The following is a 70,383-nucleotide window of genomic DNA, read 5'->3' as shown; positions in this document are numbered from 1 at the left end:
GTTCATAGAAATGTATATGCTAATTATAAAATGTATATGGAAAAGCAAAGTATCTAAGATAATCAACACAATTTTTAAAAAGAAGAACAAAGTTGGAGGACTCTCACTGACTGATTTCAAGGTTTCTATAAAGCTACAGTAATCAAAGTAATGTGATATTGTCATAAGGAAATGCAAATAGATCAATAGAAGAGCACAGAGAGCCCAGAACTTAACCCACTCGTATACGGGCAATTTTCTTTTTTTAAATTATTATTTATTTATTTATTTATTTTTGGCTGCATTGGGTCTTCGTTGCTGTGTGTGGGCTTTCTCTAGTTGTGGCGAGCGGGGGCTCGTCTTCGTTGCGGTGCGCGGGCCTCTCACTGCGGTGGCTTCTCTTGTTGTGGAGCACGGGCTCCAGGCGCGCGGGCTTCAGTAGTTGTGGCATGCGGACTCAGTAGTTGTGGCGCACGGGCTTAGTTGCTCCGAGGCATGTGGGATCTTCCCGGACCAGGGCTCGAACCCGTGTCTCCTGCTTTGGCAGGCAGATTCTCAACCACTGCACTCCCACGGAAGCCCCAGACAGTGCTTTCATTTTATCCAGCATTTTAGTTGTTTTCAGTGGAAGACCTGATCCCAATCACGCATTTGGCCATATTCTCAAACCAGGGAGGCACTCAGAAAAGCACAAGTACCAAGAAAAATATAGATAATTTTAAGTGCCAGCATGACAAACCTGCATGATAAAAGATACCTTGAGGGAATTCCCTGGCGGTCCAGTGATTAGGACTCAGCGCTTTCACTGCCGAGGGCGCGGGTTCAATCTCTGGTCACGGAGCTAAGATCCTGCAAGCCACATGGCGTGGACCAAAAAAAAAAAGACACCAAAAACAAGGTGAAAAGATACAGCACAGCCCAGAAGAATATACATACTTTAACATAGGTAATAGGTTTAAAGATTATAATTCAGAATTTATAAAGAATTCATCCACTTCAACATGGAAAAGACAAACCACCCCAAACAGGCAAAGGAGACTCACTAAAAAGGAAATCTGAGTGGCCAATAAACACATAAAAGATGTCCAACCTTACTGCTGATTGGGTGTGCTAGACATTTGTCATTTTTTGACCATACCACACCTGCGCCTTCCTCCCCATGTTTGGGGAATCCCCTCCTTTGAGACTGTCCTCCTACCACGTGCGGGTAAACTGTCAGACACTCAGCCCCAGCTGGACCCAGCCGCGCTGACATGAAGCGGGGCCCTGAGGCCGAGCGGCCTCCACGATGGTGATAGCCCACGGCAGCTGCAGCACCTGCCTCACAGCGAAGGGGGGTGGAGGCTAGGGGCTTCCACCAGCATCCAGGGGCTGCTGTCAATGGTGCTGGGGTGCCAGCTCCGACATCTGGGACCCTGCGTTGTCTTCATTCTGTCGTCACTGCCAGCTCTTGGCCTGATCTGCACATTTCTGTCTGCTCAGCTTTGAGCCTGGTTTCCCAGCCCTCCTGGAGATTTTAGCTGCTTTTAATAATTTCCTTTTCTGCTTAAATCAGAAATCTACTTACATCAGGGAAATGCAAATTCAAACAACAGTGAGATAGATACTCCTTCATGCACAGGAGATGAAAAGAAACAGAAATACTCCTACACTGCTGGAGGGAGTGCAAATTGATGTAGATGCTTTGGAGGACAATTTGTTAATGTCTAATAAATTGGAATGCAGACACCTTATGACCCCGAGATTCCTCTTCTGGTCATATCCTCTAAACTATCACTGGGGGTGACAAATGCAAGTCTCTTCATTGCAGCGCTATATAACACACACACACACACACACACACACACACACACACACACACACAAAACCCTACTTTGATATCCACGTGGAATGAATAATAAATTGCAGTATATTCATACAACGTATGAACTCGAGCAGTATGTACCAAGGTGCATAGATCTTGAAAACATCATTTTGGGTGAAAAAGGACGTTGCAGAAGGAAATGCATAGTATACCACTGATGTACATTTAAAGACATAACACTTAAACAGAAAAGAGGATGGGTAAAACAGGAAATCTGAATAAAATAGGTGAACTGTACCAATGTCTACATCCTGGCTGTGATATTATACTACAGTTTTGCATCATTAGGAGAAACTGGGCAAAGTGTTTTATTTCTTACAACTGCATGTGAATCTACAATTAAATCAATAACAATTTCATTATAAGATACCAAACAATGTATGTATTACTTATAGATAGATATGTGATGGCTTCTTCTGGGGTGGGGAGGGGGGAGAAGATGAAATTTAGGAGAGACAGAAAGGGGACTTCAAATCTTTTTTTTTTTCTTAGAAAGAAAAATCTTTTTTTTAAGATAAATCAATTTATTTTTTATCTTATTATTTGTTTTTTGACCGCGCCAGGCGGCATGTGGGATTTTAGTTCCCCGACCAGGGATCGAACTTGCGCCCCCTGCGTTGGTGGTCTTAACCACTGGACCGCCAGGGAAGTCCCAGAAAGAAAACTCTTGAGGCAAATATGGCAAAATGTTAACATTTAAAAATCTGGATGTAGGTGAATGGGTGTTTATATACTACTCTGTACTTTTCTTTGAGTTAAAAAATGCTGAAAAGATTAAATGAGACAATGTTTATAAAGTATTCAAGGTAGTGCCTGGCTTGTAGTAGGCACTCTTGATAATTACTGATACCGCGAGTCAAGGAGGGGAAGGTCTGTCATAGCTCCAGAGAAGTATCGTTTCCTTCAGCTCATCCCCCAGTTCTTCCCTCCTGCTCAGGGTTACAGCACCACAAACTCCACTTTCCAACTCTTATCACCCTCTTCTCAAAGGACTCCAGTGAAAGAATCCACCTCAGATAAAGGGAGATGGCCCAACACAGCTTAGTGGAGCACGGCCTCTGAGGCCAGGAGGCTGGCTGGACCGCCTCCACCCGGGTGGGGATACCAGCATCCCTGCCTCGGGGGTTGTCCTGGGGACTAAGTGAGCACTTACTACAGTGCCTGGCAGCTGGGCTCAGTTACCGCAGGACCGGCCAGGACCAAGGCAGACACGCTGCCCGCTCCATGGACCCCACGATCTTGTTTCAAAGTCAGGGTTCCTGACCTAGTTCACAGCTAGGAAGCAGCTCAGAGAAGATGGGTAACTCGCCCAAGGTCTCGTGGAGCTGAACACGGACTCTGACTCCTGACTGCGCCCCCACTGGAAGGTTACCCTTGGTGAAGGCGGAGGTGGGCTCTGTCAAGGAGGAAGGGGAAGAGGTTTGGGGGATCTGGGCCATATGTGACCCTTCGACTCTTTCAGCCCCGTTCAGACACAATATCCTGGAGAAATGACTGCGAAACTCACCTGAGAGAAAAGTGCTTCCTGGGCTTCCCACGAGGTTAGCAATTGAAAAAGGAAACCCCATTACCTGGACCGAAAAGGGTGGGCCGAGAGCGCCACCTGCAGGCGACTCGTCTCTCCGCCGACTCGAGTTCTTCCCGCGATCCCGACGAATCACCCCCTCCAGCCGGAGCATCAATCTCCCCACCCCTCCCCACGCAGCTCCCACTTCTGGCTTCCCAGGTCTCAGCTCAGACGTGTCCTCTTCAGAGGGCCCTCCGTCTGGGGCTGCCTTCATTCTGCCCCGCCAGCTTCTGTAACAATAAATGCCCTTTATCCCCCACTGCCACGCGACCACTACCCATCTGTTGTCCACTGTCCGTCTCCCCAGCCAGAGTGGCAGCTCCGTGCGGGCAGGGAGGGACCTTAACTCAGCAACTCGGGCAGGCCTGTCTCTCGATGAATACTTACTGAATTCACCGCATACAATGTGGTATATATTTTTCCAGTGCCTATACTAATGCTTACTTATTTGATATTTGAAAAAACAAAAATGGGACATATTGCACATATGATTTTGCTACTTGATGTTTTCCTTTAACAAACATGCCTTTGACTGAATCTGAAACCCGTATGAGAGGGCGGTCTGCTAACCAGCCTAGCTCCACTCATGCATCCATCCATCCATCCATCCATCCTATTTAGGGAGCATGTACCCCCTCGCCAACCAGCACAGCACACACCAGCCACAGGGGCCCGTTGGGCACCTGACAGGTAGCTAGGATAACCGGGGAACTGAAGTTTTCATTTTATTTCCTTTAAATTAATTTAAATTTAAAAGCCATACTCATTCAGCTATTGGAAAACTTTCAAGTATGTTTGGAACAATTTGGGTATATAAATCTACCTTTTCAACTGTAAATTTTATGAAATCAAAATACAGATCAACTATTTCGATGAAAATTTAGTGACTGAATTGAGAAGTGCAGTAAGTAAGGTACGTGTTGGACTGCCAGGACTTCAAATGAAAAAAAAGAATGTAAAAATACCTCCATGATTTTAATATTAGTTATATGTTAAAGTAATACTATCTGAACACGTTGGGCTAAATGAAATACAGTATTAAAATTGACTTTACCTATTCTTTTTATGCTTCTAAGGTGGTCACTAGACAGTTTTAAAATTATAATACATATATGGTTCACATTGTATTTTTATTGGACAGTGTGCTGGGATCTACTCTGTTCTGGGAGTGAGACAGGCCATCACTCAAAATCAAACTTCACGAAAAGGTCAATGTTAACACAAGGAGTTCTCTACATCTATGCCCAGCCAAGATATCACAGCCTTTATTTATTAACTTATTCATTCATTCATTTATTCAATCATTTGTTCTTTCAGCAGACATCTCCAAATGCTGTGTCAAGCCCTAGAGCTCCTAGAAAAAAATTGCTGTGCTTGTTCCCAGTCTTCCCCGAGTTTAGGAGGTTTTCCCATCTCTTTTGTTCACTGGCGTTCACAGTTTACCTGACATGCTTCATCACTTGCAATCCTTATTTATACATTTGAGAGTAAGTTGCAAGCATCCCAGCCTTTTACCTCGAAATACTTCTGGATGTAGGATGATTTATTTATTTATTTAGCTGCTCCAGATCTTAGTTGTGGCATGCATGATCTTTAGTTATGGCATGCGGGATCTTAGCTGAGGAATGCGGGATCTAGTTCCCTGACTAGAACTAGGGATCAAACGCGGGCCCCCTGCATTGGAAGCTCAGAGTCTTAACCACTGGACCACCAGGGAAGTCCCAGGGATGTTCTTTTATATCACCTAGTACAGCTATCAGCTTCAGCAAATTTAACCCTGATAATATATCTGATCTAATCTACTGTTCATATTCCAATGTTGTCAGTTTCACCAATTGACTCAATAATGTCCTTCAAAGCATGTTCCCCTCCAGTACAGGACCCAGCCAAGATCAGGCACTGGAATTAGCTGTCATGTCTCTCTAATCCCCAAGTCCCTTTGAAGTAGGTATTTCTTTCCCATTTTACAGGTGAGTAAACTGTGGCCACAGAAGCATAAAGATCCATCCATCCCAGTCACTCACCGGGTTAGCAGCCTAGCTGCTGTAACTCGTCCTGGTCAGCCACAGGGCTCTAAACTCTTTTAAATGTCCAGTACTGAGCTACAGCCTCTTAACAACGATATCACTATAAGAATTTCAAATTTACACACAGCGATGGTGGAAACTTTCTTCTGGGGTCTCCACAGAAAAAAGCTGACCTGGCTACATACCTATCATTGGAAAACATTTCACATCATCTTGTAAAGTTGAAGAGGCCCCTACCCTGGAACCATCCATTCCAGCCCTAGGTGTGTTACTCAGGCTTCAGATAAACTCTTGAACATGCGTAAGAATGTTCTTAGCAGCGTTGTTTGCAATAGCGAAAACCTGAAACAACTCACATTTCCACTGACCATTAAAGGATAAAGAAACTAGAATGGAGTCTACAATGGAATGCTGTTCAGCAGAGAAAATAAATCACCTGTAGCTTTGCACATGAAAATGAATTAATCTTATAAACATAATGGGAAAAAAGTGCAAATTCCAGAATCATACATACAAATAAGATTGACAAACATGCATTATGTTGTCTGGCAACATATATATTACTATATAGATATACTAAACGTGTATTTTTATATTATATATGTATACTAAATATATATGTTTACCATGACTTTGTTTTTCTTTATAGATTTATAATTTTACTATATAATTTCATTCCATATATAATATGTATATTATAATTTATATATATAAATTTTGTATAACATAAAATATGTATTCACTATATATAGTGTTTTATCTATATTTTCCATATATTTTACTATATATTTAACTATATATTTACCTATATATACTATATATTATATATAGTATTTTATCTATATATATTTTATAACCATACCTTGAATACTACAAATACTATAATAGACATACAAAATATATTATTTATATGATAATTTTCTTATTTATATAATAAATACTATATAGAATACTATATAGAGATAAAATATTTTCTATATATATAGTAAAATTACAAATCTATAAAGACAAGGGCATGAGAAACATAAAATTTACTGCCATTTCTACACAGTTTCAAAATGTTTTAACAATTAGAATCATACGTGTATGGAATCCCCCAAAGTCAGGCCGCCTGTGGAATTCTAACACCCTGAGGACCACGGTTTGAGAACCATGGGGCTGGCAGCCATCTATGATTCTGTCCGCTGAGGTTCTGTTCCTTCTAACTCGATAGAAAAATCACAAAGAAAATGCAAATCTGTTCTAAAAACCCAGCTTCTCTCCAAAATGTATACACACACAAAGCAATTTTGCAAACAGAAACTTGGACGGTACCCTGCTGTTGCGCAATTTTCCCTCCTAAATCACTTGCTTTGTTTTTGTTTATTTTCTTTTCCACCATTTAGATTCCTCCTCCCCCAAATCTGTGGTGCCTGGGTTGAGGAAAGAGGAGAGGCTGACCTGCAAAGCGGCGTGAGGAAACTTTGGGATCATGAAATGCTCTGAGTCCTGACCGACCGGGGCCACGGTTTCCTGGATGCAACTGTGTATCCGTCAAAGCTCCTGCAAGCTGTTTGCAGATACGGGGTTCGGACCCCAGCACACAGCATGTCCTCATAACCTGGGTTCGCCACCTCGCAGCACTTCAAACACAGCAGTGGGGCTGCCGTCCACAGAAGACCAACAGGAAGACCTCTCCCTGACTCGCCTGCCTTTTTTATTTGTCTCCTTTCCACCTCATGTTAGAGGAACACGGCATCATTTCCCACACGGACGGCTGACGAGAATAAGCTACGATGGGTGCCGTTCTGCGTTTTCCCCAGTACCTCCCTGTCTGTGTTCCTCCGATTTCCTCGGGTCAGCCTTCCACAGCCACGGCCAGGAGCAGGCGTGCCTCTCACCCAAACCACACAACCACACGAGAGCAGGCTGGCTGGATAAGTGTAGGCGAAATCAGGCCATCAGAGCTAGTAACAAATGCCATTTCCTGGGCACTCACTATGTGCAAATGTCTTGTTTCTTCCTTTTTCTAAATCACGATAAAACTGAAAACAAGCCTCCACTCACCTTGCTAAGATGAAATTCAATTTTACATTTTGGGGGCTGTTTGTTTGTTTGTTTTTTCAAGGGCGGTCCTTCAGGCTGTTAAGTTCGGGCCACAGTGCTGACAAACCCACCCAGGCTGGCCCCTGGCTGGGAGGTGAGGTGGGGAGGCTGGGCCTCTGCTCACACCATTACCAGTCAGTCCGCTCCAGCCCAGCAGGGTTCCCGAGACTCTGCTCAGGCTGCTAGGCCGCAACAAAGCTGCCCAACAGCCAGGAGCCACCCCGCTGGACAGCCTGCCGCCCTGAGACCTCCAAGGGCCACCCTCGGTCTCTGCTGCCTCATCCACTGCCCTCCAGGCTCGGGGACTGGGCACTCCCAGGTTTGAGCCTCCTTCTAAAAACCAGGAGCGAGAGGGCAGACAGCAGAATCAAGAAGAACTACAATCCTGCAGCCTGGGGGGCAAAAACCACATTCATAGAAAGAGAGACAAGATGAAAAGGCAGAGGGCTATGTACCAGATGAAGGAACAAGATAAAACCCCAGAAAAACAACTAAATGAAGTGGAGATAGGCAACCTTCCAGAAAAAGAATTCAGAATAATGATAGTGAAGATGATCCAGGACCTCGGAAAAAGAATGGAGGCAAAGATCAAGAAGATGCAAGAAATGTTTAACAAAGACCTAGAAGAATTGAAGAACAAACAAACAGAGATGACCAATACAATAACTGAAATGAAAAATACACTAGAAGGGATCAATAGCAGAATAACTGAGGCAGAAGAACGGATAAGTGACCTGGAATACAGAATGGTGGAATTCACTGCTGTGGAACAGAATAAAGAAAAAAGAATGAAAAGAAATGAAGACAGCCTAAGAGACCTCTGGGACAACATTAAACGCAACAACATTCGCATTATAGGGGTCCCAGAAGGAGAGGAGAGAGAGAAAGGACCCGAGAAAATATCTGAAGAGATTAAAGTCGAAAACTTCCCTAACATGGGAAAGGAAATAGCCACCCAAGTCCAGGAAGTGCAGAGAGTCCCATACAGAATAAACCCAAGGAGAAACATGCCGAGACACATAGTAATCAAATTGGCAAAAATGAAAGAAAAAGAAAAATTATGGAAAGCAGCAAGGGAAAAATGACAAATAACATACAAGGGAACTCCCATAAGGTTAACAGCTGATTTCTCAGCAGAAACTCTACAAGCCAGAAGGGAGTGGCATGATATACTTAAAGTGATGAAAGGGAAGAACCTACAACCAAGATTACTCTACCCGGCAAGGATCTCATTCAGATTCGATGGAGAAATGAAAAGCTTTGCAGACAAGCAAAAGCTAAGAGAATTCAGCACCACCAAACCAGCTCTACAACAAATGCTAAAGGAACTTCTCTAAGTGGGAAACACAAGAGAAGAAAAGGACCTACAAAAACAAACCCAAAACAATTAAGAAAATGGTAATAGGAACATACATATCGATAATTACCTTAAACGTCAACAGATTAAATGCTCCAACCAAAAGACACAGGCTTGCTGAATGGGTACAAAAATAAGACCCATATATATGCTGTCTACAGAGACCCATTTCAGACGTAGGGACACATTCAGACTGAAAGTGAGGGGATGGAAAAAGATATTCCATGCAAATGGAAATCAAAAGAAAGCTGGAGTAGCAATACTCATATCAGATAAACTAGACTTTAAAATAAAGAATGTTACAAGAGACAAGGAAGGACACTACATAATGATCAAGGGATCAATCCAAGAAGATATAACAATTATAAATATATATGCACCCAACATAGGAGCACCTCAATACATAAGGCAACTGCTAACAGCTATAAAAGAGGAAATCGACAGTAACACAATAATAGTGGGGGACTTTAACACCTCACTTACACCAATGGACAGATCATCCAAACAGAAAATTAATAAGGAAACACAAGCTTTAAATGACACAATAGACCAGATAGATTTAATTGATATTTATAGGACATTCCCTCCAAAAACAGCAGATTACACGTTCTTCTCAAGTGCACATGGAACATTCTCCAGGATAGATCACATCTTGGGTCACAAATCAAGCCTCAGTAAATTTAAGAAAATTGAAATCATATCAAGCATCTGTTCTGACCACAACGCTATGAAATTAGAAATCAATTACAGGGAAAAAAACATAAAAAACAAAGACACATGGAGGCTAAACAATACATTACTAAATAACCAAGAGATCACTGAAGAAATCAAAGAGGAAATCAAAAAATACCTAGAGACAAATGATAAGGAAAAAACAATGATCCAAAACCTATGGGATGCAGCAAAAGCAGTTCTAAGAGGGAAGTTTATTACTATACAAGCCTACCTCAAGAAACAAGAAAAATCTCAAATAAACAATCTAAACTTACACCTAAAGGAACTAGAGAAAGAAGAACAAACAAAACCCAAAGTTAGCAGAAGGAAAGAAATCACAAAGATCAGAGCAGAAATAAATGAAATAGAAACAAAGAAAACAATAGCAAAGATCAATAAAACTAAAAGCTGGTTCTTTGAGAAGATAAACAAAATTGATAAACCATTAGCCAGACTCATCAAGAAAAAGAGGGAGAGGACTCAAATCAATAAAATTAGAAATGAAAAGGAGAAGTTACAACAGACACTGCAGAAATACAACGTATCCTAAGAGACTACTACAAGCAACTCTATGCCAATAAAATGGACAACCTGGAAGAAATGGACAACTTCTTAGAAAGGTATAACCTTCCAAGACTGAACCAGGAAGAAATAGAAAATAGGAACAGACCAATCACAAGTAATGAAATTGAAACTGTGATTAAAAATCTTCCAACAAACAAAAGTCCAGGACCAGATGGCTTCACAGGTGAATTCTATCAAACATTTAGAGAAGAGCTAACACCTATCCTTCTCAAACTCTTCCAAAAAACTGCAGAGGAAGGAAGACTCCCAAACTCATTCTATGAGACCACCATCACCCTGATACCAAAACCAGACAAAGATACTACAAAATAAGAAAATTACAGACCAATATCACTGATGAATATGGATGCAAAAATCCTCAACAAAATACTAGCAAACAGAATCCAGCAACACATTAAAAGGATCATACACCATGATCAAGTGGGATTTATCCCAGGGATGCAAAGATTCTTCAATATATGCAAATCAATCAATGTGATACACCATATTAACAAATTGAAGAATAAAAACCACATGATCATCTCAATAGATCCAGCAAAAGCTTTTGACAAAATTCAACACCCATTTATGATAAAAACTCTCCAGAAAGTGGGCATAGTGGGAACCTACCTCAACATAATAAAGGCCATATACAACAAAACCACAGCAAACATCATTCCAATGGTGAAAAACTGAAAGCATTTTCTCTAAGATCAGGAACAAGACAAGGATGTCCACTCTCGCCACTATTATTCAACATAGTTTTGGAAGTCCTAGCCACAGCAATCAGCGAAGAAAATGAAATAAAAGAAATACAAATTGGAAAAGAAGAAGTAAAACTGTCACTGTTTGCAGATGACATGATACTATACATAGAGAATCCTAAAGATGCCACCAGAAAACTACTAGAGCTAATCAATGAATTTGGTAAAGTTGCAGGATACAAAATTAATGCACAGAAATCTCTTGCATTCCTATACACTAATGATGAAAATTCTGAAAGAGAAATTAAGGAAAACTCCCATTTATCACTGCAACAAAAAGAATAAAATACCTAGGAATAAACCTACCTAGGGAGACAAAAGACCTGTATGCAGAAAACTATAAGACACTGTTGAAAGAAATTAAAGATGATACCAACAGATGGAGAGATATACCATGTTCTTGGACTGGAAGAAACAATATTGTGAAAATGACTATACTACCCAAAGCAATCTACAGATTCAATGCAATCCCTATCAAATTACCAATGGCGTTTTTTACAGAACTAGAACAAAAAAATCTTAAAATTTGTATGGAGACACAAAAGACCCCGAATAGCCAAAGCAGTCTTGAGGGAAAACAATGGAGCTGGAGGAATCAGACTCCCTGACTTCAGACTATATTACAAAGCTACAGTAATCAAGACAATATGGTACTGGCACAAAAACAGAAATATAGATGAATGGAACAGGATAGAAAGCCCAGAGATAAACCCACGCATCTATGGTCAACTAATCTATGACAAAGGAGGCAAGGATATACAATGGAGAAAAGACAGTCTCTTCAATAAGTGGTGCTGGGAAAACTGGACAGCTACATGTAAAAGAATGAAATTAGAGCACTCCCTAACACCATACACAAAAATAAACTCAAAATGGATTAGAGATCTAAATGTAAGACCGGACACTATAAAATCTTAGAGGAAAACATAGGAAGAACACTCTTTGACATAAATCACAGCAAGATCTTTTTTGATCCACCTCCTACAGTAATGGAAATAAAAACAAAAATAAACAAATGGGACCTAATGAAACTTAAAAACTTTTGCAAAGCAAAGGAAACTACAAACAAGACGAAAAGACAACCCTCAGAATGGGAGAAAATATTTGCAAACGAATCAACAGACAAAGGGTTAATCTCCAAAATACATAAACAGCTCATGCAGCTCAATATTAAAAAAACAAACAACCGAATCAAAAAATGGGCAGAAGACCTAAATAGACATTTCTCCAAAGAGGATATACAGATGGCCAAGAAGCACATGAACAGCTGCTCAACATCACTAATTATTCGAGAAATGCAAATCAAAACTACAATGAGGTATTACCTCACACCAGTTAGAATGGGCATCATCAGAAAATCTACAAACAACAAATGCTGGAGAGGGTGTGGAGAAAAGGGAACCCTCCTGCACTGTTGGTGGGACTGTAAATTGATACAGCCACTATGGAGAACAGTATGGAGGTTCCTTAAAAAACTAAAACTGGAATTACCATATGACCCAGCAATCCCACTACTGGGCATACACCCAGAGAAAACCATAATTCAAAAAGACACATGCACCCCATTGTTCACTGCAGCACTATTTACAATAGCCAGGTCATGAAAACAACCTTAATGCCCATCGACAGACAAATGGATAAAGAAGATGTGGTACATATATACAATGGAATACTACTCAGCCATAAAAAGGAATGAAATTGGGTCATTTGTAGAGACGTGGATGAATCTAGAGACTGTCATACACAGTGAAGTAAGTCAGAAAGAGAAAAACAAATATCGCATATTAACGCATATATGTGGAACCTAGAAAGATGGTACAGATGAACCAGTTTGCAGGGCAGAAATTGAGACACAGATGTAGAGAACAAACGTATGCACACCAAGGGGGGAAAGCAGCAGCAGGGGTGGGGTGGTGTGATGAATTGGGAGATTGGGATTGACATGTATACACTGATGGGTATAAAATGGATGACTAATAAGAACCTGCTGTATAAAAAAATAAATAAAATAAAATTCAAAAATTCAAAAAAAAAATAATAAAAATAAATAAATACACAAAAAACAGGAGCAACCTCCACCCTGCAGAACGAGGTTGGCCCTCTTGAAAATACTTCTCATTCTTTTAAGATAAGCCTACATGAAAATAAAGGCATAATTCATCCACCTGATCTTATTGGGCCTCTCCCAAGCCTATGAGGTAAATATTACTATTGTTATTCCCATGTCAGAGATAAGGAAACTGAGGCTTAGAGATGACAAATAAATTGCCCAAGGTTATCTAGCAACAGAGGCAGTTTAGACCCAGCTCAGGTCTCTCCCGCTCACTCAAGTCCCAGGCTTCCCAAAGGGGGCAGGGAATGTGGCAGAATATCTTCCTTTTTAATAGTTAGTTTAATAGTCATGTTAATGTAATTGAAACATCAGTAGCCATCAAATTCATGATTTCAATGGGAACTCTAAATTTGGCCTTAAAATGATCTTAAGGTGTTTTGTTTCTTTTTTTTTTTGGCCATGTCTCGATCTTAGCTCCCCAACCAGGGATTGAACCCAGGCCCACAGGAATGAAAGTGCCAAGTCCTAACCACTGGACCGCCAGGGAATTCCCAAAATGATTTTAAGTTTGTAAATAGGTTTCTGATGTGTTGAAATAACTTTCTAGGCTCAAGTTGGAGCTGCTCCTGCCAAGGGTGCCATGTCAGTAAACCACGCGTAGGTAAGTGGTCCCCGTAAATGCTCTGCTTGACCAGAAGTTCAAGATATGCATCCGCCAAACCCCCCACGCCAAGCCAACCCCCGTCTCTACACTTACTTCCGTATTCCTTCTCACCCAAACGAGGTTGACTATTTGGCCCCATTCAGATCAGATATTTTCTCTTTTTCTCCTCCTTGTTCTTCATTCTTTATCCTAAGAAAGCGTCCTGCTTTCCGGCCCCATTTTGCAGTGGCACCCTGGAGTCTAAAACTCCCACGGAAACTGTACTTCTGGGCAGAGGGCCTGGGGAAAGGTATGCCTGAGGTCTAAAGAGTGTGCATGGGGGGAAATATCCATTTTTTTCTCTCCTTTTTCGTCTCCTGGCTGTGCCCCAAGGGCAGCCCTCGTCACAGAACTGTGCAGTGGCAGGTGGGCCGCTAAAGCTCCGAGGAACCCCATCTTTCTGGCCAGAGCACCAGAAGAGGGGCCCCTGTGAGTCAGAGGCTGTGGGGAGAATCCTGGAAAGGAGAGGGCTGGAGAAGGGATGCCTGATTCTGGAAATGAGTCCGTTCCAGAGCCCGGGCTCACGTCTCCTCTGTGCACACACATCCCAGACCCAAATCAACACAGCAAAGCCGGACACTGGAACCACTACCCACAGAGGCAAAGCAGAACTTGCAGTCTGAGCTGTTCCAGGGCAGCTGCCACTAAAACAGCCCAAAAGTCAGTATGTTCCAGAGGATTCTAACAGGATTCACACCCTAAACAACACAGTATTCAAGATGTCCAGGATACAATCTAAGATTACTCCACATATAAAGAGTCAGGAAAATTGACCAATTCTTAAGAGAAAAGACAATCAGCAGATGCCAACCTGGGGGTAATGCAGACGCTGGGATTGTCAGACAAAGACTTTAAAGCAGCTGTTTAAAGTTAAGCTCCATGATGCAAAGGTAAATGTACTTGAAATGAATGGAAAGGTAGAAGTTCTCAGCAGAGAAACAAATAATTTAAAAGGACCAAATGGAAAATTAACAATTAAAAAAAAAATACACGGCCTAAAATTAACAATTCTCTGGAGGGCCTAATACCAGACGGAGATGACAGAAAGAAAAAAATAAGGGAACTTGAAGACAGATCAATAGAAATAATGAACAGAGAGGATAAAAGTTGAAAAAAACAATATGGACTTCCCTGGCGGTCCAGTGGTTAGGACTCTGCACTTCCACTGCAGGGGGCACAGGTTCCATCCCTGGTCGGGGAACTAAGATCCTGCAAGCTGAGTGGCATGGCCAAAAAAAGAAAAAGAAAAAGACAATATGGACAGTTTGAGCATTGTGTCATAGGAGTCCCAGAGATGAGAAAAAGATTGGTGCAGGAAAAAAAAAAATACTTGAAGAAATAGTGGTTGAAAACTTCCCACGAAGCTCAGTGAACACCAAACTGGGTAACATAAAAATTAAACAAAACAGAACAAAACCACAAACCTCTACACATCAAACTCAAAGTGCTGAAAACTGAAGATAAAGAAAACATTTTGACGGCAGCTAGAGAAAAATGATATATTACATGCAAAAACACTTGGAATGATCACAGATTTCTCATCAGAAATTAAAGAGGCCAGAAACAGTGGGAAAACATTTTGACAGTGCTGAAGGAGGAAAAAAAAAGAACTGTCAACCCAGAATTCTACATGCAAGAAACCATATTTCAGGAATGAAGATAAAATAAAGACATTGCAGAAGGAAAACAAAGAGAATTCATCAATAGCAGACTTGCTCTAAAAGAGAAGGTAAAGGAAATTCTTTGAACTGAAGGGAAATTATACCAGAGAGATGCATGGATAGGACTTCCCTGGTGGCACAGTGGTTAAGAATCCGCCTGCCAATGCAGGGGACATGGGTTTGAGCCCTGGTCCAGGAAGATCCCACATGCTGCAGAGCAGCTAAGCCCGTGGGCCACAACTACTGAGCCTGCGCTCTAGAGCTCAAGAGCCACAACTACTGAGCCCACGCACCGCAACTACTGAAGCTGGCGTGCCTAGAGCCTGTGCTCCACAACGAGAGAAGCCACCGCAATGAGAAGCCCGTGCACCGCAACAAAGACTAGCCTCTGCTCTCTGCAACTAGAGAAAGCCTGTGCACAGCAAGGAAGACCCAACGCAGCCAAAAATTAATTAATTAATTAATTAAAAAAAAAAAGAAGCGTGGATATTCAGGAATGAAGAAAGAACAACAGAAACAGTAAATATATAGGGAGACTATTTTTCTCCTCTTAAGTTCTTTAAAATAAGTATGGTTGTTGGAAGCAAAAGTTATCACATTGTCTAGTGGGATTTTCAATGTATGTAGATGTAATATATGCAATAATACAACATAAATGGGAAGATAAAGGTACCTAAGTAGTTGTAAGGCTTCTACATTTTACATGAAGTGATAAAATATTAACTTTAAGTAGACTGTAAAATGTTAGTAATGTATATTATAATCTCTAGAGCAATCACACACAGAAAATAATACATAGAGATGGAACCAAAAAGCCAACCGATGAATTAAAATGGAATTCTAAAAAATATTTGAATAACCCAAAGGAGGCAGGAGAGGGGGAAGGGAGGAACGGAAAACAGAGGGACAAACAGAAAATAACAAAATCATGGACTTAACCCAACCATGTCAAAAATTACATTAAATGTAAATTGTCCAACAATATCAATTAAAAGACAAAGTTCATTACACTGGATAAAAAACAGACAACAACAAAACAAAAGACCCAACCATATTCTGTCTGAAAAAAACTCACTCTAAGTATAAAGACATAGGTAGATTAGAAGTAAAAAGGTGGAAAAAATATATACCATGTAAACACTCATCAAAAGAAAGCTGGTGTGGCCATATTAACTTCAGACAAATTAGACTTCAGAACAAGGAAGATTACTGGGGATAAAGGAGAACATTACATCACTGTAATAGGGTAAATACACCAAAAACTGACACATTGCACATAGCAAAACAGTTTGTATGACCACATATATATCACTATGCACGAAAAAGACATAAAAATTCTAAATGTGTAAGCACTTAACAACAGATTTTCAAAATACATGAAGCAAAACCTGATAGAATTGAAAGGAAAAATAGACATTCTATTGGGGAGTGGGGGAGGGGGAAGGAGGATAAGAGAGAACAGAGAGAAATAATAAAAACAAAACAAATATGTGAAATAGTATGTTAATGGTGGTGGGCGCCAAGCAGGACTCATGATCTGTGGGTATGGGTGTGGCATATGTGCCATTCTGTAGAGTGGTCAGGGAAAGACTTGCTGAGCCGAGGGTGTGAACAAAGTCCTAGAAATAATGAGAGCTGATCCATGGGTACCTCGGCTGGAGGAGCGATCCAGTCTGGTGCAAAAGCCTGCAGGTGAGAATGTCCTTGGGAAGCCAGGACAGCTGAGCCCGGGGACCAATGGGAGCCCTGTAGGAGGGGAGGGCAGCGGGCATGCAGGGCACTGGAGGGCATTGCAGGCCACTGTGAGTTTTCTGGCTATCGTTTTCAGTGCTGGGAAGCCATTCAACGCTTTTGAGTGGAGAAGCGACCTCATATGACTTCCGTTTTTTGTTTTTTTAAAAAAAATAAATTTATTTATTTATTTTTGGCTGCGTTGGGTCTTCGTTGCTGTGCGCAGGCTTTCTCTAGTTGTGGCGAGCGGGGGCTACTCTTCGTTGCGGTGCACGGGCTTCTCATTGCGGTGGCTTCTCTTGTTGCGGAGCATGGGCTCTAGGCGTGTGGGCTTCGGTAGTTGTGGCTCACAGGCTCTAGAGCGCAGGCTCAGTAGTTGTGGCGCACGGGGTTAGTTGCTCCGCGGCGTGTGGGATCTTCCCAAACCAGAGCTCGAACCCGTGTTCCCTGCATCGGCAAGCGGATTCTTAAGCACTGCGCCACCAGGGAAGTCCTGGAGTTTTAAATTTTAGGTCCAACTTACCAATGTTTTTTCAAACATCGTGCTTTTGGTGTTGCACTTAAAAACTCATTGCCAATAAGTCAGACAGAGAAAGACAAATACTAGATGTTATCACTTATACGTGGAATCTAAAAAAATAAAACAAAGGAATGAATATCACAAAATGGAAGCCGACGCACAGATATAGAGAACAAACTAGTGGTTACCAGTGGGGAGAGGGAAGAAGGAAGGGGCAAGACAGGGGTAGGGGATTAAGAGATTCAAACTACTATGTATAAATAAATAAGCTACAAGGATATATTGTACAAAACAGGGAATATAGCCAATATTTTATAATAACTATAAATGAAGTATCCTCTTTAAAAATTGTGAATCACTATGTTGTACAGCTGAAACTAATATAATATTGTAAATCAACTATACCTCAAAATAAAACAAAACAAACAAACAAAAATCTCATTGTCAAACATGAGATCACCTAGATTTCCTCCTATGTTACCTCTTAGTTTTTTGTTTTACATTTAGGTCCATGATCCATTTTGAGTCAATTTTTGTTTAAACTGAAGGACAATGTCTCGACTTTTTGTTTTCATTTTTACTGCACGTGGATGCCCAATTGTTCCAACATCATTTGTTGAAAAGTCTATCCTTTCCTCACTGAATTTCCTTTGCTCTTTGGTCAAAGATCAGTGGAATGTATTTCTGTGGATCAATTTCTGGGCTCTCTATCCTGTTCCCTTAACCTATTTTGTCTGTTCTTTCATCAATATCTCACTGTCTTGATTACTACAGCTGTAGAGTCTTTTTTTTTTAATATAAATTTATTTATTTATTTATTTTTGGCTGCGTTGGGTCTTCGCTGCTGCGCGAGGGCTTTCTCTAGTTGCGGCGAGCGGGGGCTACTCTTCATTGCGGTGCACGGGCTTCTCATTGTGGTGGCTTCTCTCGTTATGGAGCACAGGCTCTAGGCGCGTGGGCTTCAGTAGTTATGGCACGTGGGCTCAGTAGTTGTGGCACATGGGCTCAGTAGTTGTGGCACACGGGCTTAGTTGCCCCACGGCATGTGGGATCTTCCCGGACCAGGGATCGAACCCATGTCCCCTGCACTGGCAGGCAGATTCTCAACCACTGCGCCACCAGGGAAACCTCAATAGCTGTACAGTAAGTCTTAAAGTCAGGCAGTGTCATCCTCTGACATCGTTCTTCAGTACTGTGCTGGCTATTACATGTCTTTTCTGTCCATATAAAATTCATTAAAAACTTGTTGATATCTACAAAATGATTTGCTGGCATTTTGATTGGGATTGAACTGAATCTTAAGATCTTTGTGGGAAGAACTGACATCTTAACAATATTTAGAAACATGAAATATCTATCCATAAAGATGAAATATCTTCATTTGTTTAGATCTTTTTTCCATCCGTTTTGCAGTTTTCCTCATATAGATCCTGTATTTTGTTACATTTATACCTAAGTATTTCCCTCTCCCTCTCCCTCTCTCTCTTTTATCTCTATTGTGCTTTTAATTTCAAATTCCAACGTTCACTGTTGGTATATAGGGAGTCAAAGGACTTTTATATATAAAAATTGTATCCTGCAACCCTGCTATAATTACTTACTAGTTCCAGGAGTTTTTGTTGTTGTTGTTGCTGTTGATTCTTTGGGGACTTTCTTCATAGACAATCATGTCATCTGCAACAATTTTATTTCTTCCTTCCCAGCCTGTATAGCTTTTATCTCCTTTTCTTGCCTCATTATTAGCTAGGACTTCCAGTACAATGTTGATCAGGAGTGGTTAGAATGGGCATCCTTCCTTGTTCATGATTTAGGTGGAAAGCACCTAGTTTCCCCCTGTGAAGTGTGATGTTAGCTGCAGGTGTTTTGTAGATGCTCTTTATCAAGTCGAGGAAGTTTTCCTGTGGGAAGTTGTTGGGGTTTGTTTTTTGTTTTCCTTGGCCACTCTGCGCAGATTGTGGGATCTTAGTTCCCAGACCAGGGACTGAACCTGCGTCCCCCGCAGTGAAAGTGCAGAGTTGTAACCACTGGACTGCCAGGGAATTCCCAGTTTTGTTTTGTTTTTTAATTAAAAGATATTGGAGGACTTCCCTGGTGGTGCAGTGGTTGAGAATACGCCTGCCAATGCAGGAGACACAGGTTCAATCCCTGGTCTGGGAAGATCACACACGCCACGGAGCAACTAAGCCCATGCGCCACAACTACCGAGCCCACATGCTGCAACAACTGAAGCTCGCACGCCTAGAGCCCGTGCTCCACAACAACAGAAGCCACCACAAGGAGAAGCCCTCGTTGGACTTCCCTGGTGGTGCAGTGGTTAAGAATCCGCCTGCCAATGCAGGGGACACGGGTTCGAGCCCTGGTCCGGGAAGATCCTACATGCTGCAGAGCAACTAAGCCCGTGCGCCACAGCTACTGAGCCTGCGCTCTAGAGCCCACGAGCCACAACTACTGAGCCCATGTGCCACAACTACTGAAGCCCGTGCGCCTAGAGCCCATGCTCCACAACAAGAGAAGCCACTGCGATGAGAAGCCCGCACACTGCAATAAAGAGTAGCCCCCACTCGCCGCAAATAGATAAAGCCCGCACGCAGCAATGAAGACCCAGTGCAGACAAATAAACAAATAAATAAATAAAATTATTAAATAAATAAATAAAAATAAAAATCTTAAATAAAAAGGAGAAGCCCTCGCACCGCAATGGAGAGTAGCCCCCACTCACAACAACTAGAGAAAGCCCGCGCACGGCAACAAAGACCCAACACAGCCAAAGATTAAAAAAAAAAAAAATTGGATTTTTTCATTTGCTTTTTCTGCATCTATTGATATATGATTTTTCTTCTTTAGTCAGCTGATGTTGTGGATTTCAGTAATTGATTTTCAAATGTTGAACCAGGCTGCATACGAATAAATCCTACTTGGTTATGTTAGATAATCCTTTTATGCATTACTGGATTCAATTTGCTCATATTTTGTTGAGGATTTTTGCATCTATATTCATGAGATGTCGATCTGTAGTTCTTCTTTCTCATAATATGTTTACCAGTTTTTTGTATTAGGGAAATGCTGGCCTCATAGAATGAGTTAGGCAGTGTTCCCTCTGCTTCTATTTTCTGGAAGAGATTGTAGCAAAACAGCATCATTTTTTTTTTTCCTACAATTTTTATTTATTTGTTTATTTTTGGCTACATTGGGTTTTCGTTGCTGCGCGCAGGCTTTCTCTAGTTGCAGTGAGCGGGGGCTACTCTTTATTGCAGTGCGTGGGCTTCTCATTGTGGTGGCGTCTCTTGTAGTGGAGCACAGGCTCTAGGTGCACTGGCTTAGTAGTTGTGGCATGTGGGTTCAGCAGTTGTGGCTCGTGGGCTCCAGAGAGCAGACTCAGTAGTTGTGGCACACAGGCTTAGTTGCTCCGCAGCATGTGGGATCTTCCCGGACCAGGGCTCGAACCCATGTCCCCTGCATTGGCGGGCAGATTCTTAACCACTGCGCCACCAGGGAAGTCCCCAGCATCATTTCTTTCTTAACTGTTTGATAGAATTCACCAGTGAAACCATCAGTGCCTGGTGCTTTCTCTTTTGAAAGATAACTAATTAGTGATTCAGTTTCTTCAATAGATATAGGCCTATTCAGATTATCTATTTCTCCTTGTGTGTCTTTTGTTAGTGTTTTTGAACAATTGATCCAATTCATCTTAGTTATCAAATTTGTGGGCATAGAGCTGTTCATAATATTCCTTTGTTATCCTTTTAATATCTATAGGCTCAGTACTGATGACCCTTACTTCATTTCTGATATTAGTAGTTTGTGTCTTCTCTCTTTTTTTTTCTTGGCTATCAAGGCTAGAGGTTTATCAATTTTATTGATCTTATTAAAGAACCAGATTTCATTTTCATTGATTTTCTCTATTGATTTCCCCCCTTTTAGGGGGCACAATGCCATGCACACGCTAATCAAAAGAAATCCGGAAGTTAGCCAAATTAGTATCAGACAAAGTAGACTCCAGAGCCAGGGATATTATCAGGAATAAAAAGAAATATTTAAAATGGCAACGGGGCCAATTCATCAAAAAGACAAAGCAACGCTAAATGTACATGTACCTAATACAGAACTTCAAAGTACATGAAAGATGTGATAAAACGGAAAGGAGAAATTGTCAAATCCATCATTAGAGCTGGGAGTTTCCAACACTTCTCTCTCAGCAATTGATAGAACACAGGAACAGAAAATCAGAAAGGTTTTAGAAGATTAGAGCAATGCCATCAACCCACTGGACCTCACTGACATTTCCTGAACACTTCACCCACAGCAGCAGTTCAAGGAACATGCACCAAGGGAGTCCACATTCTCGGCAACAAATCTCAATAAATTTTAAAAAGCACAGAAATCATACAAAGTATGTTCTCTGGGGTATTTCCTGGTGATCCAGTGGTTAGGACTCTGCACTCTCACTGCAAAGGGCCCAGGTTCTATCCCTAGCTGGGGAACTAAGATCCTGTGAGTGATGTGGCCAAAAAATCCCAAAAACACACACAAAAAAGCAAAGTATGTTCTCTGCTCACAACATAATTAAACCTGAAACTAATTTTGGAAACATATCTGGAAAATCCTCAAATATTTGTAAATTAAGACCACATTCCAAATAAACTATAGGTCTGAGAAGAAATCATAATGGAAATTGAAAACATTTTCAACAGAAAACACAACATATTATAATTTGTGGGAGGTAACTAGAGTAGTGCTTAGAGGGAAAATTATAGCCTTAAATTCAGATGCTGTCATCCTTCTTCCTCCATTACACTGTTCCCTACCAACCTCTCACCAATGATTTCAGGATCATTGCTTAGAAGCTTATTTCATAAGGTTTGCAAAATGTTGCTTCTCTAATTTTACTGACCCTTCTGCATGTATCGGCTAGAATTCTTTTTATAAATAAGTGCTTTCCCTCATCAACTATTTGGTTACCTTGAAATGTAAGGGTAAAATAAGAAAGGCAAGATTAATTGTTTTGCTTGAGTCTTTTATCTATTTTCAGAATGAGACAATGCCCCAGCAATATTCACCTGTGATCAACAGGATTTCCAAAAATAGCATTATGAAGAAATGAATTTAAACACGTCAATCATATACAACTTTTTATTCCTTTTGAGGCTCAAATTGTTCCAGTAGGGGGCCTCTTGGGAAGTCCTCCCCACCCCAAACAACGTATCATAATAATTTGCCAACATACAGAAATGCTGAAAAGAATTTTCCAGTGAACAGTTATAAACCTACCACCTAGATTTCACAGTCAACATTTTTCTTTGACCAACACCACCAATACTACATATTTTCATCAAACTCTTTTCAGTTTAATGTTTATCCTTCTAGGCCTTTTTCTATGTATTTCACATATTTCCTTAATGTATTAGTCAGCTCCAGCTGCCGTAACAAAATACCACAGACTGGGAGGCTTAAAGCAACACACATTTATTTCTCACAGTTCTGGAGGCCAGAAGTCCAAGATCAAGGTGTTGGCAGGTTTGGTTTCTCCTGAGGCCTCTCTCAAGACATGGGCCGGGGCTATAGCCACCTAAAGACTGGGACTGGAGGACCTGTTTCCATTTCAGGTGTCTGGCCGCTTGGTGCTGATGTTGGCCAGGGACCTCAGTTCCTCCACACAGGGGGTCCCACCACAGGCTTGAGCGTCCTCAGGACATGGTGGCTAGCTTCTTTCAGAGCCAGTGATCCGAGAGAGAGAGCCAGGTGGAAGCTTACTGTTTTTTGGACCTACACTTGGAATTCACATAGCATCACTTCTGCCACATCCTGTTCGTTAGAAATGAGTGATCAAGTGCACCCCCTCTTACGGGGAGCAGGGTTTGGCTTCCCTTTTGAAAAGAGTGTTGAAGGATTTATGAACCTATCCCAAATGTACTTTTACCCTCACTTCTGTGATGTTTTGATTCTTGAAAGTTGTTCCCACCGCACTGTATGTAATTCTAAGACAGTAAGAATCATAATTCCTTCCTCACCACTGTATCCCTCCCCACACAAGAGCCTCTCACTCAGGCCCTGACATACTCTGAACGTTAATCACAGCACTCCTCAGACTTTGGAGGGTGGAAGAACTGCTGATGGTCTTGGTGTTCTCGCTAGAACACTTGTGAGATGTAGTTTGAAAATATACATTTTTTTTTGCATCGTGAGCACATTCATAATTTTACCTGCAGAATAGAATATGACAAGTCCCTTCTCTGGGAAACAGTAATGAGTGGCTACTATTTTCAACACCTGCATGCTGGAGAAGTCTTCCCTAAGAAACATGTAGCTGCCAGACTCAAGTCAGCTGTTTTCAAGCTTTTCTGTGAATATCCACTTCTTATTCATTGATTTGTCACCCATAGCACCTTCTAGAAGAAAACGGCTGGCAGAGCCCAACCATCTATGAAAACTGCAGATGAAGCTAGAAATTAGGATAACTTTGACAGCCAGGAAAATTAGTTTGCCTTTGGGAAGCTGGTCCACGGGCCACGCACATAAAACGGGCTACCCCTCATTTCACAGGTGGGGAAACTGAGGCAGAGAGGCCAAGGGGCCTGCCCACAGTTACAAAGCTGAAAGGAAGACGGGGAGGATTCAAACCCAGAGGTAGGCAACCTAAGAACCCTGGTTCTTTTCTTTTTTTCCGTTCCACTGTGGTAAAATGTACCCAACATTCCATTTACAATTTTAGCCATTTTTCATTGTAGAGTCCAGAGGCATTAAGTACACTCCACTCACACTGTTGTGCAACCGCCACCCACTATCCATCTTCCCAAACCGAAACTCTGTCCCCATTAAATCCTAACTCCCATTCCCCCTCCCCCAGCAGCCACCGCGTTCTTTTTTAGAAAGATTAAAGCACTTACACTGAGCGGTGGCCCTCATGCTCGGCAAAAAACAAAATACAAACACAGAATACCTTCCGGACAGAGCAAACCCAAGCCATGAGTCGCTGCGCCCCTGCGGCTCAGGTACTGCGGCACCTGGGAGTGCGGGCCACGCCGGCCACGCCCTCCCGCCCTGCCCCCGTGGCTGGCCACACCCCTCTCCACGCGCCCGCGGCTGGCCCCGCCCCCCTCACCGCCCCCTTGGCCGGCACGCTCGCGCGTCTGGGGGCGGAGGCCCGCGCGGGCCGAACCACAGTGACCATCAGAATGGAGAAAGGCGGAATTACAGCCGCCGCGGTGAGCCTGGGCGGAAGTGATTAAAGGAACTCTCATTCCTTTTTGTATTGCGCCAGGCAGTCGTCCCTCTAGTAGCCTTAGCCTTCTCTGGCTCTCCAAGAATTCCGTTTGTATTTTGGAATCGCCCATTCTTTTGCCCAGTCAGTAGACGAGTCTAAAAGCCGACATGTGGAGGGGGAACTTAGTAACGTAAGTTGAAATATTTGGTGAAAGGCTAAGACATCCTAACCAAAATAGTTTGTTGAACTTACAGTTTCCTCTAGTATCAATTTTTAAGTAAATGATATTTTCACTTACTTCCGTGTACTGAGATGATTTCTGGTACCTCCCTGCGGCTTCACAAATAGTTTATTCCTTTGCCGCAGGGCCCGACGGGAGAAGGAAGGGAGTGGCTGCCATGTTGGACGGAACCATCTGCTACTTTAGATGGGGTAACCTAGTTCCCAAATAGTTTGTAGATTGACCGAAGCACGTGCGGTGATTAGAGTGGAGCACGCACTTGTCACAGGGGCGCTGTCGGAATCCCTGGTGGGCATATTTCTGCCCTGTGAGCTCTTTCGGGCGCGCGGGGCTGCAGCAAGGCATGGGCGCCCCCCTATCCCCGTGGGCGCCCTGCCGCACGCACATGGCCCGGCGGTAGGCGCGCGGTGCGGCCTGGGAGAGTCGGAAGCGCGGCGAGGCCCGGCGAGGCGGCAGCGAAGGGCCATGCAGGACGCGGAGAACGTGGCGGCGCCCGAGGCGGCCGAGCAGCGAGCCGAGACCGGGCAGCAGCAGCCGGCCGCCGAGCCGCCGCCGGGGGAGGAGCCGGCGCGGCCCGGCGCGCAGGAGGCGGCGGGCGGCGAGGACGAGGAGGCTGAGCCGGGGCCTGATGTGCCGGCCGAGCCCGCGGCGGACGAGGAGAAGGCCGGCGCGACCCACGGCGTGTCCCCGCCGCCGCCCGAGGATTCCCCCACCCCGGCCGCGGACGAGGCCCCGGCGGGGCAGGTGCGGGACGCTGCGTCAGAGACCGGGTCCGAGGGGTCGAGCGGGGAGCCGGGCGGCGCGGCGGAGAACGGCGGCGCGGACGAGCCCTCCTTCAGCGACCCCGAGGACTTCGTGGAGGACGTGAGCGAGGAAGGTGAGGCGGCGGGGCCGGTCTGCGCCAAAGTTCCCGATTCTCGAACGCGGGAGGGGTGCCCGCCCCCTGCCTGTCGCCCGCACGTAGGGAAGGTTTTCGTGAGCGCCTGGATTTTGTTTTCTTCAGAAGAGGAGGGCAGGGTGGAGACAACTTGGGGAGCCAGCCACTGGCACTGCAGCCTGGAGTTTGGAGGGTGGTGAGGGCAGACGGCGTGCACGCGGGAGCCGTGGCCGAGTGTGCAGCGGTGTGGCCATTAGGGTCGAGCCGAGCAGGACACTCCATGTGCTGCACGGTCTCGGGTGACAGTTCTTCGTTTGCAGTCTAGGTGCCCTGAGTGACCCGCCAGACTTGTCAGAGGCCTGAGACTGACTCGATGCCGACTCCTTAGGGGTGGATGGACGCTGTCCCTCGGGAGTGGGAAGAGCAGGGTGGCCAAGCTGGGTTCCTTTGCCCCCGCTGTCCCACAGGAGCGTCTACCCCCAGAGAGTTCCTTAGGAGGACAGTTCGAGGCCGGCTCTACCCGATTCCTGTTTGCGTCTCTCTTTTCCTAAGTCTGTAGGCATACCATCATCCTTCTGTTGGCAAATAATTTTCTCGAGTTGTAGGATTGATTATCGCTTACTTTGCCTTACTTTTTGCCTTGGTTCGACTTACGTGCATTATTTCTGCTTTTTGCCTGAGAGAGCCTGTCTGCTAAGGTGACTTCTGATGGTGGCTGATCTCATTTGTTTTTATGTTTGTTTTTAGCCATTTTACCTCTTCAGGCTGGGAGCACATCAGTGGATTTCTCTGCATATTGACCACCTTATAATAAAATGGGAAAAATGAATTAGACACCATAGAGGTAGCCAACTATACACCAGGAAGATAAGCTGTTACCACTTAAAGTTAGATTTTTGGGAGATGTGTGTGATCACGCTGAGAATGAGTCAGAATAATAAAGGATATCACATAAAACGAAAAAGAAGGTTTAGAGAAACAACACGGAGTTGTTTGACTTTGAAAGATAATTTTATTTATTTTTAAAATTTTTATCAAATGCTTTTGGTTTTTTTTCCTTCCAGTTTTACTGAGGTACAATTGATGTCCAGCACTGTATACGTTTGAAGCGTGCTGCATAATGATTTGACTTATTTGAAACATCATTTTAAAGGGCTACCTGTTACTGTCACTGTTGTCTTATACTTTATTTCATGAGACAAAAGACATTTCAGCAAGAAAAGCAGGAAGGGCTCCACAAGCTAGTGAGGACTTGGGAGCCCCTGATCCAGGCAAAGCCCTTCACCTGTGAGAAAACGTGTTCCTTGTGGAGTAGGTTGCTGGGAATTGACAGAGAGGCTGTGTTTCTGGGCTCACCCCCTTTCCCCTACCCCCCAGCCTAGACCAGTGTTCTTTTCTTACCACACCAATTTATCTTCTATTTTAAAATTTGAGTTTTGATTTTAAAGCCTATTTTGAGCCCTTAGGTATTTATTCACGACTTGTTGTTGTTATAAATTTATTTATTTATTTATCTATTTATTTTTGGCTGTGTTGGGTCTTCGTTTCTGTGCGAGGGCTTTCTCTAGTTGCGGCAAGCGGGGGCCACTCTTCATCGCGGTGCGCAGGCCTCTCACTATCGCGGCCTCTCTCGCTGCGGAGCACAGGCTCCAGACGCGCAGGCTCAGCAATTGTGGCTCACGGGCCCAGCTGCTCCGCGGCATGTGGGATCCTCTCAGACCAGGGCTCAAACCCGTGTCCCCTGCATTGGCAGGCAGATTCTCAACCACTGCGCCACCAGGGAAGACCCACAACTGATTTTTTTTAAGCATTATTTGAGCACACCTAATTTACACAAGATTTCTAGTATGTGACTTCCGATGTGTGACAAAGGATACTGACATGAGCACAGGCCAGCCAGGCTGGGTGACTGCTGGGAGGGCCTTTGGAAGCCCTTGTGATCCTGATATTTCGCCAGAGTGACCCGTGAGGCTCCTGGTCCTAAGGAACAGAGACTGAGCAAGCTGTCAGTCTTCTTGAGGCCAGTAGCTCACGTGTGTTTTCTGGTTCATGAGAACTGCCCTGTAGGGTCAGAAAGTGATGCTCAAGATGCTGGTTGTTTTGAAAATGGGCTGATCTCGTGACGAGCCCTCTCGTAGGTGCCGCAGCCCCAGTGCCGTTGTCTTGCCTCCTTCCTCTTTGAGGCAGGTGAACTCTCACACAGTTGCATCTTTTTTTTTTTTAATTAATTAATTAATTTTATGTTTGGCTGCATTGGGTCTTCGTTGCTGCACGCGGGCTTTCTCTAGTTGCGACGAGCCGGGGCTACTCTTCTTTGCGGTGTGCGGGCTTCTCGTTGTGGTGGCTCCTCTTGCTGCGGAGCACAGGCTCTAGGCGCGCGGACTTCAAGTAGTTGTGGCACGCGGGCTCAGTAGTTGTGGCTCACGGGTTCTAGAGCGCAGGCTCAGTAGTTGTGGTGCACAGGCTTAGTTGCTCCGCGGCATGTGGGATCTTCCCGGACCAGGGCTCGAACCCGTGTCCCCTGCATTGGCAGGCGGAGTCTCAACCTCTGCGCCACCAGGGAAGCCTGCACAGTTGCACCTTAATCAGCTTAATTTTTCAACTGCCTTTGGTGCTTGGCCAAGCAAATATGTGATAACGGTTTTAACTAAGTGTCTTCTTTGCTACTTAGTCTTGAGAACTGTTTCTTTATTCCCTGGAGTCAGAGTGGGAATCTGACTGCGTGGGCTGGTAATGATGAAGGAAATGTGCTTCTTCTTGTATAGTTACTACTCTTATTCTCTTAAGTGTGTGTGGGTGGGTTCTTATACACCAGACACAGTTTGTATAAAAGCTGAGCTTTTTATGGTAAACTTTGTAAATTTGGATCAGGCTTAACAGGCCTTGTAATTGTTTGGTAAGTCAGCTTTAAAAGTAACCCAAGGATTTGACTTCAGTCTCTGTAGGGAAGATGCGATGACCTAATCTGCCTCTTTCCTTCTTTTTCCTTTTTGCTTGGACTCAATTTTAGCTTCATTGAAATTTAACTGGCAGTTCTTTTATCCAAGGTAACATTTTCAGTATCATTCATTAAAGGTGTTGAAGTTTAATTAGAGATAGTTTATAACAGGGCTTGCCTCTGGAAATTAAAGGACTTTTTTTCTTTTTTGAAGACCTTTTAACCTTTTTAACACAAAAGTGAAGAAAATTCATCTTAAGTTTTGAAAATGAAATACAACAAAGAATATTTTCTGACATGTGTCCTATATAGCATGTTGAAATGCTTGAGTATAGTGCAGAAATTAGAGTGATAATTAGGTTCCAGAACACATAGATACCTGAGTAACAAGCCATTGTTCTTCAGCTGTTGTTTAAAAATTACCTTGTACACTCATTTTGCCTGTACAGACAGTCCCCACGTTGCGATGGTTTGAATTACAGTGGTATGTAAGTGGGTTTATCAGGAAGGAACCCCACTGTAAATCAGGAAGGTCTGTGTGACCAGTGTAGCTTCGTGTAATGAGTATGCTTTGATGGCAGCCTTAAAGATGTCCTTCTGTTCTCGCTCCTAACACAGTGCCTTGGAATCTTACAGCTTTCTAGACAAGCTGGCTAACTAATTGGGATTAGGATTCGTACAGAATTTGTGTTAAAAAGAGGAGGATTTGCTTTTTTCGTCTGATACTCCATTTGCCCTCCGAGAGCCCATCTGCTGCAGCCAGTCCAGCGTTTCTGTTGGTGCTGGGGCGTTACGGTCAAAAGGACTTCAAGCCTGAGACAGGCCTCTGATAAGACAGCAGCGGGCAGCCCCCAGATGACATTGAATCGCCCGGAAAACAGTAGGCCTCCAGTTGGCTTCCCAGACCTGTTTGCATTGGTTCCTCTTTGTTTCTTTTTCCTAGTTCGTTTTACACCTATCTTTTCTTCTTTTTCTCTTACTCTTGCTGACCATTTTATGGAAATGAAGCAATTCTGAGAAGTTTGAACACTTAAGATTTGGGTTCTTTGATCTTAATTTTAAAAGCGGGTGGCGTGAACATAATAGGTTTTGAGCTTTGAAGTTATGAGAATAAGTTGATGTTGCTTACTGTGTTCCAAGCACTGTTCTAAGCATTTACAATTTAAGGTCTAAATGGCTGGTGTCTCCCAGTGATACTGCGAGGTATTTCGTCGAACTGGAGACACCGTCATCGGTAAGATGCATCACTGTTTGCTCGCTTTCATGAGCTTGTCTAGCCTGTAGTCACCTGGCTGAAGAGCCAGTCTCAGTCCCGTGTGGTTTGCGAACAAGGCTGTTTTACGCAACGAGTATAGGGTGATGAGTTCGTTTTGTTGTAAACTGAAGGCAGTGCCTGGGGGTGGATTTGTAGTAGAGGCCGGTCAGAGAAGGCCATTCCCTGGCTTACTTCGGGTTTTTTCTGATTTCTGGTGAAAGGTCATCCTCTTTTTTGCCTTCTTCATTATTAAAACCTCTTTGAAAAAATTCATTTAAAATCTTCCATTATTGCCAGAAGTCAGTTGACATATCTTGACTGTCAGTGGGAGTGTAAAGAGTTACAATATTTCTGATTCTTTCAAGTTTAAATTTTGAGTCAAGCCAGGGCTCTGATTTCTTTTGCTCACAGTGAAAGCATTTAGATTTTTCACTTTTTGCTTTTTGGAAACTTGTTCAGTGTGCTAACCTAGTGCATTAACTTGGTCAAAAAAAGTCATTCGACAAATCTTTCACTTGTACAGAATTACTGGGCGATATACTCAAAGATCGGCCACAGGAAGCAGATGGAATCGATTCCGTGATTGTGGTCGACAATGTTCCTCAAGTGGGACCTGACCGTCTGGAGAAACTCAAAAACGTCATCCATAAGATCTTTTCCAAGTTTGGGAAAATCACAAATGATTTTTATCCAGAGGAGGATGGAAGGACAAAAGGGTGAGTCATGTTCTCCAGCACGGAAGTGTCACTTGTGTTTTCTTGGTAGCTGACAGACACCGTGAAGATGATCGTGTGCTCAGGAGCTCACTGTGAATGCGGGAGCGTGGCCTCACTTTGGCACTTTGGCCACATTTATCCAGGCCGCCCTCGGCTGGCAGCTCTGTGGAGCAGTGATTTGGTCCTTGGGGTCATTGGAGGGAGGGAGAAGGAGATGCAGTGTGGTTCTTGAATTAGGTATTGTAAGGTGGCTGCTATGCTTTTAAGAAATAAGACCTTGATCTCTTCGTCACTGAACAGTTATTGACACAATATACATCCTGGGCAAAGGGACCAACAGATCTGAAAGTTGGCGAGATTTCAGGAAAATTTGACATGGTATTTTATTGATTCTAAGATGTGCTTTTTCCCCACATTTATCATCTCTGAAATGGAGATACTTCTTAGAATCTAGGGGACATTGTGTCATTCCGTAGTAACTTTTTTGTGGCATCACCTAAAATATTGTATCTTTTATTTATTTTTAAATTTATTTATTTCTTTATCTTTGGCTGCGTTGGGTCTTCGTTGCTGTGCGCAGGCTTTCTCTAGTTGCAGCGAGCAGGGGCTACTCTTCGTTGCGGTGCGCGGGCTTCTTATTGCGGTGGCTTCTCTTGTTGCATAGCATGGGCTCTAGGCACGTGGGCTCAGTAGTTGTGGCACGCGGGCTCAGTAGTTGTGGCTCATGGGCTGTAGAGCGCAGTCTCAGTAATTGTGGCACACGGGCTTAGTTGCTCCACGGCATGTGGGATCTTCCCGGACCAGGGCTTGAACCCATGTCCTCCGCATTGGCAGGCGGATTCTTAACCACTGCACCACCAGAGAAGTCCCTGTATCTTTTTAAAATGGTAGCATGAGGTATGTGTCTTGCAGTTTGCTTTTTAAGTTCAATGTTAGGTTTTTTGTATTGGTAAGTGTAATTCTAGTTCCTTCCTTGTAAATGCTCTGTGCTCTGTCATATCATATGACAGTTTGTCTGTTTTCCTATGGATTGACAGTGTTTTGAACAGCAGTTAGGAACAGCCTAGTGTCTGTCCTCTTCTGAGCACAAGAGAGGGTTTGGGCTGCATGAAGTGTCCCTCTTCAGTGCCACTGGCCAATTCCAAATTATGCCTGAGTGTCATGACCAGTTTACACTCGACCAGCAGTAATGAAAGTTCTGTTTGTTGCTCCACAAACTTGTCAGACTTTCACCATTAAAATTTCATAAAAATATCAGCCTCTGGGTACAAGCAAAATGGTCTTTTATGGGACAAGAATGAGAAGGTGGTATAAACTTAATTTTTTTTAATTTCAAATTTTGGAAACTACCTAGAATAGTTTTAATTTCTTAAAAAATTATCACATGCAGGTAATGCTTCATACTTTTTTTATTTCAGGAACTAGGTGGAAGGATAACCTGTTTTTGAGCAGTTGCTTGTGTTATTTTTGTTATAATGAAACATTCTCTGAGAGCCTTTGTAATTTTGCCTGTAATACACAGTATTAGACTACCCGTGTTTTTTTAAACAGTTTTGTTGAAAGGTGCTTGACACAGAGTAAAATCGTATACTATCCATGTTTTTTTAAGCAGTTTTGTTGAAAGGTACTTGACACAGAGTAAAATCGGATAGTTCTAAAGTGTACAATTTTATAAGTTTTGGTGCATGTGTACACCCATAAAACCGTTACCATAGTCAAGGTAATGGACGTTTTGGTTAATTAGCTTTTCTATAATTTCTGATCGTGTACTTAGAGACTTTGGATCTTTGCTAGGATTTTGTTCACGTTTAGAACTGTCCTGCTAGTGATCTGACTGCCTCCGGGACATGGCAGGAAGACAGGTCTCGGATACTCGTGGTGGGTATGAGCTCTGTGGAAGTCTGGGTGTGTGGAGCGTGCCCTGCCTGATCTTCAAGTCCGCACTTGTGCAAGTTGCCCTCTTTCTCAATTCAGGTATATTTTCCTGGAATATGCATCCCCTGCCCATGCTTTGGATGCTGTGAAAAATGCCGATGGCTACAAGCTCGACAAGCAGCACACATTCAGAGTCAACCTCTTCACCGATTTTGACAAGTGAGTTCTGACTCAGCCCAGGAGAGCCTGGGCGTTTTCCTGAGCGTGAATGGCCATCCGTTTCTGCCCCGGGGGGCCGTGGGTGCTTAGTGGCCTTTTAGGTAGCTGCATTCTCCCGTCAGACCACTGCAGGACCATTTCACGTCCCTGGCCAGTAGCACCCCCTGACCACCAGCACCCCCTCACCGGTTATGACCAGTCAAAACCTTGTCCTTTCCCTGAGCGGGGAGGGCAGGGGTGCAGTACTGCCTGCGCTTGAGAACCACCAGCCTTGTGGTAATCGTCACCGTGTCGCTCCTCGTCCAGGTACATGACTATCAGTGATGAGTGGGATATTCCAGAGAAACAGCCTTTCAAAGACCTGGTATGTTGTGTAAAATCTATACGTAATGGGGAGAAATGGTGGCTGGCCTCTTGGCTTGAAGTGATGTACTCCTCAGGAGTTAAAGCTGCTGACCGAACTGGTCAAATCTCTTAAGAGCAACAGTTATGAATAAGTATTCTTTGGTTAAAACTAATGAAATGTAATATATCCCTTGCCTTTGGTTCTGTTTCTAGGGAAACTTACGTTATTGGCTTGAAGAGGCAGAATGCAGAGATCAGTACAGTGTGATATTTGAGAGTGGAGACCGCACTTCCATATTCTGGAATGACGTAAAGGATCCGGTCTCCATTGAAGAGAGAGCGGTGGGTATTTGCTGCCATGTGGGGACTTACCTCGTGTTTCCTTAACAAAGAGGAGCTTGGTGGGAGTTCCCTGGCAGTCCAGTGGTTAGGTCTTGCGCTTTCACTGCCAAGGGCCCGAGTTTGATCCCTGGTCAGGGAACTAAGATCCCAAAAGCCGTACGGCAAAAGAAAAGAGGAGCTTGGTATAAGAGCAGGTGAAGTGTCACGTGCTTTGAGGTTACGCCTCTGAGAACAACTTTTATTCTTCCAGCTTTGAAAGGCGCCCTAAGAAGTGGATAGGCTTCTTGTGTTTTTAGCCTAAAGTTTGAGGAGTATATTTGTTGTAGACTTCGGACTTTTTGTGTTCGGCTTTTTGTTGTGTTAACATCGGCACTGATTTTTTTCCACAGAGATGGACAGAGACGTATGTGCGTTGGTCTCCTAAGGGCACCTACCTGGCGACCTTTCATCAGCGAGGCATTGCTCTTTGGGGGGGAGAGAAATTCAAACAAATTCAGAGATTCAGCCACCAAGGGGTTCAGCTTATTGATTTCTCACCTTGTGAAAGGTAAGCTGTTTGAAAATTGCAAATGGAGTCATGCCGGCCTTCTAGGGATAATTTTTTAAAGCTTTATTTTGCAGTAATTTTAAAGTTAAAATAGAAACATTATAGGAAGAGTCCAAAGGACTCCCGTGTGCTCTTTACCGTGATTCTCCAGTTACTATTTTGTTGCATTTGCTTTATCGTTTTCTTTCTCCACACATATGCATAAACTACATCTTCTTGCATAAGGGACTTGAGTATCTGCTGACTTTGGTATCGACCGCGGGGCAGGGGGACCTTGAACCGGTCCCCTGTGGATACTGCACGTGACCATCCGTTCTCTTTACCTTGTTGTCTTAATTAAAATCCAAGGAAGAGAAAGTATGAGAATTCCACATCTCTCATTCCGCTCGTGCACACAGCCGACTTTTGTTTGGAATCTGTTGGATCATTCCTTGTCCTGACTTTATCAGGGAAACATTTCTTTTAAACACCTTTATTGGAGTATAATCGCTTTACTCAGGGAGACGTCTTGAGGTGACCCTTGGAGCACCGTGGTGCCGAGCGGGGCTGAATGGTCTGTGCCACGGGGGTTCTGCTCCGTGTTTCGAGCGGGGTCTCCAGGCGGGAGGACGTGGTCGGGGGAGACTGGAGTTTGGAGAAAGTGCTGCTTACGTGAGTCTTGGCTGCTGTTCTGGCAGCCTCACTTGTGCCTGGAGTCACCTTCTGGAGCGGAAGCTTGGCCACGTCCACTGCAGTGTGGACAGGTCCTTGCCACACCCACACAACTGTGACCTTCACATGAGAGGAGTTGGAAGCGTGCAGATGAGTAGGTGTCCCCTCTGTTGCAGGTACCTGGTGACTTTTAGCCCCCTGATGGACACTCAGGATGACCCTCAGGCCATCATCATCTGGGACATCCTTACCGGGCAGAAGAAGAGAGGTTTTCACTGTGAAAGCTCAGCCCATTGGCCTATTTTTAAGTAAGTGGACCCATGGTAGCCAGTGGTGACCTCTTTGTGGCCTTTTCTTCGTCGATGAGTCTGGCACTTTTCTTCTTTGTAGGTGGAGCCATGATGGTAAATTCTTTGCCAGAATGACACTCGATACTCTCAGTATCTATGAAACTCCTGTAAGTGATTTATTTGATTATCTGAAAGTGAGCTGCCCCGTCAGTTGCTTGTCAGCTCCAGTAGCTGCTCGAGGATGCAGTGCTTTCCCTTAATTTGTGGTGCAGCCAAAAGGGAGAGAGACTAGTTCTGTGCCTTTGAGTTGCTCGGGTCCTGGATTTGGGTCTTTAATCCGCCAGCCCCCGCTTCTGCCGCTGCAGGGGGTTAAGGATGGGAGTTGGTGAAGTGGGCTCTGGAAATGTGCACTTTGCTGCTGTGGGTGAATTGCTTCATTGTTGATCGGTCGCCCTCTGCTTGCGCCGCTCCCTTGGCAGGCGCACGTTGTGAAAGATTGTACGTACCACTGAGACATGGGCATGGTTTAACTCCACTGTAACCTTGTTTTTCCGCAGTCTATGGGTCTTTTGGACAAGAAGAGCTTGAAGATCTCTGGCATAAAGTAAGCGAATCTCTTAGCATGTGGTTTTTGCCTCCCTCCTCTAGCACTTGGCTCCTACACAGCTGGAGAAAATGCTGGTGCTTGTCACCCTAGCACAAGGGTGTCACAGCAGGCCTGTGCCTGCCACCGCGCGCTGTGTGTTAGCGGCCCCCGTCAGCGGTCCCCGTTCCTGCCTGTAGGGGCATCTTGAGGGCCTGCTTCCTTTCGTGTTTCTGCCTTGGAACCAGAGACTTGGGGGCGCAGTCTTTGAGGAAGTGGGGTCTCCACTTAGTTGAAAGTCTCTGTGTCTCTCTGGTGGTCTGTGCCATGGGGTTTGCGTGGCCTCAGTGGTTTTCTCTGTCAATGAGGAGGCACGTTTTTATTTACCTGAAATCTCTGGGGGCAGTGAAGTATCAGCAGTGCAAGGACATTCACGCTTCTTCTTCTTATTTTTTTTTTAATATATTTATTTATTTTTGTATGTGTTGGGTCTTAGTTTCTGTGCAAGGGCTTTCTCCAGTTGGCGGCGAGCGGGGGCCACTCTTCATCGCGGTGCGCGGGCCTCTCACTGTCGCGGCCTCTTCCGTTGCGGAGCACAGGCTCCAGACGCGCAGGCTCAGTAATTGTGGCTCATGGGCCCAGTTGCTCCGCGGCATGTGGGATCTTCCCAGACCAGGGCTCGAACTCGTGTCCCCTGCATTGGCAGGCAGACTCTCAACCACTGCGCCACCAGGGAAGCCCTTCTTATTATTTTTATGTTTACATGCTTGGGCAAAACAATGGCTTATAATTAAAAGTAAAACTGGGAATTAATTCTCAGTAAAATGCAAAAGTAAAGGTACTCTTCACAGATACGAACTCATGGATTCTTCGTTAACAGCACTTTTTAGTGTAACTTTTGCAGTAGAGAGAATTGCCCTAATTCTTCTTTAATCCTCTTATATTTTTTGATTTGGTGTTTTCCCCCTTTAGCCCCTTAATGAATCTTCAGAAATCATGTAACTGGATCCATCAGCCTAAAGTTTATTTTACTTGCCTTGTGGTTAAGAGTTTGAGTGGGGTTTCAGAGCTTGGGGATTGAATCTCGTGACCCCTGTGCGACGGTGGGTGGTATTGTCAGCACTCCTCTCTCTCCTCGCTGGCACAGTGTGTCTAGCAAAGCCCCCGAGTTGTTCTGGGGACGGAGCCCATGGTAGTGAGCGCTCAGTGAGTGCTGGCTGCTACGAGTGTTCTTGGGGTACGTGCGCCACCGCTGAGCTTTTACGCAGAGAATGAGGTCTCTTATTCTCTGCTCTCATCATTTCTTAGCCAGTCCTTGTAAGCATTTCATTTTCTTTGTTCTGCAGAGACTTCTCCTGGTCTCCCGGTGGTAACATAATAGCCTTTTGGGTGCCTGAAGATAAGGATATTCCAGCCAGGGTAACCCTGATGCAACTTCCTACCAGACAAGAGATCAGAGTTAGGAATCTATTTAATGTTGTGGATTGCAAGCTACATTGGCAGAAAAATGGAGATTACTTGTGTGTTAAAGTAGATAGGACTCCAAAAGGTACCCAGGTAAGTGGATGCCAGTGGGCAGGGGGCAGGGGTCATTCCTTCTACAGCTCAGTTCTGTTCGGGGGGTGTTAATGGATTTTTTGGTTCAAACTCATGACTTATTTTCACACCCACCTGACACCGAAAGTTAGCTGGTGTGTCATAACTAGAGGTGTTGTCATACTCCAGCTGAGGAGTGTAATGTTTTTCTGTACAACTTTGAGTGGGTGATAACCTTCACATAGTTTAGAGTTGACGTAGGTCAGCGTTCACAGGAGAACACAGGGAAACCTCTAGGCACCCGCCTTCCTTCTCTGAAGGGGTTACAATGAGTAGGTTGTTTTCGTTTCCGTTTTCTCTTTAAACACAGGGCAGCATGCCTGACAGAGTTCTGCGTCCAGACTTTCTGTTGGTTTGCATCCGTTAATATGTAACTTATCCAAAAAATTGCGTGATTTTTTCCTTCTAATGGAAATATTTCTCTTCTTTTTACCAAAAAAAAGTTGTTTTAACTGTACAGTTACTGGACTTTCTTGCACTCACACAGTTGTACAAGTTACCACTGTGTTAATTCCAGAACATTTCCATCACCCCCAAAAGGAACTCCACACCCATGAGCAGTCACCCCCATTCCTGACATCCTCTCATCTGCTGTCTTGCTTCCTGTCTCTCTGGATTTCCCTGTTCTGGACATTTCATATGAATGGAGTCATACACTCTGGCCTTTTGTATCTGGCTTCCTTCACTGAACATTGGTTCAGGGCTCATCCAGGTTGTGCCGTGTGCCCGTCCCTCATTATATTTGCGGCTGAGCAGTGTTCATTGAATTGTATCATGTTTGTCCCTTTAGCTGTTGATGGACACTTGGGTAGTTTCCACCTTTTGGCTGTTGTGAATAACACAGCACCCACTTTTTACGTGAGTGCATCTTGAAATGCGCTGCAGGATGTTCTGCTGTTTTGAAATAGTTGGATCAGTCCTAGTCAGTGGACCTTTATGGCACTACAGCTGCAATGTGTATTCTTGGACCTCTCTGTGCTTGAGATGACCTTTAGGGCAGGTCTTGAATAGAATCTGGGTTGGGGGCGGTGGAATCCATTTGTTCTCCAGAGACTGTACCAGTTTCTACCTCCATCAGCTTTTTTTTTTTTTTTAATAAATTTATTTATTTATTTATTTATTTAGGCTGCGTTGGGTCTTCATTGCTGTGCGCCGGCTTTCTCTAGTTGTGGCGAGCGGGGGCTACTCTTCATTGCGGTGGCTTCTCGTTGCGGAGCACAGGCTCTAGACATGTGGGCTTCAGTAGTTGCAGCACGAGGGCTCAGTAGTTGTGGCTCACGGGTTCCAGAGCACAGGCTCAATAGTTGTGGCACACGGGCTTAGTTGCTCCACGGCATGTGGGATCTTCCCGGACCAGGGCTCGAACCCGTGTCCCCTGCATTGGCTGGTGGATTCTTAACCACTGCGCCCCAGGGAAGTCCCCCTCCATCAGCTTTTGAGAGTTACTGTTTCATCATTTTAATCACTACAGATATTCATATGTCTTTACCAGGTGTATGTGTTTAATCTTTCATTAAATTCTTAAATTGTCCTTTCTGTCTTCCTCATGCTTTCAGTTTCCAGAATGTTACCCCTTTCCTTTTCTTTTTTTTACACAGGGTGTTGTCACAAATTTTGAAATTTTCCGAATGAGAGAAAAACAGGTGCCTGTCGATGTGGTCGAAATGAAAGGCAAGTCCCATTGTCGTTGTCCTGTGGTTGAGTTCACCTGTGTGCTGTCACACGTACCCTTAAAGCTTCTGTGTGAATTCATGGCCCAGGCAGAATGGCCGAGACTCGGAACCCTAACTCCCAGTGAACAGCATCTGGCTCTAAGTTACAAAACATGCGTGTGTTCAGGGTGTTCTTTGTCCTTTCCAGCTTCAGTCTCTTAGCTTTTCCAGTTGCCAAGTGAAGCGATGCCTCCTGTTTTTCCACACCACGCGATCTGCTTATATAGCAGAGGAGCAGGGGTTCTCACCATTTTCCACACTTGGGAGAGAGTGTGAAAGGCAGGTTTTCATCACATGCCCAGTGACGGCAGCCGAAGGACTCGTGCTCTTACGTGTGAAAGTTCTCAGTTTAATAGAGGTGTTTTGTTTTTTTGGTGGGTTTCTTTGGACTCATGGAAACTTCAGGTGCTGTGTTTCTGTCTTTAGGTGGAAAATTTAGCCTGTATTTTCTGTTTTGCTGGGGAGAGGAGGAGGGGAAGGGGGTGAAGTGGCCGTGCTGCCTGGGTAGAGAGGCGCGTGAGCCCTTGTGTCCAGGGCCGCGGCGAGGAGGGTGAGGAGGGTTCGTCCACAGGCTGCACGGCACCTGGCCTGCCCCTCCCCGCCCCTGCGGCAGGACGTGGTGGGGGGGACGCAGGGTGGTGTCCCCGCTGGGGCGGCTCCACGCAGGGGCAGCGCGCTGCCTTTGTTTCTGTGCTGCTCTCTGGTCCTTTGAATGAATTTAAGAATTTGGGGCATTTCTCTGGTTGAATAACTTTAACTGGTCAGGAATGTTCTGTTCCTAAGTGACCAAAAGGAGCTCACCCTTCTTCCCCATCTTAGAAACCATCATAGCCTTCGCTTGGGAGCCGAACGGGAGTAAGTTTGCTGTGCTGCATGGGGAAGCTCCTCGGATATCAGTGTCTTTCTACCACGTGAAGAACAATGGCAAGATTGAGCTCATCAGTAAGTAGGCGGCTTGCGCCCCGACTCTCAGGGCAGAGCTCGGTCGTCGCTCCGCGGAGAGCGCTCGGCGGGACAGGCACAGAGGGTCACGTGGGCTGGTGGCGGTGGTGATGGCCCCAGAGGGAGTTTGTCGCAAAGGACGGGCCTTCTCTGTGCTCCCGCGGGGGCCCTTGAACCTCACTGTTCCGAAGCGCTGTCCTGTCCTCTCGTGGCTGCAGCTGCCCGCTCTGGGCTTGGGGTCACGTGCCCGCCCTCGGTCTGCTCCGCCTGGAAGCCCCTGCCCTCCCTCAGGACAGGCTCCCCGCCCAGCCCGGGTGCCACCGGGCTCCCGCTGCTTGCTCTCCTGTCCTGCGGCCTCAGGGCCAAGCATGAGGCGGGTCCGTGTTTGTTGCGTCAGCATTTCTCTTTGTGAGGACTGAGGTGGGAGACCTCTTGCACCCACCTCAAGGGTGAGGCGCCCTCAAGCTCTGCTCGCCCCACGCTCCCCGAACCTCACACGGCTCCCTGCTGCAAAGGCAGGGGGGTCGTCCCAGTACCTGACAGGGACTCCTGTGCCCTGGGAAGAGCTTTTCTGAGATATTTCTGTAAGAAATCAGGTTCACCTCCTGAAGTTTAGCAGTATTTGTGGTAGAATCATTTCGTGGTGTTACCAATTGGCTATCACAAAATTGACTGTGTTATTGATTCCCTTCCTTATGAAAGGAAGTAGGGGCAGCTGAAGACTTCATGGTTTCTCGTTACCAAGTAGGTTATAAAAGAGCAAGTACGCGAGCGCCTCTGCCTTCCGAGCGCCCCGCTCCCCTACCCTCCCGGGAAGGGTCCCTGTCGGGGTCGTCGCACGCATTTCCCGGCCTCCTCGTGGTGGGGACTGTAGAGCGTGTCTGCCAGCGGCGTTCTCTTTCCTTTGTCTCGGTCCGAGAATCCTGCCGCCCCCGGTCAGGGTGATGCTGCCTTCCCCAGTCTCCCCCCCTCCGCGCCCTGCTCCCCCCTCTCGAGTGAAGAGACCCCCGGGGCGAGGACCTGCCTCTAGCCTTCAGGGAGGGGGTGGTTTGGAGAGATGACGGAGTTAAATAGTTTCTATTAGTTAGAAAGGTGTGTGAGTCACTAGAAGAGAGGATTTTTAGGCTTTTCGGGGTCGCACATCTCTCTGAGAATCTGATGAAAACTGGGTTCCTCACCCTGGTGTTGAGTCCCTGTAGTAACACTAACCGTAAGTGGAGTCCTTTGTCCAGTTACGTTGTCAAGTACATTGTTTTGAACGTACAATGTTATTTAAAATAGTATTGCAGCTTCAGAATCCCCCCCCTGCCCCCTCTTATTTTTTTTTTTAACTGGGTCATAATTTGAGGTGTACTTAAGGTGATTTTCTGACCTTGTTTTCACAGGTAGCAAACAGGTGTGGTACCTCCGTAGAGTTGTGGTGTGTACACCTGTGGGGGGGCAGCGAGAGCCCACTGCTGGTCCTTCCGTCTCTGCTGCAGGCTGACCTCTGACACTTTCTTTCCTTTCAGAGATGTTTGATAAACAGCAGGCCAACACCATCTTCTGGAGCCCCCAAGGACAGTTCGTTGTGTTGGCTGGTCTGCGGAGGTGGGTTTCTGTCTGATGCTGCGGGCTTTGGCTGTGGGCTGTGCAGAGACCCTGGCCCCCGGGCCCGCGGCCTGGTTCTGAAGGCAGCGATGCTGGCTCTGCGCAGATGCAGTGGACAGGTTCTCCCACAGAAGGGTCGGCCCAGTTTGGGTGAAGCATTGTGTGGCGTCTCCATCCTGCTCCCGAGACGCAGGCCAAGACCAGGCAGATTAAAACAGCCTGCCCGCAGGCGCTTTCACTGCGGGCCTGGAGGACAGGTCTGCGTGGTTATACAGGACCTCTTGCTGGCAATCCCGTTACCATGTTGTAAGATCCGTGTCTCCTTGTAGGCAGGATGTTTAGTCAGGCCGTGAGCCCATCTTGTCCTCTGGTTGGTGTGACCACGAGAACCTGGGCGTTACCCTCCCTCGCTCCCCCTTAGTTGCTGTTCAGCAGGACGTGTGCAGTGCCCGCCTCTGAGCCAGCAGGACACCCCCATCTCACCATAGGTGCTTCTTGCTGTGGCTTTGGAGGCTTGGCCTCAGATGGCCTTCCCTCTGAGAATAATCACAGCAGACAGTACGGTGCTCGTGTGCCCTGTACGTCTTCAGTCACAACATCCTTACGAGGTCCTCGCTGTGATTATTTCCACGTCGGTGATGAGGTGGTGGTTAGGGGACCCCGGGCTCCCGAGTCTGGCCTGTACCCTCACCCTGGAGCCGGGGGCGGGCACACACACGGCTCCTGGAGAAGGCCCACCATGCTGTCTGTTCCCCAGTATGAACGGCGCCTTGGCCTTCGTTGACACTTCGGACTGTACGGTCATGAATATCGCGGAGCACTACATGGCCTCTGACGTCGAGTGGGATCCGACCGGGCGCTATGTCATCACGTCCGTGTCCTGGTGGAGCCACAAGGTACAGGGGCCCGGGGAGCCTCGGTGCCACGTGGACCGGGCCATGGGGGGCCCTCTTCGCCGTGGGGGAGCGCACCGAGCGTGGCATCGCATCACCTCCTCTCCTGCGTCTCTTCCCGGCGGGCGATGCGGTTGACCCACTTGCTGAGCTCCCGGGCCCGGCCCAGGCCGCCCAGAATCCCTCTCCCCAGAGCCCGGAGGGCAGCCAGCCTTCTCCACGAACAGGGCGGCGTTGCTTCATCTCTCTTCCTAAGTTAGAGCGTGTCTTAGTCGCTCCAGTCGGAGCCCGGGCCGCCCGCGTCTGCCGCCGCAGCCAGAGGGCTTGTAGAGTGGGAATCAGGTGGCACCGCTTCCCGACTCGGTTAGCACCCACCCGCTGCGCTGCAGGGCTAACCCAGGCTGCTCAGTGGAGGGTGGGTCTCTTCTGCTTTGCACGTGTTTTCCCCGCACAGTATTTCCCTCTTGAGCGGTTCCTGGTTCGGACCGTCAGTACTTGGTCGCCCAGCCCGTTAGGTCCTCTGTGCAGCGGCCTCTGACGGCACAGCCTTTGGCTGTGCGCGTTTCCCGAGCCGAGGCCGTGCTGACCCCAAGCGCCCGTGCTCGCTCCCGCCTCGTGGCCTTTGCGTGCGTCCCCTCCCTGGAATGTCGTTCACGTGGGTGCTGTGCTTCCTGCCATTCAGGTGGCGTCAAGCGCGCGTCCGCAGAGGCTCCCCTCCCCACCTGTTCCCTGCGTCCTCTCACCCCGCTGTGTGTGTTCATGGTGCTCAATGATACACGCTCACCTTAGCCGTTGTTACGAGTTCCTTGTCCTCTTTTCCCGCTGGCATGGAACTTTGCAAGGACAAGGGCCTTTTCTCCTGTTCTGAGCTGTGTTCCCAGCATCTGAAACTGCTCAGCCTTCAGTCAGGATTTGCTATCTGAATTGGGCTGTGTGAAAACTTTTGCCGTTTCTGTTTTTAACTTCTTGAAAAGATCACCATCTCTGTCTTTAGCAAAAGATTTGCGGGTGTGTCGGCGGAAGTAGAAACAGGATTCTGTGATCGAAGGAGCAGGTGTGGACCGCCAGTGAGCGGGCTTCTCGGCCTGGGGCCTCCCTGAAAGGGCATGAAACTGTGTCTGCGCACAGGCACTTTGCTGGGGAGAGGACCCATTTCCTCTGGGCTCTCAGGAGAGATCCGTAGCCTGAGAAATTCGTGGGGCTCAGAATTTGTGTCCGTACAAATCACACTCTGTAGTGTCTTGTTCACAAGCTCAGTATTCTCACACTGGTGGTAAAACTTGCTGAGGACCCTACTTTGTCTTTACTGACTGTTCTTATTGATTGAGGTGTGGACAGTTGAACCAGCTCATGCCTGTTTACAGACCCACTAGGGCAGTTCTGTTTAACGAAGTGGTGAAGTTTTAGGAACGTGGGCTTTGCAGATGTCACTGGAAACAGTGTCTTGAGTAATAATCCTTGCGTTCGGAGCAGGATATGTTGACCATGCCCGTGTCTAGTTTGTTCAGAGGTCACCTCAGTGAGGCCTACCCTGACTTTGCAATCCTTTTGGACGGCTGACCACGCGGTGTTAACTGCCCCCCGAGTGCTGGTCTGCAACGGGAGTTCACCAGAGCGTAGATTGTGGCACTGCTTCCTTTATCCAGCTGAACCGTGTTTGGTAACATGGTTGATTTCTGCTCTGGCACACGTGCTTTGTTAGCCCTGTTCCTAGCTGCTGCACATGCTGCACTCTCCAGTCAGGTACATGATTCTAGGTGTCTCCCAAACACCAACGACGTTGTTTGGCAGATTATCGGCTCTCGAACAGCTGTTGAACGAGATGGTTAATTTTGTCACTCTGTCCACACTGCGGGCTCCAGGGCCTCTGCCTCCTGGTGTAACCTGGTGCGGGGCAGCTCAGTGGGGCCTCTGCTCTCTTCCAGGTGGACAATGCCTATTGGCTGTGGACGTTCCAGGGCCGCCTCCTGCAGAAGAACAGCAAGGACCGCTTCTGCCAGCTGCTGTGGAGGCCTCGGCCCCCCACCCTCCTGAGCCAGGATCAGGTCAAGGTCTGGTCGTCCTCATCAGGTGTAGGGACGTGGGAGCAACTGACGCTGAAAGAAGCAGCTGCTTCTTCCTGTTACCGTTAGGCTGATAATGAGTGAGGAGTAGAAGCGGGACATTTATGGGGGACCCTGTGAAGAGACGCAGAACAATTCAAGAACCAAAAGGAAAAGAGTAGTTTCAGAGCGGAAACTTAGATTTTCAGGTTAAGGCCACGTCGGTACCGTTCCAGGGAGTTTGCACAAACTGGGGGGGGGGGGGGGGGATAAAAAAGATGGCAGGGGCGACTGAAAAGTCCTGATGGGATTTACGTAGTTATGGAGAAACACGCTGATGGTATCAGGACGGAGCTGAGGGAGCGTGTAAATCCCAGGGAAGAAGGCAGGCCGCCGGCGTGCGGACGCTGCGTTTGAGCGCTCTCGGAGGCTGTGCTTTGCTCATCATTGAGGAAGTCGTTCCATGTTGGCAGCTCTGAGGGTTACATTTGTGGTTCTTGCTTCGAGTGTGTAAATCCTGAGTGACTTGTCTTTGTTTCAGCAAATTAAAAAGGATCTGAAGAAATACTCCAAGATCTTTGAACAGAAGGATCGTTTGAGCCAATCCAAAGCCTCAAAGGTTAGCCTTGTCCCCAGGCCTGAGGGAGGTGCCAAGGACCGTCCTCTCATGGCAGAGAAGGCCAGCGCCAGGCCATGGGGACAGACTGGCGGGGGTGGCTCTGTGCCACTGGGGCCCGACTGTGGCCCTCGGGTGGCTGGCTTTTCAGACATGGAAGGCGGGTGGTACGGGCCACGTTAGAGGCAGAAGGCGGTGAGCAAAGGTCCCACCTTTCCTGCCCCAAGAGTCTCTGTAGAGTCCTCACGTCATCCCGTCAGGTGGGCCTACTGCTGACCGTGTTTTCATTTTCATCTGGGTTGAGCAAAATTATGACAGTGATGAGAGTTGTTAGTTCTGTAAGTTCTCCGCAACTCCACCCACAGGAATTAGTGGAGAGAAGACGAACCATGATGGAAGATTTCCGAAAATACCGGAAAATGGCTCAAGAACTCTATATGGAGCAGAAAAACGCACGGCTGGAATTGCGAGGAGGTAACTTTGTTAGCCAAAGATACACTCTTCAAAGCTTATAGTTAAAGTGTTTTTCCCTTTTTTCATCTTAATTTCCCAGAGTTTTCAGAAAACATCAAGTGTTGCCTAAAGATTCTTAAAAAGAATCTTTCAGAGAAGATTGTGGCTTGCAGTATCTTAGTTCCCTGCCCAGGGATGGAACCCAGGCCCTGGCAGTGAGAGCACCGAGTCCTGAACACTGGACGCCAGGGAATTCTCTCTTTAAAAGTATCTTAAAGGGAATCTTTAAAAGACTCTAGAAAAGAACTGAGGGTTTCTTGCCGCCTGCAGGTCAAGGCCATAGTCCTTTCTTCGCAGGGGACCTTGCTGTGTTCACACTGGCCTCTTGGCGGGTGCGGGACATGCGCGCGTGTGTGTGTGAGCGTGTTCCACGAGTTTTTGCCCCACATCTGCACGCGGTGTGACAACGCGCCCCCCGCCGCCCCTGCAGGTGTGGACACGGACGAGCTGGACAGCAACGTGGACGACTGGGAGGAGGAGACCATCGAGTTCTTCGTCACCGAAGAAATTATTCCGCTTGGAAGCCAGGAGTGATCCGAGAGCCCTGCGGTAAGACTGGGGACGGGGCGCACGCAGCGCCCTGTTGACTCTTCCTGCCTGCCCTGTTCTCCCGCACGTCAGAAGGCAGCTCGTGTAAGGGGACGAGTGAAACCCAACTTCCTGTACTCGGGGTTAGCCGCGTCCTTGCCTGTGAGCTGGGAGGCGTCCAGTGCAGACCCTGGGTGTCTGGAGCCTTTCGTCTGAGGGCTCTGGGCCTCAAGCTCCCGTAAAATCCAGCAGGGCTTGGCCATGGGTGAGAGGAGGGCCGGGCAGACACTGGCGGTTGATGCCTGCGGAAGAGGAGGGAGGCTTTGCTGGGAGAAGGCCTCGGGGTGTCCAGCAGAAAGGTGGGTCTCACCAGCCGCAGCACCCGTCCTGGTCTGTCCCTTGTTGGTCAGAGACAGGAGCCTCCAAAATCCCGTCAGGTGCAGCCGGAACGCAGGCTTCAATAACAGAACAGACGGGGCGGGTCTGGACCTCAGAGCGGACGTGTGTGCGGGGAGAGGAGGTCCGGGCCTTCGTGCGCCTCGGGCGTCCGGCCGTGCCGCCTCCGCGCAGGGAGAGCAGGGCTGGCACAGGGAGAGCAGGCCTGGCGGCTCCCGCGTCCCGGCTGCTGCTGCGCATCTGCAGGCGTCGGGCCGGCGTGGCCTCTCCTGCTTCCGAGGGGCGTGTGCCGTGCGCTTGCCACGCGCGCTCGCCTGGGGCCCAGGCCGCTGCCGACCGACCTGATGTAGTTCCCTTGTTGCAGGACAGCGAGTGGACGGTGTCCCCTTGTTGCAGCGTCACCGTGTGTTGTGCTGGAACCGAGGTCATCCTTTTGCAGAAAGCCTGCCCACTCCTGACTTTTCACCTGCGCTTTCTCTCGCCCGGGCTGTGGCCGCGCCTGGGACTCGCCGTCTCCACACGTCGCTGTGCCTTTCAGCCCCTGGTACCCAGGGTGGGGGAGGTTTGCCGGCGCTGCTCTCGGTTTTCTTTCGCTGGGTTTCCAATCGCACCGAAGACTGGGCCCTGCCTCACGCGGCCAGCGCCGTCCACAGCCGCGCGGGGTCCCTCCAGGGCTCCCTGGCCGCCAGCAGGGAAGCCGCTTGGGGCGCCAGCGCGTCCCCTGCCATTCAGGTTGTGACAGGTTCTCTCAACAGGCTGAACGTGGAAATAAAAGCAAACCTGTATGAAAAAGCTGTCTTTCTCCTGTCTTTGAACGTAGATAGCGGCCTTGACCTTCGTGCTTCTCCCGTCTGCCACAGTAGCAGCCACCGCTGGGCTCAGTGCGTCCAGCGCTGCGCTCGAGAGCCAAGGAGGGGCCGTCAGCCTCCCTCGAGGTTTCCTTCTGCTTTGCAGCTGAGCTTTGAAAAGTGATGCATCAGCCCAAACACAGTTTCTTCTTTTTCAATTTTTGTTTCCTGTGCTTGTCAGTTCACCTGATGAGAAAGAACCCTTTAGCCTTTTCCTCAGTTACACAGGTTTGAAGACTTAACATTGACAGTTGTCACTTTAGCCACTAGTATGTGGTCCTGTTTGAATATTTAACTCTCCCCCGCGGAGGAGGGAGTGAGCAAATCCAGGTAACTCAGCTCGTTTTCACCTGCAGTGTCCTGCTGCCCTCGGTGCCTTGTGAAACGGCAGCTTCTTCCACCTCTGTCTCCTTCTCTCCTGGAACCTGAAGCTTAGTTTAAAAAGCAGCGAAGCACGGAACAGGTACACTTGGAGCTCACAGCCGTGACCTCTGTGTACAGTGGACAGACCTAAGACGACCTTGTGGGGCAGGAGACAGGCAGATGTCTGCCCCCGCAGCTCGGCCGGCTGGTGCGAAGCAGCCCCCGACCGGCAGCGTCCCCGCTACCTGGCCTCTCCCGTGGGAGCCGGGGCTTCGTGCTCTTCCTCTCTCCGGGGCCTGGGCTTTCTCTGCAGCCCCTCATCCTGCCATGTAGCTCATCCTCACGCCCCCTCGGAGTCACAGCAATTCCTGTTTCCTTTCACGTTCCTTAAACTTCACTGTGTCGAGACCTAGTTTTTCTAATTTCATGGCAGTAAGAAGGAAAAGGCACATGGTTCTATCATATTAACAGATTTTTAACAGAGCTATTGAAAGATTAACTTTTCACTGTTTTAAACTGGCTAGTTGTAACTTTTACATAGTTTGTGAATAAAAATTTCTTAAGCAATCGTGTTTGCGTTACCTCTCTTTTTCTGTGAACTGGTGGCCCAGGGCCGGCCCTTTGTAGAGGAATCTCCCCCCCCCCCACCCTGTGGGGGAGGGCAGAGTGTCCCCAGCTCGGGCGTCAGTGTGGGCGCTGGGCTCCTGGCCACCCACGCGGACCTGCTCTCCATCGTGTTCGGAGCAGGCAGGATGTGAGGGATCTGCCCTCATGTCGGAACCCGGTGACGTGGGCTCTCCAGCAAGTTCCTGGTGGGTCAGAGGCCGGGCCTTTGCGGGGGAGCATGGATGTTACAGGGGCGCCCCTTCCCCGGCCTCGTTCGTGTGGCCAAGAAGTCCTGGAGCCCAGCACTGACCTGGGCGCGACCAGCGCACTCCTGCCCGTGGATGACCAAATGACCGGGTGTGGCCGCTCCCTGCTGCTGGGCTGGCCGGACTGAGAGCCGTGGCTGGGGTGAATGGGCCTCTGGGTCCTCTGCAGCTCGAACCATGAAGTTGGGTTTCTCAGATCCGAACTTCATGGATCTGGTCTCTCTGTGATTTATATGAAAATGCAGCAGCAATTTACTGCACCTACACCCACGCTGGCTCCCGTGGGCGGGAACAGTGTTGCTGTCACCTGGCACGCTGGTGAGCTGCGTGACTGGGCAGGTGCAGCCTGCTTGGTTCACGGTGTAGTGACTTCCCTGGAGACTGCGATGGAAAAGTTGAGCGCAGCATTTAAGCAGTAAATACGCCTGATGGTTAATGGGAGTCGGGCCCTGGGTTGTGGTGCAGACTGGCAGCGTGGGTAAGGGGTTTAAAAACCATGTCCTAGAAGTCAAGAAAACCCGCGGGTCATTTCAAGTTTGCTTTAGAAATGTGTCTTTGGGGAGGAGTATTCCTAGGGGATTATTTCATCAAATGTTAGCTGGTGGCCCTTTGGTGGGGACAAGCTTCCAGGGCCAAGCCTGGTGAGTGCAGATCTCAGGCAGGTGCACCTGCAGACCAGGTGAGGCATGTAGGAACCCTGGGGTTGCCATGGCGTTAGGCGAGGGGGCCCACCCGAACCACGTGGGCAGTCCCTGAGTTGCTGAGACACTTAAGGACCAGCTGGGCTCCTGGGGCCCTGCTGATGTCAGCGGGGCAGGGTGGGGCTGACAGGCAGACAGGTCTCTCTTGCCAGTATAGCAGGGAGCAAGGCGCTCGCGTCTCCAGCCAGCCAGCCCTCCCGTCCCACTGCCGGCCCCTCCCCGGGCCCCGGGCAGCCCAGCCACGAGGGAGGTGGAGCCCAAGGACCAGCCGCTCACGGGGAGGGTCCTCCGCGTGCCTGGCCAGCGCTCGGGCTGCGTGTCTCGGGCTGCCTGACGCGCTGCCCCCGGTGCCTGCTTGTCACAGGTCAGGTCTCTGTCATCAGCCGGGGTCCCCGTCCAGGGCTCTGCCCCTGCTCTGCTTAGCCTTCCCTCAGGGGACCTGGCGACCCCCTGCTCCCCACCTCCAGATGTTCCTTCACCCCTGCCCTCTGAATCTCACTCGCCAGGGAGCTCAGGGCCTGGGCCACAACCCCCAGATGAAGTGGTGTAGACACCCCCTACCCCGGCCCCATCAGGCCTCCCGAGGCCTGTCTCCTGGGTGACGTGGAAGCTCAGCCCATTAGACTGGGGTAAGCAGAGGCCAGGGACTTGCCCCTGACCTGTAGGCTGGTTACAGAGAGACCCTGTCGTGTCCCCGTCCCCGTTCAGGGAGAACTATAAGCTACCGTTTCTACCAGGAGGAACTTTCCCATCTTGCAGACGAGAAAGCAGAGGCCCAAAAGCATTGTGCTGGCTTGCTGGCGGCTCACAGCTCATAGAGACTAAGGAGGATTCGAGGCCCGGGTCGGCGCGATCCCAGAGGGCCTCCTGTGGGACTCCCTTAGAACTGGGCTGGAGGTGGGGCAGAGAATGATGGGAAGCAGAGCCCAGAGATTTTCTACTTAGAAAACCAACTTTTGCTCTGAAAGTGCTCACAGCCCGCGTGAAGGTTTGGGTCCGTAGGGTGGTGGGGTAAAGAAGCCGGGGTGAGGTGGTAGGACTCCTTAGCCGCTGTGTGACCTTGGGCAAGTTACTTCACCTCTCTGTGCCTCAGTCTCCCCAGTTCAGACTAAGGAGGGTGACCTGATCACAGAGCTCCTCTCAGCACCGTCGTGAGCTGTGAACTGGAAGTCAGCACCCGGTGGGGCCTGGGGGTTCAGCGGCCTTAACTGCTTCACCAGGAGTGGGAGGCTCCTGGGAGGTGAGCGGGAGGTTGGGCGGGGGTCTCCGTGCCCTGGGAGGACTGGGAGGCAGCTGCCGCGGTGTCCCGCCAGCAGGTGGCGCTTCGGACCCGCCCGCTCAGCGACGCAGAACGCGAGGAAGGGGTCTCCGTCATCGCCCACAAGGCGGGGACCGGGTGGGGCTGTGTCACCGGTCGCGGAGCTCGCCCGCGTGTGATCGCCTGCCTCCCTCCCTCCCTTGCGGAAAACTTATCATCAGTGCTCACAGTGGCCGGCACGTTCCAGACACTGGGGTGGAGCCGGGGGGAGGGGGGACTCAAGGGCCTGCCCCTCACGGCCCCAGGTCCCTTCCTGGTGGGGGTGGGGTGGAGTGTGGGCGTCGAGCAAGAGAGAAAGTATAATGTCGGGGAGCTGGGTGCACGGAGAAGAATGGAGCGGACAGAGGCGGTCACTGACGACACGTTTGAGCGGCCTGGAGGCGGGGGGTGGGGGGAGGTCGGCGGTCTCTAGGGAGGGGCGGTCCGGAGGCCGCCCCGGGCCCTCGTGCGGGGGCGGGAGCGGGAGCGGGCGCGGGCGGGGCCGGGTGGGGAGCGGGAGCCGCGACAGGGCGGGAGGGGCGGGCGGCGCTTCAGCAGGTGGGGGCTAGGTGTGCAGCTGGGACAGGGCCCCGCGGGACCGCGACGGCACGCCGCCACGTCGCCAAGGATTCCTGCTCCTTGGGAACCGGCTCAGAAGCTGAGCTCTCAGCGCAGAAGTGTCGGTGCCCGTGGTCGTCACTTGCCAGCATAAATGACAAATTTGGGGTAAAAGAAAATTGAATTGCATTTCCCTATTTGTCACTAGAGAGGCAGCTTTACCCAGGATGTTCCCGGGATGTGCGTTTGCACTCCAGGGCAGAGGACCCCGGGTTGGGGGATGGGGGCGCCAGGGGAGGAGCTCGGGGGTGACACTGCAGGGAGATGGGTGCACAGGACATCTGGGGCGTGTAAACGTGCCGAGGGGGCTGGGCAAGGAGGCTGGTGTGGATTAGTGCTGAGTTCATGGCGACCTAAGCGAGTAAAACCCGTTAGGACGGTTGTTATATTGAGGGGAACAAAGTTTTGCAGGAAGGGATTTGGCTGAGCTTTGAAGAGCGTTTACATAGATAGTCTTAACGTGGAGACGGCATGGCTCTAACTAAATTTATGACATGACTGCACTGGGAGGCGGGACGTAGGGGCCCGTGTTCTGTACAGACAGGGCGGTGACAGCCCGAATGTCAGCCACAAGAGTTGGGGCAGCAGGGGCGGGGCAGGAGCTGTTGTCCCACAGGCTGACAAGTCTTGAAACTGTGTGCACCTCACTCATTAAAACGACACAAGTTAGAGAAAGCAGGCAGTGCCCCTGGAATAACTGTTAAGGCAAATAATTCGCTGGATCCATAGCGGCTCTCAGAGTCATCTCATCAGTCCCCAAATCTTGGCACGTCGCCCATCGTGTGGGGGTGGGGCTGACCTCCTCCCAGGGAGCTCTGGCAGCCCTGGGTGAAATGGGCGGGTGGCCAGGTGGTGGGGCTCTTGCTCGGCCCAGTCCTGCCCCTAAGACTGCCTGGTGCACCCCAGGCCCCGCACCAGAGTAGACAGCTCGACTGGTCTCCAGCTGCCCTGTCCCTGCCCCCTGGGAAAGGCTCTTCTGAACGTCCCAGTCCCCAGAGGCGCTCGTACACCTTACTGTATAATTACATATTTATGTGAGAAAGGAGATACCCAAGGTGCTCAGAGAGACAGCGCGGAGCTGCAGAGCTGGATGGGTCCTGCCCCCTCCAGGCACCTGCGGCCCCCCTCCTCCGTTCTCCCCTTTCCTTTGGGTGGCGCGGCCCCCTGAGCAAGAGGTAGTCGGGTGGGGAAGGCATATCCCTAGGGCTGCGTGCAGACATCGCGGTAGCAAGGCCTCTGGCTAGGTGCTTTACTATCCGCAAAGCCCCTTGCCCACCTGCAGGTGCTGCTCAGGGCGCTGTGGCTGGCGGGGCTCTTCGCCGAGCCCTCAGCGCCCAGGCCGGCTGCTCATGGGCGTCTGGGCTGCCGTCCAGGCGGGGCCCGAGGGATTCGGCATTGGTTGGGCGCTGGTATGTTAGGACTGGGAGCAGAGCCCAGCAGGCCTGGGGGCTCACAGTCATGGCTTCGGGGGTGCAGCAGCCAGGAGACGCTGCACCCTCAGATGGAAGTGGAGAGGCTGCCTGGGGGTGAGCGCAGAGGCCTGCAGCCCTTCCCGGATCCGGGCCGAGCCCCTGGATGCCACTGAGGGTAGAGGCCAGGCCTGGGGTCCTCCCTCCGCCCTGATTCTGTGAGCGGCCCCTCCTCCGACCCCTGCCTCTCACTGCTCCCAGATGGTGGCGCTCATGGACCCCGGCGAGGACCCTGAGGACACACTGCACACACACCGGTCCCGGGAGGAGACCTTCATCTTCGACACTGTGTTCGACCTGCACACCTCCCAGGTGCCCGGCCCTACCCACCACCCCACGGCCCCGCTGGGCCAGGCCCGCCAAGGGTGTCCTCATGTGGGAGGACTTGGCGGCCAGGTGACCTCATCCGTGATGTCTCATGGGGTCTCCCCGATGCACGAGGAAGTTGGTGCTCTGGGTCACTGCAGGGACAAGTAGCAGGCCCCTTCCATGGGTGCCGGGGGCCGCCAGGTGCCCGGGCTTTACACGCATTCTCATTTATTCCTCCGTGTGTCCATGTCTGTCCACCCACCCATCCATCCAACAAAGCCGTGTGCTGTCCGCCACGGGGCTAGAACACACTGCCTGCCCACAGGGGCTCACACCCCAGCCAGGGAAACAGGCCCAGCTCTCTGGGCAGACAGGTTTCTTCTATCGCCGAGATCTTAATGGCGTCGGAAGTAGAAGGACCAGGTCATCGTCAATTATTGAGCAGCTATTGCATGCCAAGTGCTGTGCTTAAGTGCTTGACACGCCTTGTCTTCCAAGCGTCACAGCAACTCTGTAAAATACACGGTGATATTATCCCCACTTTACAGGTGAGGTGCTGGCTTAAGGAGGTCAGCAACTGGCCTGAGATCACACAGCTAGAGAGCTGCAGAACCAGGACAAGGTCCCAGACAGTGTAAGTCCAAGGCTGGAGGAAAGCAGCACCAGCTTTGGAGTCTGTCCAACCAGGGCTCAGATGCTTCTGACTCGTGTCACCAGCCAGGGCTGTTGGGACAGTTAAGTGAGATGAAGAGCAGGCCCAGAGGGGGTTCAGAGAAGTCAGAGGAAGGGGGACCGTCCTTTCTATCCAGTCCAGCCAAACGCCCACGCCCTCAGACACCAGCCCTGGAGGTGTCCTTCCTTGAATACCCCTGTGGACAGGGAGCTCACTACCCACACACTCCTACCGCTACGTACTGCTGCCCTAAATGAAATTCCGCCAGCCCGAAACTTTCACTCCTGGTCCTAGTTTTGTCCCATAAGAGGAGTCACAATGCCCTTCCCGGATTTCCCAACCCTGTCACTACTTTCCAGTCCTTTGCATTCTTTTTGATTTCTCTCAATTCATGCAGAAGCCCTGGAAAGGACTCATACCTGTTTGGTACCAAACCTGTCAGGCCTCATGGTGGGAGTTATCACTTACATTCTCGTGCGATCCTCCCTCACCGTGGTCTCACCGTGGGGCTCGGCGTGATCCGGGCGGCTGCAGGACTGGGGTGGGGCTCACGCCATGGCTGGGCTGGCTGCCACTGTGGAGGTCCCTGACCGTGTCCAGGGGGAGCAGGGCGTTTGCAGGCACCACACACCTGTCCTCTCCAGACAGCCAGGTGTCCGACTCTGGTTGGAGTGTGCATTTGCCTGTCTTCCTTCCGTCTGTCCGCAGAAAGATGTGTACTTGCCACCCCCCAGCACTTAGTGGAAGGCGTCATTTCTGGATACAACGCGACGGTGTTTGCCCACGGCCCCTCAGGTGCTGCCAAAGGCCGGTGTCCCCCGGAGGGAATGAGGTTGGTGGCAGCGGAGTTCTTCCTAACAGCACAAAGCACCTCATATGTGCTGGCCTTGCGCTGGTCCCTCTGCATCCGTTGGCTCCTTTGGTTCTTTCAACAGCCCTGAAAGGCAGGTAGAACGGATCCCCCTGTCACAGATGAGAAAACTGAGCCTCAGAGGGGTAAAGGGACTTCCCCAAGGTTACACAGCTGGTAGGGGTGAGTGTGGAGCTCAACCCAAGCCTCCACTTTTCTGCCCATGAGAACCACAGATTTCTCCTCTGCAGTTACAAGTTGGGGTTGGCAAACACTCGGGAAGCTAAGCTGCCTCTCCGCCTGAAAACTAGAATCACAGAGGGTCAGAGCTGGACGGGCCTTAATCCCCTCCCTAAGCAGGTGGGGAAACTGAGGCCCTGAGAAGCTTGGTCCGAAGTCACAGCTTGCTTATGGCATTCATTCATTCATTCTTTCATTCAACAAACATTAGGGAGCACCTGCTATGTGCTATGCTCTAGCAAAGGAAGAGGGCCATCTGGTCCTTCGTACAGCGCGAACGGGTAAGGAGGAGGCGAGGAGCCCATGAAGAGGGACCGCTTAGAAAGTTTAACACATACGTTAATTCTCCTATTATGAGAACAACACAAACACCTTAAAGCGAACTTGGAGAGAAGTACAGACATCTCTTGGGCCTCCCTCCTCTGATACTGTCTGCATCTTCGCTTTGTATCCTCCCGCTTTCGCTGCCCAGGTTTTCTTTCCCACAGTAGCCATCAGGCTGTTCAGACATGTTTTTTTCCGTTCTTGTTTCCAAAATGGAAACTGAGCATGTCAGAGCAGCCAGGGCGGTTTGCACAGTACAGGCGGCAGGTGTGACCAGGCTCCGGGGGGGCCCGAGCCCAGATCAGGAGCCCTGCCTTGGTGGGCATCCCATGCCTCCCGCAGGTGCCAGCAAGACGATGCTGTGCATGGACGCGGGGCCCGGCATCTACCTGCAGATGCTCACTGACCTCTTCCAGGCCGTCGAGGAGACCCGTGAGAGCACGGACTGCAGCGTGTCCATGTCTTGCCTCGAGGTGAGCCGCCCACCCCCTCGGCTGCCCTGTCTGCAAAACGGGCCTGATCATGAGTGCAAAACCCCACGTGTTACCCCAAGGGCCCCCCGGCCTGTGGGAAACCTCAGGGCATCCCAGACTTCTCTGGAGATGCAAAGCCCCAGTGATAGGTAAGCCCCTGTGCTTCTTTTGCATCAGACCTACTGCTTCCAGCGTTTCTGTCTCATCCCAGATTTATAACGAAGTGATCTGGGACCTCCTGAACCCGTCCTCAGGGTTTCTGGACCTGCGGGAAGATTCTAGGGGCAGCATCCAGAATGCAGGCATCACGGAGGTCTCCACCTCAAACACCCAGGAGCTGAGGGTCACGGGGGCCCACGGAGGGACATGTGGCTCCTCCACGTCAGCCACTCTCACCAGCGCTCACAGAGCAGAGCCAGACACACAGCTCCAAAGCTGCTTTCGAGCTAAGGGAACAGCAAACTTCTGCACCACGTCCCCGCTCTCCTAACCTGTGCTCAGGGCAGACATCACCAATGGATCACGCACTCTTCCCTCTGCGTCCAGATGCAGGTGGGGATTCATTTTTTGCAGCACTCCAGGCAGTCGCAGTCAGAGTCGACTTCAGGTCTGAAATCTGTTTGCCATCTTGATCCTAAGTATGGCTCCCATAACGAGGGCGAGCTGTAAACATTTCTACAGCCCTCTGTCTTTCTCTCTCCCTCAAGTCTCTCTCTGTGCAGCCCTTGGGGTGGGCCTCCCGTCTGCTCAGAACATTTCAAAGGTTCCTGATTGCCTCTGAACAGCATGGACTTCTCGGCCCCCAGGCCCTGGATGACCGTGTGCTCTAGCCATGCTGGCGTAGGCATGAGGCCACCTGCCCTTAGCACTGTCCCTCATGGGTTCCAGGTGCAGGAGGGGAGACTTCTTGCCTATTCTTTAATAACAACAACCATATGAGTCTCTCTCCACAATGCTCTGTGGTCTTAGCAGGCCTGGCACACAGTAGGTGCCCAGCAGAGGCTCACTGGCTTGATTTCCACAGCTGCTTGCGCACAAGTGGGTTTCAGGCCACTCGCCAACTCCAGCAAATCTGTACAACTGCCTGGAGTTCCATATGGAAAAGGGCTCGGTGGGGAAGAGATGGGTAATCCATTGGTGATGTCTGCCATGGGTAGAGGAGGCAGAGGTGGTGATACAAGTGTCAACAATCTGCCATTCCTGCTGGATTAGTTGACTCGATTAATTAATTTCTTCATGCCACAAACCAGAAATTGCTTCCACTGGATGCAGTTCTGCCATCAGCATCCCAGCCGGGGAAGAGCTGCCCAAAGGAGCTCGGGAGGGCACATCTCCGTCTCTTGTTCTGCAGGGAGCGTGTGGCCACTCAGGGGCCCTTGACCGTCTGCCCGCTTCTGCCTCTGTCCTCAGACCACGCAGCTCCTCACCAAAGGCAACGGGCAGCGCACACAGGAGTCCACCGCCACCAGCAAGATGTCGTCCCGCTCCCACGCCGTGCTGCAGGTCACCGTGCACCAGCGCAGCCACGGCACAGACATGGCAGAGGAAGTGCACATTGGGAGGCTCTCCATGGTGGGCCTGGCGGGCTCGGAGCTGGCGCCTCAGGTTCCTGTCCTCTTCATCTCCGTTACTCGCCTTGTGTCCATCTGCCCTTTAGTCTGGGAGCAGGACCCTGTCCGTCCTTGTTGAACACTGTCTCCAGCACCTAGGACAGCACCCGGTCGAGGGGCGGTGCCCGCTACACGTTCGCTGAGTGAATGAATTCTCAGCAGGTATTGGGGGTCACTCCCGCGGGGCCAGTATTTATGGAGGGCTTCCTGTGTGGCAGGCTGTCCCGGGCACCAGAGACGTGAAGATGAGCAACCCCCAGACCCTCGCCCGCGGGGAGCTCTGAGCCTCTGGGGGCGGGCGGGAGACAGCTGTGTAGCTGGTAATTACAGCACGGGGAGGCCTGCGCCTTGAGATTCGGGGTCACACAGAGGCTGTGGAGCCCAGAGGAGGGTGGGGCCTCGGGGCTGAGCCTGAAAGGTCATCAGGAGTTCGGTGGGTGGAGGGAGCAGCGTGTGCGGGGTGGCTGTCGGGATGCCCTCCGGGGACCTGCCTGCTGCGCCCGCGCCCCTGGCTCGCTGTCCTTCTTGGCGCCTGTTGCTGGGAGGGAGGGTCGTGTGCACCGTTGGCCCAGGGGCCGGAGCAGTCTTTGAGGACAGGACCCAGCCCAGCGCCAGGAACAGAGAAGGTGCCTGATGGAGGCCAGGTCAGAACGACAGGAATATTATCAACAAGGGACGTTCTCACGTCCCCCTAATGCACCAGGCACTTAGCGTTCGTCACCCACCTAATCCCCCGACGCCCGTAGGGTAGGCGGCCTCATGCCTGGCTTACAAATGCACGGCTGAGACTCGGGGTGGTGTGACTTCGCCTGCACAAAGGTATCAGGTGGATCCAGCCTTTGGACCTGGAGGGATCTGGCCCAAATCCGTGCCTTTCACTGATGATATTTGTCCTCCAGTTTGCAGGCTATGCTCTGAGTCCTTGGGGTTTGTCAGTCATTGCAGTGCTTCATTCAGTCATTGCATTGCTTCATTCAGTCATTCATTCGTTCACCTGCCCTGCACCTGGCCCTGCCCTTGGTGCCTGGGCTGCTGAAAGGAGCAGAGCCTGGCCAGCTGGCCCAGAGGCCGACAGGTTCAATGTATTGTATTAATGTGGTATGAAATTTGAGGTACAGTAAGGCCAACAGATCAGGAGATGACTGCCATTGAAGAAATGGTTTGCTACTCACAGCTCCCAAGAGGAGGGGGCAGGAGAAGCCAGGCCGGGCCACACGGGGAAGCACCAGGGTTGGTCTGGAGGCAGAGGGAACAAGGGGAAAACATGGGCCAGAGCCTCTCTCGTGACTTCCCTGGGAAGGCAGGCTGAGCACTGGCCAGTTTGAATAATTCCAGCGGGCTGTGGGGCACAGAGGATGTCTTTGGTTGTCTGGTACCTGCCCTGGGTGATGAGGGCAGGTAGACAGTGGCCCAGAGTGTGGGAGCCCCAAGGAGGAGGGGGTGGGGTGAGGGCTCTGGGTTGGCTGGTTTGCATTGAAAGGTGTGCTCACGGGTGACTTGTTTGTTATCAGAAGGAACTGGCAACCCTGGGAGGGGCAGCAGGGCCCCAAGATGACAAAACATTAGGATACAGAAAATAAAAGACGTGGTTCATACACAGACAGATGTGGGCACAGACAGTTTCATGTAGACCAAGCCGAGTGCGATGGAGCCCTGGGAGTCTGCCCGTGCCAGCTGGACTTGGCCATGTGCTCAGGGGGCAAGGTGGAGACCAGCCTCCTCAGATCTTAGCTCTTGGAGAGGCCGTTGGACAGGGGCTCAGGCCCTAGGTTCTTGTTCTCCCTCTGCTGCAAATCGCTGTGTGCCTTTGGTCAGCCCCTGTCCCTCTCTGGGCTGTATACTCAGGTGGCCTAGGGGCTGTCTTCAGGCCTGGTTGCCTATCACAGTCTGTCATTTCTTCATAGAAAATCACTCACAAAAGAGTTTGTTCCAGGGCACAAGGCCTCTGAGCAAAACCCCAAATTCTGTGGCACAGACACGTGACACGTGAGCAGCTGCCGTGGCCTGGGTCATGCTGGCAGCTCCCACTCAGTGAAAGTAGCAGCTCATGTTTACTGCTCGCTTCTGTGGGCCCATCTCTGAGCTGGCCTTGCCTGTCAAATCCTCACCATGACCAGAGCAACTGCCTCTTTTGACAAATAAGGAGACTGAGACAGGCTGGGAGACTTGCCTGAGATGTCATTTAAGCCGTTCTCAAGCCGTGCTCCAAACTGGCTCTAAAACCCATGTCCCTTAAAGAGAAAACGTTATTTTCCTTTCTGATTTCAAATGTAACCAAATCAGTGCAGAAAATATGGAAAATATGGTTAAGCCAAAGGAAGAAAATTAAAGTCCCCACAATGGCTGCACTGAGAGGCAATCATCCCGGAGGCAGTTTGGCGTGTGTCCTCCTAAGGCCCCCTCAGGCATCTTTATACATTTGTTCAGTGCTCAGACATCCAGCCACACTGCGGGCCAGACGCCTGCCCGTGTCCAGGCCCTGGGGACAGATGGCCAACCAAGGTGACAGCTCCATCATGGAACTCATGTTCTGTGGGGAGCAGTTAGGGAAATAACAAACGCATAAAAGAGCGAAATAATTGCCGAGAGAGCCAAGCAATTTGAAGGAAACATACAGGGTGGCGTGGTTGCCCCGTGGAGTGAGGGGGGTGGGCACTCCCGCAGGAGGACCACTAGGCTGAGACTGGGAGGGCGAGAAAGCTTCGGCGTGGGGGGGCTTTCTCGCAAAAACACACGCGTTTGTGTTTTTATCATAAAAAGGGGACTGTTCAGCCCAGGCATCCCTCTGAGCCCTTTTTAATCTCATTTCACAGAGAGCATCTTTTCAACATTGGTAAACGCTCTGCCTTACCCCCTTGCCTGGCTGTGTGGTACTCCACTGCAGAATCTGGTGTCGTTTCTCTCTCCAGTCCCTGGGCTGTGGGAGTGTAGTCAGTGCAACCACCCTGAGCCTCCCAGGGTGGGGTGGGGTTATCGCATCCTCTGGACCTCAGTCCCCTCCCCCCAGGGCCTGGGGTGGGGAGATGGCAGGGTCTGGGGGGGAGGACCACCTCCCCGCCAGCTGGCTTCTTCTCACTCAGACCCAGAACCGAGGCAAGAGGATGAAGGAGGGCACCCCCATCAACCGCTCCCTGCTGGCGCTGGGCAACTGCATCAACGCACTCAGCGAGAAGGGCGACAGCCAGGCGCAATATGTGAACTTCTGGGATGCAAACTCACGCGTGCCTGCTGAAGGTATGAGCCCCAGGCCAGAGACAGGCGTGGCTGCAGCATCTGGCTGCATCTTTCAGGATTTACCTGGGCCTAAGGGCCCTTCCAGGAACCCCTGAAAGCAGGAAAATCTCTGCTTTATCTGGAGAAATCATCTCTAGTCACTGCTCGAATCCCCCCTCCATCCCTCTGAGTGTGTTCCAGCCCATGCTTGTACACTCCTAGGGACAGGGAACTCACTACCTCACCAAGGCTGTCTGTCTCATCACAGATGGTCTGAGAAAATTCCTCTTCATACTGAGCTGAATGCTGTCACCTCTATTCTACAGCAAGGCAGGGTGTAGGTAAACAGATAGGCAAAGCAACAAATAAATGGCTCTGTAAGTTTGGCCTCTTGGTCTAATCTACCTGCATCAGAGTGGAAGTCAGATGGGGCGGGCCTGCAGCAGGTCCATCTCATCCTGAGTGTCACCCCCCTGAGCACTGACCCCTTGGTCCAGCCTCAGCTGCCCTTCTCAGGGTTTGGAACAGGAACCCCAGATGGGCTGGTCCAGAGGAGCCCGGGACGGGTAGGGGAGGGATGGCGCCCCCGGGCAGGTGGGAACCCCGGTTCCCACCACCCCCAGCTGGCGCCTTCCACTGAGCAGGATGCCCTGGAAGGGAACAGCCGGATGGTGATGATTGCCCACATCAGCCCAGCCAGCATGCACTTCGAGGAGTCGCGGACCACCCTGCTGTACGCGTACCGAGCCAGGAACATCAAGAGGAGGGTGGGCCACTCCCTCCCACCTTCCCTCACCCGCTCCCTGTGTTTTACTCTCCTGCATGCTCACTGGGTTCTACAGCTCTCCCTCCGGAGGCTCTAGGGGAGGGTCCCTTCCAGCTCCCATGGCTGCTGGCACTTGGCTTGTGGCCACATCCCTCCAGTCTCTGCTCCGCCTTTACGGGGCCTTCTCCTCCTCCCTTTGCTTCTCTCCTTCTCCTCTTTTATGAGGGCAGTTGGCATTGATTTTAGGGCCCTCCCTAATCCGGGATGATCTCATCTCAAATCCTTAATTACATCTGCAAAGACTCTTTTTTCCAAATAAGGCCACATTCACAGGGTTCAGGGAAGGGACTTATCTCTGTGCCTGGCATCGCTGTAAGCTCTCAGTGTGATCTGATTTACTTAATTCTCAACAACCCGCTCCCTAGGAGGTAGGTCCTATTATGATCCCATCTTACGGAGTGGGCAGCTGAAGCACAGAGAGATAAAGCAACTTCTCTAACCTACCACAGCTGGGGCAGAGCTGGTGTTGGGGCCCAGGGAGCCTGGCTCCGGAGTCCATGCCTCACACTGCTGTGCTGTTCTGTCTACACTGCTGTACTCAGTGTAAAGGATTCATCTCTTAAGGCTGTGTGACAGTCAATGAGATAATGCACATTAGCGACTTAGCACAGGAGTGAGTAGTGGCCAACATATGACAGGTGTTATTTTACTATCATTATTACCATGTGTCGACAGACGAGGGATGAGCCCTTCCCAATGTCCAGCTCTGAGCGAGGCGCCACCATAAAACCATCATTGGCATCAGCACCAACATCATCAGAGCTTCTGCTCCCACACGAACCCTGAGCTTAGCAGAGGAGAAGGCAGCTATGAGACAAGAACCCACACAGATGAGTGTTTCATTGCCAACTGTGGCAAGTGCTCTAAACGAAAGCCACAGGGCGCCGCAAGGAAGGACCACAGAGAAGGCTGAGTTTAGAGGAGTCTTACACCAAGGGGGACTGGCTCCGGCAAGGGAGCTGAGCCCCGAGCGCTAAAGAGAGTGTGTCTGTGCAGACTGAGGGCCAGTGTGCACTTCTGGTGGAACTTCAAGTGCGTGTGCCCTGCGGCCAGCAATGTCACCTTCCGCATCTACCAAAGAGAAACTCAGACCCACGTGCTCAGGGAAGTTGTGTCACAGGAAAGCCCCAAAGTGCCCTTTGAAGAGGTGCCTGCTGTGTCCCTGTTCCGGCCCGCTCTGCAGCTGTTACAGAGAATGGGGTAGACCCATCTGTGCAGACGGACAGCCTCTAAGACACACCGTTGGACCAGAAAAGCAAGTTAAAGAACAGCAGCTACAGTCTGATATAATTTACGTAAACCCCCCAAAGCCGAACCCACACCCCCAAAACTCCCCATGTGTATCTCTCTAGATACATGTATATGTATAAAACCGCACAGAGAAAGATTCGGAGGGGCACACACCAAAATGGTAGCAGTGGTTACCCAAGGGGAGGGTTTTCAAAAACCTCTCCATGGATTGTTTGAATTTTGGTTTTTTTGTGGCAAACTATACATAACATAAAATTCACCCCTTGAACCATTTTAAACGGCCCAGTTCGGTGGCATTAAGCACATTCACATTGTTGTGCGACCATCCCCACTGTCCGTCTCCAGAACTTTCATCTTCCCAAACTGAGACTCTGCCCAGATTAAACACCGACTCCCTCCCCTCCCCCACTCCTGGCCCCTACCCCCTACTTTCTGTCTCTGTGACCCTGACTCTTCCAGGGACCACACAGGTGGATCATACGGTGTTTGTCCTTCTGCATCTGGCTTATTTCGTTTTTCATCATGTCCGTCCATGTTGCAGCAGGTGTCAGAATCTCCTTCCCTTTTAAGACAGAATAGTACTGATTTAAATTTTCCTGACAAAACGTGCTTGCGTCTTTCTGGCATAAATCCATTGGGTGACAGGTGTCCTTCGCGGGGCAGCCAGCTGGCCCTGACCTTGGCCACGTCCCGCCACCAGGTCAAGCGCAACCTGCTGAATGTGTCCTGCCACATCGCGCAGTACGCGGACATCATCTCCGACCTGGGCAGGCAGATCAAGCACCCCAAGGCCAAGGTGGAGAAGCAGGAGAAGGAGAAGAGAAGCATCCCGGAGGCCGACATGCTCAAGGTAGGGCCGTACACGCACCCAGTGCCTCCTGCTGCTGGGCCGTCCGGGACACCAGAGGCCCACTGCGTCCTCCTGCCCCGCCTGGAGCGGTGTCTGCACTGAGCGCCCCACACGGGGTGACTGCCGAGCCCAGCCTGACCTTTTTTTAAAAAATTTTTTTTTTATTTATTTATTTTTTGGCTGCGTCGGGTCTTAGTTGCCGCATGCGGGATCTTTCATTGTAGCACACAGGCTTCTCTCTAGTTGTAGAGTGCAGGCTCAGTAAATGTGGCACGTGGGTTTAGTTGCCCCGTGGGATGTGGGATCCTAGTTCCCCGACCAGGGATCGAACCTGAGTCCCCTGCATTGGAAGGCGGATTCTTAACCACTGGCCACCAGGGAAGTCCCCCGCGGCCTCAGGGAGCAGGCGTCTCTCTGCTCTCTTCTAATCTCTTCCTTCTTATCTTTCTTCAGCTTTTCTTCTTGCTGCCTATTTTTTTTTTCCTCCCAAATCAGTTTGTTTTTTTTTAATCTTTTCATTTTGGAATAATTCTAAATTTACAAAAAATTTGCAAAGATACTACAGAGTTCCCAGCTTCCCCTAATGTTAACATCTAGGGCCTTCCAAAAAAGTGCGTTGAGGCAAAACTCACACCACATAAAATTCACCATCTTAAAGCAAACACTTCATTCAGCACATCCACCGTGTTGGGCAGCCGCTGTTTCTGTCTCATTCTGAAACGTTTCCACCCCAAAGTGAAACCCGTACCCACTAGGCAGCCTCTCTCCATCCCTCCCTTCTCCCCAAATCGGCTTGATGTAGGCCTCCTTTTGGGGTAGAGCACACCATAGTTTTACCCTAAAATTAATCAGTAAGTTTAAAAGGTGCCCATAAAAATACCTGTAACGAAGTCAAGTAAACGTATGTACACACACACACACACACACACACGTTCTTTTGGCTTATTAAGATAAGTTTTGGCATAGTAAATAAAGGATTTTTGAAAATCAATAAGAAAGAACCAACAGCCCAATTAAAAAATGAGGGTGAAGAAATGAATAGGCAATTCAGAGAGTTTCTAGTGGCCATATACATAGGAAAAGATTCTCAATTGCATTAGGAAACAGAGATACAAATTGAAAGAATTTTCACTTATTGGACTGGCTAAAATTAAAATGTCAAGTAGTATTAAATGGATAATATAAAATAAAGTGTGGAAGGCAGCCTTAACCACTATTATTGGGAGTCTAAATTAACACTTCTCTTTGGAGGCTGTTTTAGCTGCATCTTTTCAAACTTTAAGTGTATGTGTTCTGTGCCCAGCAACTTCCCCCAAATCTACCAGGAGACGCATGTGCTCACATGCCCATCAAAGGGGATGGGACAAGCTAACTGGTGGGTGCCTCCTATAGATCACCCTGCAGGTGCTACAGAGAATGGGGCAGACCCATCTGTGCAGACGGACAGCCTCCAAGACCATTGCTAGATGAGAAAAGCAAGTTAAAGAATAACAGCCATAGCCTGATATAATTTACCCACCAGAAAACCTGTATATCTCATTAGATACAGATATATGTACAAAACTGCACAGAAAAAGATCCGGAAGGGCACATATCAAAATGATAGCCGTGGTTTCCTGTGGGTGGGGGACTGGGGTTGGGGGGAGGGCAATCAGGTACATGATCAAGTCTTGATGTATTATTCGAATTTTTATCACAAAAACGTGTTCCTATATTAGATGTGTAAATACATCATATTTAAAACGTTTCCTGATTGTTATAGTAATATGTGTTTATCATTCAAATCTTGGAGTATGCTGCAAAGTGTAAGAAGAAAATAGAACTCACTCATAATCCCACAACTTGCAGATACCACTGTTAGATTTAGCTATTTCCTTCCAGCCTCTTAAATAAATCCGTACACACATGCACAGCAAAATTGGGAGTTGGGGGGACATCCCTGGTGGCACAGTGGTTAAGAATCCACCCGCCAATGCAAGGGACACGGGTTCGAGCCCTGATCCGGGAGGATCCCACATGCCGCGGAGCAACTAAGCCCGTGCATCACAACTACTGAGCCTGCACTCCAGAGCCCACGAGCCACAACTACTGAGCCCACGCACCACAAGTACTGAAGCCCATGCACCTAGAGCCCGTGCTCCACAACAAGAGAAGCCACCGCAATGAGAAGCCCGCGCACCGCAATGAAGAGTAGCCCCCACTCTCCACAACTAGAGAAAGCCTGCACGCAGCAACGAAGACCCAACAAAGCCAAAAATAAATTTAAAAAAAAAACTTGGAAGTTGGGATCAGGCAATGTCACACATTTAATGAGTACCTACTATGTAACAGGTGCATATCAGTGTTGGGGATGCAGGGAGGGAACGAGCCATACACAGACCTGGTTCAGAGTCGTCCAGCAGAGGAACTGCACGTGCAAAGGCCCTGGGGTGGGAGTGGGTTTGATGAGTTCAGGGGGCAGAGGGCCGCCCACGTGGCTGGCACCTGAGGAGAGGTGCGTGGTGGGAGCTGAGGCTGGAAGACATCGAACAGGGGCCTGGGTTTATCCTGACTGTAACGGGAAGCCAAAGAGACCTTGAGCAGGACAGCAATGTGCCAGGAACCCCCCTTGAGCTGTATATTCGAGAAGTGGAAGTGAGACTACGCACAGGGCAGGTGGGGGATTCTCCACGGCTGGGGTTTTGTCTGGAGACCATGACAGGGGTTGAGGAGGAGGCCAGGAGTGACCACAGTGGTCAACTGTGAACACCACGTCGAGGAGGGAAGTAGAAAGTGCTCACACTTCTGTTATGAGGATTTTCCAGTACTCACAGAAGGAGAAAAAACAGTAAAGCGAGCCCTCGTTACCCACTCTCCCGGCCTGTTTTCTTCCCATGCACTTCCCTCAGCCTATTATCTTGAAGCAAATTTCAGTCATCATATCATTTCATTCATAAATATTTCAGCCTATAATCCCTAAAAAATAAAGGCTCTTTACAAACACATAACTACAGTATCATTTCCACACCTTAAAAAGTATTAACAGTAATGTGTTTGTATCACCAGAGAGCCAATAGGTATTCAACTTTCCAACAATCTCAGCGACGTCCTAAATCTCTTTTGTTTTTGAACTAGGATCCCGAGAAAGTCCACATCTTGAATTTGGTTGATAAATCTTAATCTTTTGTCTCTTTTATTCTATGTGCTTTCCTGCTCCACTTCTTTGGGTTTTTCTTTTGATTGTTGTTGAAGAAACTGGGTCGTTTGTCCCGTGGAGTTTCTTACAGTCTGGTTTTGCCAATAGCATGTTCCTCTGTGCTTCCTATATGTTGTTGTCTAAAGGCTTGAAAGAGGAACTTTAGAGAACTTTTCTAAAAAGCAGAATTGAGAGCACATTGTTTTTGCAATGGGGGCGATAGCTCAAACACAGCGAAGTGGATGGAACGGAGAGTTCTGGGGCTGGCGGGGCTGACAGAGCCTGGGGGCTGCAGCTGTGCCTACAGGTGGGAGATTCGGGTCAGTGGAGGGTGAGATGTCCAGAGGAGAGGAGGCCAAGGAATGCAGGCCCTTGGGTGGCGACTGGATAGTCTCTGAGGACTTTGTTGTCATCAGGAGTGATGAGCAAGAAGCGGTGAGGAGAAAGTCAGAGAGACGGATGAGAAAATTTTCCGTGGAGAAGGGAGTGTGGCCACGGCATTGAGTAGGCACTGGTGATGGGGTGATAACACGCCCTTCAAAGGAGTTGGAGAAAAACACTCGGAGGGAATACATGTCCAGAAGGAGCAGGAGAACGCCTACCTCAGCTCCAGCCCCAGTGGTCAGAGGGGGACAGGAGAAAACACAGCCTCCCTGGGAGGGCTGCTTGGAGATAGACACGCCATCATTTTTGTCCGGCTTTATTGAGATATAATTGACACATAACAGTGTGTGAGTTTAAGGTGTACACGATGATGCCTTGTTACCATATATTTCGCATTTATTGCCACGGTAAGGTCAGTAACACTTCCTTCTCTTCACACAATTACTATTATTTTGTTAAGGCTGTGAGAACATTTAAGATCTATTCTCAGAAACTTCCAAGTAAACAATATTGTTAACTAGTAGTCACCATGCTGGAATTAGATCCCCAGAACTTAGTCATCTGATAACTGGAACTTTGTACCCTTTGACCAGTGTCTCCCCATCTTCCCCACCCCCACCTCTGGCAATAACCCACCTGTTCTCTGTTTCTATGAGTTCATCTTTTTTTTTTTTAATGTATATTTTAAAAATTTATTTAATTAGTTTATTTTTGGCTGCATTGGGGTCTTCGTTGCTGCGCACAGGCTTTCTCTAGTTGCAGCGAGCAGGGGCTACTCTTCATTGCAGTGCGAAGACTTCTTGTTGCAGTGGCTTCTCGTTGCGGAGCATGGGCTCTAGGCACATGGGTTTCAGTAGTTGTGGCACATGGGCTCAGTAGTTGTGGCACATGGGCTCAGTAGTTGTGGCTCGCGGGCTCTAGAGCGCAGGCTCAGTAGCTGTGGCTCACGGGCCTAGTTGCTCCGCAGCATGTGGGATCTTCCCAGGCCAGGGCTTGAACCTGTGTCCCCTGCGTTGGCAGGCAGATTCTCAACCACTGCACCACCAGGGAAGTCCCCATACTGTTTTGATTACTATAGCTTCATAAGATAGTTTGAAATCAGGATCTGTGTTGCCGTGTGCTTTGTTCTTTTTTTCTCAGGATTGCTTTTTCTACTTGGGGTCTTTTGGGGTTTTTTTTTTCTACTTCTATGAAAAATGCCATTGGAATTTTGATAGGCATTGCACTGAATCTACAGGTGGCTTTGATTAGTATGAATGTTTTAACTATATTAATTCTTGTGATCCATAAATAAAGGATATCTTCTAATTTATTTGTGTCTTCTTCAATTTCTCTCATTGGGGTCTTACAGTTTTCAGTGTACAGCTCTTTCACCTCCCTGGTTAAATTTATTCTTAAGAGTTTTATTATTTTTGATGCAGTTGTATATGGTATTGTTTTCTTTATTTCTTTTTCAGATAGTTTATTGTTAGTGTATTGAAAGGCAACTTATTTTTGTATGTTGATTTTGTAACCTGCAACTTTACTGAATTCATTGATCAGTTCTAATGGTTTTTTCATGGTGTCTCTAGGGTTTTCTATATAAAATCATGTCATCTGCAAACAGACAATTTTACTTCTTCCTGTCTGATTTGGATGACTTTTTTTTTTCTTTTCTGATTGCTCTGGTTAGGACTTCTAGTACTATATTAAATATGAGCGGTAAGAGTGGGCACCCTTGTCTTGTTCCTGATCTCAGAGGAAAAACTTTCAACCTTTCACCATTCGGTATGTTATGTTAGCTGTGGGCTTGTCATAGATGGCCTTTATTATGTTGAGGTGCATTCCTATACCTACTTTGTTGACAGTTTTTACCATGAAAGATGTTGGATTTTGTCAAATACTTTTCCTGTATTATTGAGATGATCATATGATTTTTGTCTTTCATAATATTAATATGGTGTACCATAATTACTGATTTGCATATGTGGAACCATCTTTGCATCCCAGAGATAAATTCCACTTGATCATGGTGTATGAGCTTTCAATGTGCCATGGATTTTGGGTTGCTAGTATTTTAATGAGAATATTTTCATCTATGTTCAACAGGGATATTGACCTGTAGTTTTCTTTTCTTATAGTGTCCTTGTCTGGCTTTGGTATCAGGGTAGTGCTGGCCTCATGAAACGAGTTTGGGAGTGTTCCCTTCTCTTCAGTTTTTTGGAAGAGTCTGAGGATTGGTGTTAATTCTTCTTTGAACGTTTGGTGGAATTCACCCCTGTGCTTTTCTTTGTTGGGAGGGCTTCGATTACTGATTTAATCACCTTACTCATTATTGGTCTGCTTAGATTTTCTGTTTCTTCATGATAAAGGCTTGGTAGTTTGTATGTTTCTAGTAATTTATCCACTTCTTCTAGATTAACCGATTTGTTGGCATATAATTGATCATACTAATCTTATGATCCTTTGTATTTCCGTGGTACCAGTTGTAATGTCTCCTCTGTCATTTATAATTTTATTTATTTGCATCTTCTCTCTTTTTTTTTTTTCTTGGCAAGTCTAGCTAAAGGTTTGTCAATTTTGTTTATCTTTTCAAAAAAACAGCCCTTAATTTTGTTGATCTTAATTGTGTTGATCTTTCCTGTTGTTTTCATGGATTTCTGCTCTCATCTTTGTTATCACCTTCCTTCTGCTAACTTTGGGTTTAGTGTGTTCTTCTTTTTCTAGTTCCTTGAGGTCACTGCTATCATTTTGAAGTATTCCTTCTTGGATCTTTTTCTGCGCAGTGCTGTAGACATAAATGTATTCAGAGAGGTATGTGGTGTGTGTGTATGTGTATGGGGGAGTGGCTTTGGGTTTTTGTATAAATGACTTGACTTTAGCTGTTATTCTTTAACTTGTTTTTCTCAGCCATTGATGTGTCTTGGAGGCCGTCCATCTGCAGAGACGGGGCTCCCTCATCTCTGTAACAGCTGCAGAGTGTTCCATAGGATGTCCATACTGGAGTCTGCTTATCCTGTCCCCTCTGATGGGCACTTTGGGGCTTTCCAGTCACATAGCCTCCTTGCGCACATGGGTGCCTATTTCTCTTTGGTAGATCTGGGGCTCAGGTTTCTGCTGGAGCAAGAGGGTGAAGGAAAATTTCAAAGAAGAGTGGTTGTTGGTGATGACACACTGAGTCCCATGGGGCCAGCAGAGGGCTTCAGGGGCTGGTGGGGGTGGAAGATGGCGTTGTTGTAGAGCATCTATAAAGCTAAGTGATGACCAGGAAGCTTGGGCTTCTTTGGGGTCAGGGGTCAACAGGGATGCATGCCATAATGGCTCTCATCCTGCTGGCCTATTAGTTATTGGGACTGGCCTTGGTGGTCTGAGGAGGTGGGCAGCGTCATGGAGGGGATGAGGGTCTCATGGTGAGCCCTGAGGGCATGAGGGGCTTCCCTTGGGTCCTGCTATGGCGAGCCTAGGGCAGCAGTGGGCAGCTTGTGTCCATGGCTCTGCCAGGATCATTCCTTTATGAGCATTTCCTAGGATATCATGTGTTCCCCAAAAGCTTTATTTTAA

At 48.6% G+C, this 70,383-nt stretch overlaps 1 protein-coding gene, 2 long non-coding RNA genes and 1 pseudogene across 6 annotated transcripts in view; 3 read left to right on the top strand and 1 right to left on the bottom strand.

The window, feature by feature from the left end:
* Positions 1-17,240: 17,240 nt before the first annotated feature.
* On the bottom strand, positions 17,241-25,227 carry LOC309645472. Its single transcript, XR_014254904.1, has 2 exons — positions 24,474-25,227; positions 17,241-17,699 (listed from the first exon to the last, which is right to left on the bottom strand). It is a non-coding gene; the product is annotated as an uncharacterized lncRNA (long non-coding RNA).
* A 99-nt stretch (positions 25,228-25,326) lies between these two features.
* EIF3B (eukaryotic translation initiation factor 3 subunit B) lies at positions 25,327-47,289 on the top strand. Of its 3 annotated transcripts, none has more exons than XM_082430570.1 (19): positions 25,327-25,908; positions 30,625-30,817; positions 32,792-32,911; positions 33,218-33,275; positions 33,470-33,598; positions 33,988-34,145; positions 34,973-35,104; positions 35,187-35,253; positions 35,644-35,690; positions 37,016-37,226; positions 38,864-38,936; positions 39,797-39,919; positions 41,431-41,509; positions 42,267-42,405; positions 44,328-44,453; positions 44,986-45,063; positions 45,426-45,534; positions 46,004-46,122; positions 46,862-47,289. In XM_082430570.1, the coding sequence occupies exons 1-18, from the start codon at positions 25,497-25,499 to the stop codon at positions 46,105-46,107; spliced, it is 2,358 nt and encodes a 785-aa protein (XP_082286696.1). In that variant the 5' UTR covers positions 25,327-25,496; the 3' UTR covers positions 46,108-46,122; positions 46,862-47,289. The 3 variants fall into 3 exon arrangements, with proteins under 3 accessions (XP_082286696.1, XP_082286695.1, XP_082286694.1); XM_082430569.1 differs by having other exon boundaries at positions 25,411-25,908; positions 46,848-47,289; XM_082430568.1 differs by having other exon boundaries at positions 25,412-25,908; positions 46,867-47,289.
* A 3,791-nt stretch (positions 47,290-51,080) lies between these two features.
* On the top strand, positions 51,081-54,604 carry LOC309645471. Its single transcript, XR_014254903.1, has 3 exons — positions 51,081-51,304; positions 52,867-52,977; positions 54,356-54,604. It is a non-coding gene; the product is annotated as an uncharacterized lncRNA (long non-coding RNA).
* A 786-nt stretch (positions 54,605-55,390) lies between these two features.
* LOC309644911 (kinesin-like protein KIF19) overlaps positions 55,391-70,383 on the top strand; it is a 24,110-nt pseudogene continuing 9,117 nt past the window's right edge. The window contains exons 1-7 of the transcript XR_014268647.1: positions 55,391-55,534; positions 56,945-57,139; positions 60,225-60,378; positions 61,002-61,124; positions 63,135-63,284; positions 69,550-69,636; positions 69,733-69,898. The product of XR_014268647.1 is annotated as a kinesin-like protein KIF19 (transcript). The remainder of the gene's footprint in view (positions 55,535-56,944; positions 57,140-60,224; positions 60,379-61,001; positions 61,125-63,134; positions 63,285-69,549; positions 69,637-69,732; positions 69,899-70,383) is intronic.

This window comes from Balaenoptera physalus (assembly GCF_965194825.1).
Source record: "Balaenoptera physalus genome assembly, chromosome: 16".
NCBI lineage: Eukaryota > Metazoa > Chordata > Mammalia > Artiodactyla > Balaenopteridae > Balaenoptera > Balaenoptera physalus.
This window is presented reverse-complemented; position numbering and strand designations above follow the sequence as displayed.

Excerpts from the sequence above, each read along its gene's own strand:
- EIF3B (XM_082430570.1), top strand. The coding sequence starts at position 25,497 with ATGCAGGACGCGGAGAACGTGGCGGCGCCCGAGGCGGCCGAGCAGCGA. Across the intron at positions 39,920-41,430 it reads TGGCAAGATTGAGCTCATCA|AGATGTTTGATAAACAGCAG; the intron begins GTAAGTAGGCGG and ends CTTTCCTTTCAG. Across the intron at positions 44,454-44,985 it reads TGAGCCAGGATCAGGTCAAG|CAAATTAAAAAGGATCTGAA; the intron begins GTCTGGTCGTCC and ends TCTTTGTTTCAG.